Here is a 72,089-nt window from a genome sequence, read left to right as displayed (position 1 = left end):
ATAGGTGCAGAAGGAGAACATGGTTGCTAGTTTGAATGATGATTGACAGATGTTGCTGATATTTTGTTATAGATATTTTGTCTCTATGTCATGTATTTCTTTTCTTATCAAGGTCATGTAACGACCTTCTTTGATTCCCCCCTATACCTGGGATGGATAACGTAATGTTCTTGTTTTATCTTGTGTAAACTTTTGGTGTATCCCCACTTGGTTGGGTGGGAGAGTCAATTCCCACTTGGATGGTAGATGGATGTATGTATGAGTCTTTGGTGGTAGGAAGGTCAGTTATGATGTATAAAGTTATGAATCTTCTTGTATAACATCTTCTTGCAGACCTTACAGTCAGGGGGAGCATGGACATCACAACAGAGCAGAGATTTCAGCATGAACTCAGGGGGAGCATAACCCTTTGCCCTTGATGTCAAAGGGGGAGAATGACTTTAAGTGACTTGGGGTTGCCATCAAGTCCAAAGGGGGAGATTATTGGCATTATGCCACAGGTTTGGCTCTATGACACAGGTGTTGTCCTTGATGGCAACTCACTCAGATGGAAAATCACTGTTCAGGCTCTCAGTATCAAAGAAAAAGAGGTATACGTAGGTTTCCTTTGATGAAGTCACGTATACATGCGGGATTGTCGATCAAAAGTCGCATATGCATATGCACGCACTTTGATGCACGGAAAAGCGTGTACATGTGGGAAAGCTTATTTTTAGGACCATGGTATTTGGACCTTGGTATTGCATCTGAAGTATTGAACCGAGGTTTTGGGTCCATAGTATTGGTTCTTTATCGTTTTGGACCATGGTTTGATTAAGGCCTAAGACTATAAAAAGGAGGAGATCATTTTGAAAAGGTATTGACGTAAGGATTGAATATCTTATGAAGAGCAAGATCTTGAATACTGGTGATCAGTTTACGTTGCATAGCTGAATTTGAATCAAGGAGGAACCTGAGCACAAGAAGGCAGATAAGTTCTATAGATGGGTCAAAACTCAAGTCTTGAATAGTAGTATCTTTGTGTGATTTTGATCTGTTATATTTGGTGCATGACTTGATCTATAAATCTGATAATCTGGGTATAACTGATGTCTAAATATTTAAAAGAGTGAATTATCTTTTATAGATCTGTACGCAGGTTCAACTCATCAGAGGCATGTATACATGTTGGTTCAATAAATCAAAATAGCGTATACGCTGGTTGGCCTTAATACAAAAGCGTATGCACACAGGTTTCTGCATATTGAAGTAGCATACGTCTCTTGAAATATGTTTTAGCTACTTTTCTTTATTGCTGCAGTGTTCTGGGTTCAGAATTGGTGTCTGGTTACTGTTATTGTTTTTTGGGTATAGCATTCAGAGAAGTGACTATTTGATTCAGTTTGTTTGGTGCAAAGGAGATTGGTTGATGCAGATATATTTGATGTTTGATTGATGTTATTCATGGATCCAGTCTAAAAATTTATGAAATGTGGTCCCTGGAAGAAAAGAGAAGGTTGTAGTCTTCTGTAGGTCAGCACCTACGTACTAGTACCTCAGCTAGTACAAGAGCTAAGGGGGTTGTATCTCCCTTCTAGGATAAGCTGGAGAACAAGAGAAAGTTGTAGTCTTCTGCAAGTAGCAGCCTGTGTACTGGTATAAGACTGCAACAGTACAAAATCATTGTAAAAAGAAGTTTCTAATTAAAAGAAGATAGAGACAAATTGCAGCAGGTGGTTTTCACCCACATTGGGTTTCCACCTTATATCTGTGTGTCCATGTTTGTGATGATCTGTTCTGTTTTACTACTCCTGTTTACTGTTCTTATGATTAATGAAGACCTGATGCACTGATTAAAGCTCAACAATTAATGAATCTTCAGTTTTCTGATATACATTGGTTTCTTTAGACACAGTAGCGTATATACGCAGTTTCCCATAGCTGAAGTAGTGTATGCAAATCTGATTATGAAATGAAAAATAATTGATTTAATAATACTGATTCACCCCCCCTCTCAGTATTATTTCCAACACACTTTCCTTCTTATTCCATCACGTCGTTCCTTTCTTCATGGAAATTGGCCTTCTTGGCATACATCTGGAACTTTCTTCATATGGCTACTTATTTTCACTCCATGCTTCTTTCAGGAGTTTCCATCCATCACATGAACGTTGGTTGTACTTGTACTTACAAGTCCTATTCTAGTAGCCCTACATGACCTCATCCAGATATTATTCAAGAAATCAAAACATCACATTAAATTAAATCATACCTTACGAGATGGCTCTTCATCATGACATCTTCTTGTAGGTATCAACATCCTGCACACTTATTGACATATCTCCCGAAGATATCCATTGTCAAGGGTCTTCATCTTTTTCAAACTTTCATCAGAGTCTTTATATCTTTCTAGGAGATTTCTTAGTCAAATATTCTTAGTCTTTTGGATGTTGATTGCCTTCATCATGGTTGCATATCTCACGATCTCTTTCTTCCTTACATATTCCATTTCTCGGAGCTTTTAATCATAGTTTCTTATTCAACTACCTCATACTTCATATGAGGACATATTATGTTGATTTCATCTAGTGTGATTTATGCCTTCCTGCATCGTTTCAGAGGAGAATATCCTTTTTGTAGGAATTTATAGGGTAAGTTCCTCAAATAGAACACCAAAGGACATCGCTCATAAATAGATCACAGATCAATACACCAGTATTCTTGACGTGGTTAAAACCCTCAAAGAGGGAAACAACCCATGACCTAAAAGAAAAGCTACATAAGCTTCTCTCATGAACGGTCACCCTACAAATGACCCTCCATGCTCTTTAAATAGAGATCATGGACCAATCGAGTGGTAAGCCATGGATAAAGTGTCGGTAGTACCAAGGAGAGAATGAACCGTTGGATCACTTCATGTTTAGAACATATCGTGACCGTCATATTGTAAGTTACAAATATACATAGTAAAGAAACACACTTTACCTAACTCTACACTAGACCAAGTTATACTTAACTATTTCCTATGTGACGAAATATCTTAACATTCCCCCTTAAGAACAACTTGGGATAGGATTGAAGGATGTACAAATATGACACAATAGGAGAAGGAAGGAGGCATTAGAACCTATCCCCCCCTAGTGACAACTTGCTGAACTCCAACGATAAATCAAATTTTAGTAAACTTCGCCTCTGTGAGAGCCTTTGTAAAGATGTCTACAACTTGATCATCAGTTGAACAATATTGCACTTCAAGAACATGGTCATGGATGAGCTTTATGATGAAGTGCATGTGTAGTTCAATGTGTTTTTTCTGCTAATGCTGGACTGGATCTTTGCATAGTTGAATTGCACTTTGATTATCACACCAAAGAGTAGTCGGATGTTGTTGCTGAAAGCCAAACTCTAACAAGATTTGACGAAGCCACAGGGTTTCCTCGCTAGCTTTTACGGCACCACGATACTCTGCTTCTGCTGAAGAAAGAGAAATGGCACTTTGTTTCTTACAAGCCCATGTAATAGGTTCAGTACTAAGAGTGAACACATAACCTACACTAGACTTATGATCATCAAGGTCACTAGCCCAATTGGAATTAGTGAAACCAACCAATAGAGGAGATGCTTCTGCACTGTAATGAATCCCAAACTGAATTGTACCTCAAACCTAAGGAATTATTCTTTTAGATGCTTTCCAATGACTTTCATGTGGGTTTTGCATAAACCGTGCAATAAGGCCAACAACAAACGAAATGTCGGGACGGGTATAGGTGAGATACAAAGTTTTCCTACAAGTTGACAGTATAAGTTAGCATCAAATTCAAGGGAAGAAAAAGTGACCGAAAGTTTGACTCTAGACTGAAAGGGAGAAGGGGTTGGCTTACAGTCTTCCATGTGAAACTGGTGTAGAAGATCACAGACATACTTGGACTGGGAAAGGGAAATACCTTCCTTGGATTGCAAGACTTGAAGACCAAGAAAATAATGCAAGTGTCTCAAGTATATCATTTCAAACTACGTTTTAAGGCTGGAATTCACATGGTTTATAAGGTTGGGATCACTACTAGTAAGGATAAGATCATCAACATAAAGAACAAGAATGATAAGAGACTTACCTACTTTCTTGGTGTAGACAATATTGTCAAAATGACACTGAGAAAATCCAGTATCTAAAAGAAAGCTATCCATTTTGGCATACCAAGCCGGAGGGGCTTGCTTGAGACCAAAAAGGGATTTATTAAGCTGACATACAAGGCTAGAGTCTGTTTGTATAAATCCAAGAGTTTTTTCCATATAGATTTCTTCATGCAAGTCCCCATGCGAGAAGGCAAATTTAACATCCATCTAATGGACTTACCATTTGAAAGAGGCAACAAGGGAAAGAACAAGGTGTATAGAGTTCATTTTGGAAATAGGGGAGAAGGTTTCAGTATAGTCAATGCCTTCAACTTGTGAAAAACCCTTAGCAACAAGACGAGCATTATGTTTATCAACTTTTCCATCTTGTCCAAAATTAGTTTTGTAAACCCATTTGCATCTAACAAGTTTTCGTCCCTTTGGAAGAGGAACAAGATCCCATGTATCATTTGCAAATAATGAAAAATATTCTTCATTCATAGTTGTGTCCCAATATGGATGGCCTAAAGCCTCTACAAAGGTGTCAGGATCATAATTTGTTGAAGCTTGAGCCAGTAAAGAAGAGGATCTATCGAACTAAGAACGTGTACGTTGTTGGTCTGTAGGATCACCTACAAGAGCACCTGCTACATTCTGAGTAGCACAGACCCATTTCGGAAGCTAAGGAGCTAAAGGAGGATCCTGAGAAGGAAGGGGAGGATTGTCATCCTCGCTGTCATCATCTGAATAAGAAATATTTCTAGAGGTAGAAGGGATAGAGAGAAGTAGGCAAATCCGCCGAACTAGGCTCGTAGGCTGATATATTTTCAACAAACTTTACATCTCTTCTAATGATAACATTTTTGGACTTAAGTGGAATAAGTCTATATCCTTTGACATCTTTAGAATATCCAACAAAAATACATTTTTCACTCTTAGGTTCTAAAGCTTTATGTTTCTCATCTAGAATATGGGCCCATGCTTCACTTCCAAAAACATGAAAGTGACTTACATCTGGTTTAATTGAGCTCCATGCTTCTTGTGGAGTGATACTATTTAAAACTTTAGTAGGAGTGTGATTTACTATGTAATTTGCACAGTTAATTGCTTATGCCCAAAAATTAATACTAAGTCCTTAAGCTTGAAGCATACAATTATCCATTTCCTTTAAGGTGTGATTCTTCCTTTCAGCTACACCATTTTGTTGTGGAGTAAATGAAATAGTATGTTGCATTTGAATTCCATGCTCAGTGCAAAAGTTGATGAATTTGTTGTTAACATATTCTCTGCCATTATCAATGAAAGTTAAGAAATACTTGTAACCAAAGAATGAAACAACTAGAAGTGGACCAAATAAATCACTATGCACAAGTTGATGAACCACACTAGTTGGTTCGAAACACGTCGACAAATGAAATATCATGTGATTTATGCCAAAAAATCTCTCATAAACTTGATATGGATCACAGAAGCCTCAATTCAACAAGTTTTAAAGGGGCTGAGGCGTGCCAAGAGGAACATTTTTCAAAACTATCACGATGATGTTTTCCAAGTACACATCCGGAACAAACACCATCTTTGCAAGATACCATAGGAAGACCTATCGCCATATTTTCTTTACATAGATTTTGAAGGGAGCAATAGTTTAAGTGACCAAATCGCTCATGCCAAAGTTTTCTCACTGCATCATTATGAGAAACAAATATCGAGGGAAGAGTTGATGACCCAAAATTGTTAAACTTATACAACCTTGTAGAATCATCAACAATGACAGTAGCTAAAATCTATCTAGGATCTCTTAGGTCCTTAATTACAACATCATGAGGTGAAAATTTAACGATTTTACCTTCCCCTGAATGAGTTATCTGATATACAGATAGAAGGTTGCAGGATAAGGTTGGAACACATAATACATCATTAAATTGACCATTGTCTAGATGGATATTTCCAGTCCCTACAACACGAAGAGATCCATCATCACCAACATATATATTTTTGGTGTTACAATCATTTAAAGAAGAAAACATGGCTTTGTTTTTGGCCATGTGATAAGAAGCTCTAGAATCAATGAGCCACTCATGAGAATGAGAAGAAGAAGATACATTCAGTGCATAACCAGACCGAGATGCTTGACAACCACATGCAGAAAGTGTTATTCCTGAAGATGAAGTTGAAGTTGAAGAATGCTCCAAACGGATGTTATGCTTCTTTATTGTTGCTTCCAAGACTTCCATCTTCTTAAAGCATTTGGATTTTAAGTGGCCATCTCGATTACAAAAGTTGCAATGTCTATGAGTCTTCTTCCCTTTGCTTTTATTTGCCTTATCATTTTGTTGAATTGATTTTTCATTTTGAGACTAAAATTTCTTAGGACTCTTGTTTGGTTTAGGACCATTCTTTTTAAGATACTGCTTCTTATGATTCTTTGAACTTGGTTGATGCTGGGCAGCTAAGGCTTTCTTAAAAGAGTTTCCAAAATTAAGAAGACCAAGATGTAAGAGTTTTTCTTGTTCTCTTATTAAATAATCACAAAAAGTATCAAAAGAGGGGGACTTGTAGTCTTGTCCTTGAGAAATAAAGGCTTCTCTAGTAGAATGGAAGGAGGAAACAAACACAGAGTAGGCTAGTCCCAACTTAGTAAGAATGGAATAGATAAAGCTACCACCTTCTTTCTTAACCTTAACACCTTCCAAGAGAAGTCTAAGGGTCTTGAAATTGGACAAAAAATGTTAAATGGAAGAAACAATATTGGGGCCCAACGTAAGAAACTCATTTTCGAATTGATGGGCTCTAATTTCATTTTTAATTCCAAAAATTTTAGTGAGTTGTTTCATTGCTTCATTATGGGTATCAAGTTCTGCAATATGTAATCTGAGGTCTGGAGAAATAGGAATCCCTATTAACCCACGTGCTTGATCTTGCCTATTTTCCCATTTGTCTGCCTTATCTTCATCTTTAGGTTTAGTTTCTTGGCTTGAGGCTATTCTGTAAAGACCTTTACTTCTAAGTAAATCCAAAATTTAGGACCACCATTGGAAGTAGTTGGTGCTATCAAGAATAACTTGGCATGGACTTTCCATTTTAACAGAAAATGGAGTTGTAGACGTTGAAGCTAAGTGTCCCAATGGAAAGATCTCGAAAAATTAGGCTGATTTTAAAAAAAGGGCTCTGAAAACGACTTCTGGATGAAGAAGTTGTGACTTTTTGAAGAAAAGTTGTTGAAGACGCTAACGAAGTGTGTGAATGTGTGGAAGTGAATGATAATGTTATATTTATAAAAAATCTACCCCCTTTCCAAACTTAATCTAATTAGCTCACTTTAAAAGAGATTTTATGTGACCCACTTTTATAAATAAGTGAAAGTCACTTTTACAATGGTACTTTATGAGCTACTCACTAAATTGTAACTTAAATAAAAGATAAAAAGAATTTAGAATTATAAGTGACTCACTTTTTATAATGGGTGAGAACACTTTTACATAAAGAACTTTAAAACATAAGTTACATGTGCTTTTTGAAAAAGTAACGCAACAAAAAGAAAGACTTGAACCCAAGGCATGTATTCCCATAAAGTAACTTTGGACCAAGTGAGCTAGTTTAAAAGGCTAGTAATTTTTGGAAAAGAGGAAGGGGTTTTTTTTTTGTCACTGAAGTTTTGGGGTGCGTGCTTACTTGAAAAAGCTCCTTTTGCTTACAAAACAAAAAAACAAACAACCCAACACGAAGATGCAAAAAAAAACCAAACCTTATGGCTTGAAGTTAGCTTTCACGGGAAACTAAATATTTTCCTCAATGTTTCTGATTTTTCGAGATCACACTAAGGCACGATGGAAAAGAGCATACGCATGAGAAAAATCATTCCTTTGTGTTTCTGATTTTCCGAGATCGCACAGAGTCGTGGGGCAAAGATCATACGCAGAAATGAAAGGTATAGATCCGGTAATAAACAACAGAGAGCTAAATAAACCGAAATAAACAGAGAGATGAATAACTAAAACTGCAAATAAAGACTATATACCTCCACATCTTAAAAATGACGTATCTAGGGCTATTAGAAACCTTTTTGCGTGAAACAAAAAGGGTTCCTCACTGGAACAGTTGCTCCTAACACAATAGAGCAATCATCTCAGCCCGAAAGCAGTCAGAAACAATAGATCTAGGAAACGACAGTTGCATGCACTTGTACCGGGTTCGGATTTGGATAACCAATGGATGCGGCCCTCAAATAACTTTGATACCATGTAGGAATTTACAGGTAAGTTCCGCAGATAGAACACCAAAGGACACCGCTCACAAATAGATCATAGATCAATACACTAGTATTCTTGAAGTGGTTAAAACCCTAAAAAAGGGAAACAATGCATGGTCTAAGCCAACGTGGCCACTTCAGGTAATTTATTAATAAAAGAAAGAAAATTTACATAAGCTTGTCTCATGATCGGTCACCCTACAAATGACCCTCCATGCTCTTTAAATAGATATCATGGACCAATCGAGTGTTAAGCCATAGATTAAGTGTCGGTAATACCGAGGAGAGAATGAACTGTCAGATCACTTCATGTATAGAACATATCGTGATCGTCAGATTGTAAGTTACAAATGTACATAGTAAAGAAACACAATTTACCTAACTCTACACTATACCAAGTTATACTTAACTATTTCCTATGTGTCGAAATATCCTAACACTTTCTCTCTTAATCATGCTTCTCAAGATAGAAGTAATGATCCATTGTTACCCGCAACCATATGACATGACATTATAATATTAAATACAAGCATACATACCTCATTTTACATTTATGTCATATACGCTTCTTCCAACAGCTTCCTTGATTGAAGAGATCTTCAATCCCTTGATTTTATTCATGTCATCACACCATTACCCCATGAATTCCATAAGTTGGAGTTCCTGAGGAAACACTTTCTTCCTCTCTAGATTAGTGAACCCTTCGATGAGGATTCCATTAGAGAACCTTGAGGATCTTGCATATCCTCCTGGTAGATGTTTCTTGATGTATGATGAGACGTGTCCTGGATGACATCTTACTTTCCTTTAATGTTCAATGAGATTCCCAAGAGATATATCCTTCATGTTTGACGACCATGGATTTTGTCCTTCATGATTTCAATGGCGATGTCACAAGTTCTTGCTTATAATGCTTTCATGATGCCATGATGCACCTTATTATCATTGTCATATCTTATAACACAAGATATAGGAGCTTACGATAAGATCCTTTTGTGAGGGATACTATCTTACTCACATGAGAGATTTGATACGCCCTCTTTCCTTGGTCCTTTTCTTTAGCTTCCTCCATCTTTCCAGTGATATGAGATTTCTTTCCATATAACATTGAATCTTAGCTATACTTCTTTCCTTCCTTTTCCTTTCTGAAAATTTTTGAGTGTTTTAAGCTTCAACAATTTTGTCCTCAACTTGTCTTTTTCCATCTAACATAGAAACCACAACTTGTCGAATGAGGCAACTCTCTTGTCCCATGGAAATTTGTTACCTTGCTTATTAGTTAATGATGATTATCTTCTTATCATCTCTCCAAATCTCACAGTTGAGATTTTATGAAGATATCCCTTCATTCTTCGATACCTTCAATATGACATGCTTCATTGCATCATATATCTCTTTGATGTCTCCAATATTATTTTGTGAGAGAACCTTAAGAGTCCCTTCCTATGAAATAAGAGGAGAACCTTTTTATTGATAAGCTCAGTGACTTCTCTTATCTTTGAGGACCATGGCTATCCTTCTTATTTCATGCAAGGACCTTAGGTTACCGAACCAGCATAGCAACTTCCTTGCAAAATGAATTCATTTAAACCAAGGATTTATAATAAACATGAAAGATACTTACTTGGCATGTGAAGAGGAGATCTTCACCTTGATGCTTCCTTAAATGAGATCCTTGCTTGAGATTCTTAGCATGACACAACTGAAATCCTTTTACAAGACTTCCTTTGCGACCTTCTTGTATTGTCCAGAACCAAGCACCATAACATAATTATGACATTACCAAAACTGCTTCAGGCTATATGTTATTGAGATCACTAGAGCCTTGAGATATTTTTACTCCTCATACATCTGATTCTTATGATCATTGATATGACATATGACACCGGTCATCTTATGGTACTATCATATAGGTCGAACCAATCACTGTTTGAGATCAATTGTAATAAAGAAGCAACGACAAGGTGAATTATGAGATTACTCTTGACATCGAGCAACATCATGTGACATATTACTTTGAAATACTATTGTTGTTCCAGACTTCTTATTACATAGGTTATAACATTGTCAAATGGCACCTATACAGTGAAGCATTGTCACTGTAGTACCACCGAAAGTTTACCCATCTTCTTGACTAAAGTTCATATCATTGTGTTAGCACTAACTACTTGCTACACTGAAACTTCATTACTATAGTATCACTTTGATCTTCTTACTGTGAACCCTTTTCATTGTGGTGTCAACGAAACTTCTTTAGTGTAGTGGGACCGAATTGAAGTAGTACCCAAACTGTGAGACTGTGGAAACACCGAAATCATCAAAGTTCTTCCCTGTAATGCCACCGAAACATCATTTCTGAGATCACCACAATATTCTCGCGAAATCCAAGCTTTTGTTGCATCACCGAAAATATTCTCTCTAAATTTTTGTCTGAACTTATCTCTCTGATATCACTAAACTAGAAGTAACGTAGAGATATATTGTTGAAACAGTCAGTGTGGTGACTTCAATCCTTTGCCCAAGAGATAGACAACCCTTAAGTGTCACTGAGATGGCCTTGACTGTAACCATAGCTCTGATACCATGTTGAGAATTGGGTAGGGCACAAATTAATTCAAATTATCTTACATGATTACTACTTGTTTAACTCTTCCGGTATTATCGTTGTCTTATATTATTATTTATGTGCAATACATCAAATAGCAATAAAAAACAATAAGAGCAGTGACAATGATTAGGCTTCAAGCTAGGGCTGAAACCTCTCCCTGTTGGAGAGGAAAACCCGAAAGAAATTCTTCTTATGTATTTTCAATTGAAAAGTACCATTACCAAGACACTGATCCTTGACTTCAGTATGCCTTCAAAACCTTGTCACTTTCCTTTGTAACCCTTCTCAGCCTCTCCTAATTCGATCCTTCTTTTCTGCACTTTATTGTACTTATTCCTTCGACTATGCTCAGAGAAACTAGGTCTCTATTTCAGTAGCCCTAAACAAGGTACTCTTTCTCAGCTCTCTTCAATATAATGTCAATACTTTTTTGCACTATTTAAGTTACACCTTGAATCCAAGGTTGAGCTCTATAATTTCCTTGGCTCTTTAGTATTGAATCATAGTTCCCTTTTTGAGTAGATTCCTCCTTCACATTCCTGTCTTCAGACTTAGCTCAGAAAGAAATTCCTTTCTTCGCACTTTTTCACATAACTGAACTCGGTGGATGAGAACCAAAACAGTGGTATATTTATCCTTCTTTCCTTCATTGCCTTCTTGTATTATTTCGTTCTTTTTGTGGTCCTTCAATAGCATTGTAATCACAAAACTTCTATGAACTTCATGGTGCCAAATGATGTCGCAGTCCATCTATATATAGAGACGATCTTATTACTTCTTGGCCGACATGACCTTTTTCCAGGAAGCCAACTTGAACAAGTGCGTAGGACGACATGAATAAGGTAGGACCTTCAATGTGTATTGAGCCATCATCAAGGAGCAACATGACAAAGTTTTGAGGCATACTTTTACATTAATAATTCGTCCTTTGAGTGTAACATCACTTCATATACATGAATTCTTTAATGACAAGATGACAAATCCCTAAAGACTTCAAGAAGAAGTCTTTGACCTATAATAAAAAACTCCTTGCTCATGAAACACATGAGACAAGTATTACAAAAATACATTTTGCTATCTTTGTCTCCTTCATTACATAAATTCATAATTACAAGTCATTATGAAGACCGAACTTAGTTACATTCTACAACAATTTTGATAGCTTAGTGATCCGAATTGGATCCTTAAACATAATCTAAGTTTTCATGACTATTTCAAATTATGTCAAGCTTCAAAATCTTATGAATATCAAGCTTATCAGAGATAACCTCTAGACAATGGCAATTTTTGGTCAGCACGGAGCAACGAGGACCCTCGGTCAAAGCGCGCAGACCGTTGGCCCATGGTGACCACGCACTGGCACAAATTGACAAACGGGAGATCAAATCCAAAAACAAAGGCATTTTCTGATACGCGATTAGTGCTAATCGTGTATCGCAGGGCATCCCCCTCAGTGAAGGAAAGGCCCAAGCGCTCAATCACGAGGAAAAGCATAAAACCATACAGAAATCGCCAATTCCATCTGAAGGCAGGTCCCGCACTAAAACGAGCAATATATCGGAAGGGCTTCAAGCGGTAAGCGGGTTCGACCGAGTCCGAACCGATGCCATACAACGGGTGACACGCGTCCAGCGGATGACAGAGAAAACCGCTCACATCGCGCAAGTAAAGGTCACGCTACTTACCCACACAATATGGACGGAGACCGTAGGATCTGCAGGCTCCAGATCAATGGCGGAGAAATGATCTAATGGATGACTGGATTCGTTGAGGAAATACACTGATTCATATGAGATTTGAGGTTCGACATGACCGCTGAGTTGGCAAAGGAATCAGTTTCGCGGGCAATCTTGGAGCAACAGAAATAATGACTGTTCAAAAGAGAACTGACACTCAGTTCATGAAGAAACAAGTGGCCACTGTTGGCATTATGGCACAGGTGTGACGCTATGGTACAGGTGTTGTCCTTGATGGCAACTCTCTCTAATTACAGATCTCAATTCAGACTACAAGAATGAAGAGAAAATTCATATACGCAGGTTCATTAAGATCAAGTCGCGTATACACGCAGGTTGGAATTTATAAAAGTGCGTATGCATATACACGCACTTTCATGCAAAGAAAAGTGCGTATATGTTGGAAAACTTACCTTTGGTCCATGGCAGTTAGTCCTTGGAATTTGAACCTATGGTTTTGGACCATGGTATCTCGACAGACATGTTGATCCCTAGTATTGAGTTGATGGTATTGTGTTACTATGGTTTTGGACCGTGGTATTGTGAAGGGCCTAAGGCTATAAAAGGAGAAGAAGATCATTAGGCAATAGCATTGAAAAAGTCTTGAATATCTGATGAAGAAAGAGATCTAGTATTGGGTTTCTGGGTTGATGATGCATTGCTTGATCTGAGCTAAGAAGGGATCTCACCGGTCGATGGAAGACAAGATCTAAGGATAGATCGGGATCAAATGGTTTGAAATGAACTATCTTTATATGGTTGATTATGCTTATTCTAGATCTGCATACTGACGCATGTTATGTTCTGAGTATGACTGATGTCTGATACAGCTGCAAAGTTATAAGAAAATATTTTTAGATCTGTACGCAGGTTGGCCTTGGAAAAAGTGCGTATGTACGCGGGTTTGATTCATTGTAGTAGCGTATACCTTTTGAAGTTGCAGTTGGGTCTGATTGTTATTGCAGAGTTCTGTTGTCTGCTCTGTGTTTTGATGACTGGGTTGTTGACTGGGTTTCAGTGTTTCAGTGATTCAAAGATTGATGATGCTAGTATTGATTGTTTTTGTGCTTCAATGATCTTTATGGGTCCAGTATGAAAATTGGATGAATCGTGGTCTTCAGATTGTAGTGTTGTGTTTCAAGAGTATCTAGTCTGAAAATGTATGAAACGTGGTACTTGGAGGAGAAAAGATTGTAGGTCGGCGCCTACGTACTAGTATCTTAGCTAGTACAAGAGCAAAGGGGGTTGGAGCTCCCTTCTAGGAGAGTCTGGAAAACGAGAGAAGGTTGTAGCCTGCGTACTGGTATAAGGCTGCACTAGTACAAAAGATTGTAAACTGAAGATTCTTATTAAGGAAAGATAGAGACGACTTGCAGTAGGTGGTTTTCACCCACATTGGGTTTCCACCTTATATCATGGTGTTCATGTGTGCTTCTTTTGTGTGATGATCTATTATGTTTACTGCACTTTCTTACTATTCATATGGTTAATGAAGATCTGATGCCTAACTAAAGACTCATATTTAATGGATTAACTGAATCATAATTATTCTGGATATACGCTAGTTGCTTTAGACACAGTAGCGTATACACGCGGGTTCACTTAATTTAAGTAGCGTATATGTATCTAACTATGGAAATGAAAAGTATTATTGATTAGATAATACTGATTCCTTGCCCTCTCTAGCTTTCAAAAATTCAAAGTATTTCAAATGGACGTGAAGTCAGCCTTCTTGAATGGAGACTTAGAAGAAGAAGTGTACATTGAACAACCAGATGGCTTTAACCTTGGAAATGATCCAAATCTTGTATGTAGACTTAAAAAGGCTCTCTATGGGCTTAAACAAACTCCAAGGGCTTGGTACTATCGGTTGGATAAATACCTTCATCAACAAGGTTTTTCAAAAGGATCAGCAGATAGCAATCTCTATATAAAAATTGAAAATAACAAATTGCTAATACTTGTTGTGTATGTAGATGATATTATCTTTGGCAGCAATGAAGAGGCTATGAGTCAAAGCTTTGCCTTGGTGATGTAGAAAGAATTCGAAATGTCATTAATTGGAGAATTGACATACTTTCTTGGATTGCAAATCCAACAAAATGAAGGAGGTATTTTCTTGTCTCAAACCAAGTACCTCAAGAAGATCTTGAAGAAGTATGGCATGGAAGATTCGAAACCAGTATGTACCCCCATGGTTACAGGATGCAGCCTCAGTGCAAATGATGAATCAACAGCAGTGCATCAACCAACCTATAGATCCATGATTGGGAGTTTGTTTTATTTGACAGGTACCCGACCATATATTATGCATGCAGTGGGAATAGTTGGAAGGTTTCAAGCCAACCCAAAGGAAACTCATCTTCAGGCAATCAAAATAATCTTCAAGTATCTTCAAGGGACTCAAAACTATGGCTTATGGTACCCTAGAGATACAGATCTCACTCTTCATGCTTACACAGATGCAGATTGGGCCGGAAGCGTGGATGACAGGAAGAGCACAAGTGGCGGTGCATTCTTCATGGGTTCCATATTAGTATCTTGGTTCAGCAAGAAACAGAGTTCGATTGCTTTATCTACAGCTGAAGCAGAATATGTGGCTGTGGCATCTTGTTGCACACAACTTCTTTGGATGATGCAAACCTTGCAGGATTTTCAAATCAATTGCACTCCACCTGTCTCTATCTTATGTGATAATACAAGTGCAATCAGCATTTCAAAGAATCCAGTCATGCATTCAAAGACCAAGCACATACCAATCAAGTATCACTTTCTCCGGGAACAAGTGCTTGAACAAAAGGTCAAGTTGGAGTATGTCCCTTCTAAGGAACAAGTTGTTGATATTCTCACCAAACCACTGCCCAGGGAAACTTTTGAATATCTCAGACAAAAGCTGGGAGTCGTTGATGCTTCATCCTGCTGTTGAAGCTTGTCTGTTCTAAAGAAAAGTTGGTGTACGCGAGTTGGATAAGGGATATTCGCGTACATACGCCGATTTATGCAAGTGCAGTAGCGTATATGGAGTTCTGAAGAAAATCAGCAAGGGCAGACTCTGGTTGGAGAGAGTCTGAGATGGGTCTGTCAGAGACCATCAGGCACAGCTTCAGGGGGAGCAGAGGAACTTCTAATAATGCATTGTTGGCATTACCTTAGAAGCTTTTGGTTCTAGTTCACAACTGTTGTTGGTTTCAGGTAGAGCAGAGGAAGAAGGAGCACAGAAGGAAATCTTGGTTGCTGATCTAAATGGTGATTAACAGATGCTGCTAATGACTTTCATAAGTCTTGGTCTAGATATTTCGTCTCTATGTCATGTATCTCTTTTGTGGTATCCCTTTTATTGTGTCAAGGTCATGTAACGGCCTATTTTGGTTTCCCCACTATGCCTGGGATGATTGATGTAATGTAAATGGTTGTCATATGTAAATTTCTGATGTATCCCCACTTGGTTGGGTGGATGATCCCCACTTGATTGGGCAATGGATGTATGTATTGAGTCTTTTGGTGATAGGAAAGTCTTTTATAATGTATAAGTCATGGTTCTTTTGAAGAACATCTTTTTGCAGATCTTGCCTACAGTCAGAGGGAGCATGTTTAGCACAGCAGAGTAGAGATATCAGCATGTACTCAGGGGGAGCACAGCCCTTTGCCCTTGACGACAAAGGGGGAGAATGACTTTGAGGATCTTGGGGTTGCCATCACTTCCAAAGGGGGAGATTGTTGGCATTATGGAACAGGTGTGACGCCATGGTACAGGTGTTGTCCTTGATGGCAACTCTCTCTGATGACAGATCTCAGTTCAGACTACAAGAATGAAGAGAAAATTCATATACGCATGTTCATTAAGATCAAGTCGCGTATACACGCAGGTTGGACTTTATAAAAGTGCGTATGCGTATACATGCACTTTCATGCAAAGAAAAGCGCGTATATGTTGGAAAACTTACCTTTGGTCCATGGCAGTTAGTCCTTGGAATTTGAACCTATGGTTTTGGACCATGGTATCTCGACAGACGTGTTGATCCCTAGTATTGAGTTGATGGTATTGTGTTACTATGGTTTTGGACCGTGGTATTGTGAAGGGCCTAAGGCTATAAAAGGAGAAGAAGATCATTAGGCAATAGCATTGAAAAAGTCTTGAATATCTGATGAAGAAAGAGATCTAGTATTGGGTTTCTGGGTTGATGATGCATTGCTTGATCTGAGCTAAGAAGGGATCTCATCGGTCGATGGAAGACAAGATCTAAGGATAGATCGGGATCAAATGGTTTGAAATGAACTATCTTTATATGGTTGATTATGCTTATTCTAGATCTGCATACTGATGCATGTTATGTTCTGAGTATGACTGGTGTCTGATACAGCTGCAAAGTTATAAGAAAATATTTTTAGATCTGTACGCAGGTTGGCCTTGGAAAAAGTGCATATGTACGCGGGTTTGATTCATTGTAGTAGTGTATACCTTTTGAAGTTTGATTTTTGAAGTTGCAGTTGGGTCTGATTGTTATTGCAGAGTTCTGTTGTCTGCTCTGTGTTATGATGACTGGGTTGTTGACTGGGTTTCAGTGTTTCAGTGATTCAAAGATTGATGATGCTAGTATTGATTGTTTTTGTGCTTCAATGATCTTTATGGGTCCAGTATGAAAACTGGATGAATCGTGGTCTTCAGATTGTAGTGTTGTGCTTCAGGAGTATCCAGTCTGAAAATGTATGAAACGTGGTACCTGGAGGAGAAAAGATTGTAGGTCGGCGCCTACGTACTAGTATCTTAGCTAGTACAAGAGCAAAGGGGGTTGGAGCTCCCTTCCAGGAGAGTCTGAAAAACGAGAGAAGGTTGTAGCCTTCTGCAGGTTGTAGCCTGCGTACTGGTATAAGGCTGCACCAGTACAAAAGATTGTAAACTGAAGTTTCTTATTAAGGAAAGATAGAGACGACTTGCAGCAGGTGGTTTTCACCCACATTGGGTTTCCACCTTATATCATGGTGTTCATGTGTGCTTCTTGTGTGTGATGATCTATTCTGTTTACTGCACTTTCTTACTATTCATATGGTTAATGAAGGTCTGATGCACTAAAGACTCATATTTAATGGATTAACTGAATCATAATTATTCTGGATATATGCTAGTTGCTTTAGACACAGTAGCGTATACACGCGGGTTCACTTAATTTAAGTAGCGTATATGTATCTAAGTATGGAAATGAAAAGTATTATTGATTAGATAATACTAATTCACCCCCCCTCTCAGTATTATTTCCAACAGCCACCTCTCTGTGAAGTGTTACATAGTGATGATGACACAGGGCAAGGGAATTCCAACAGACAGAGATAGGAGAGCCATAGAGCCGGGAAGCGGAAATGAACAGTCAGGGAGAAGATTGGCTTTAATCCACGAACAGACAAAGAGTAAAGGAAGCAGAGAAAGAGAAGCAGAAAGCCAAGAGGCAAGAAAGAAGTAAATTGCAGAGAACAGAGAAGCCGAGTCAACTTGCAGAGCAAAGGCAACATCGAGTAGACAGGACAAAGAGAGTCCGAGAGTTTGTGAACTCTAGAGAAGGCTTGAGAGATTCAAGCAACTCTTCTGTGTATACCTGTCAGGTATTGAGTACCAAATTGGACTCATAGCACTGAGACTAGTTGAGGTCGAGATTTAGTAAGGGGAGTCTATGTACTATAGAGACTTGGGGGATCCAAGTACAACCCTACTGATCATCCTCTGTTAAGTGAGACTCAAATTGAGCTCCTTATTGTAAAAACTTGCTTTAAGACACAATAGAAAAGGCCACCACTGAAGGCTGGACCAGGAGGCATAGCCCAGGAGGATTGGGTGAAATCCTTATTAAATTTGTTGTGTTTATGTATTTGCTTACTGTGTTCTCTTACTATTTCAGTGTCTGTGTATTTGGAAATCTTATCGATCTGTTGCATAAAATAACACAGGAACACCCCAGCACTTAAGTCTGTAATACCTTCATTATTTCTCTGAGGTCATTTAAAGGTGATCTCAAATCAAGTGGTATTAGAGCTCTAGGTTGTTAAGGTTAGACAACCTTGTGTTGGATTTTGTTGTTGAATGCTAACTAGATCAAAGCTTAAATTAGGAGAAGGAGAGTTGGTTGAAACTAACCTGGAAATTGAAAGAGTCTATCCTCAGAAGAAAATGTCAGAAGAAAGTCCCTTGGGACCAAATCCCCAATTGATAGATAGTTTCCTGGCATGAGTTCCATGGTAGAGGAAATGTATAGGGACTTTAGGAAACATGAAGATGAAGGTTCATCAGGCTCCAAACAAGATAAAGGAGAAGAAGAGTCTCTCCTCCATGACCATTCAAAAGGCAAAGGGAAAGAAGAAAACTTTCTCACACCTCCTAATAGCCCTGAACATAAAAAGAAGACATCTTTGATTAAATTAGATGTTAAATTTGATTTACCAATATATGATGGAGAGTTGCATGCAGAGAAGCTAGATAATTGGATCAGACAAATTGATGTTTATTGTAGAGTGCAAAGTATCGACTCAGACAAGAGTAAGATTCAGTTGGCCAGCCTATGCCTCAGAGGCAGTGCCTTGGTATGGTGGGAAGGCAGGACACAAGCTAACATGAAGAAACATGGTAAGATTCTTTCTGTTTGGAGTGAATTTGTTTCTGCAATAAAAAAGCAATTTTATCCACTAGCTTACATGCAACAAGCCATGATGAGCTGGAAAACTCTTCGCCAATTGAAAGGTTAAAGTGTATAAGGTTACACCTAAGAATTCAGGAAAAGAGATTTGATTCTAAGAATTTCTTTAGACTCACCTGAGACTTTGTTGAAGTACATAGGTGGTCTACACAGCTACATGAGGCACACTATCCTCATGTTTAATCCCACTAGTATAAATGAGGTATTTGTTCAAGATACGCATCTAGAAGCTAGAGGAAAGAATGGGAACCCAGAAGTTGGGGGATCATCCAAGCCTATTGCAAGCAAGAATAAGGAGAAAAGAAAACAAAAATGGAAAGAGAGGAAGGCCAACACTGCACAGAAAAGCAAGTCTTCATGCACTCATTGTAAGAAGGATGGGCATGATGATGAGCACTATTGGATCTTGCATCCAGAGCTGAGACCTAAGAAGTTCGAGGGAAAGAAGAAGAAGACTGCTGCAGCTATTCAGAAAGATTTGGGGTCGGACTCAGGAGATGAAACAACCATTACAACCATAGGTATAAAAGGTTGTCCGCTTTAGAGAATGCAGAAATCAAGAAGCAGGTGCAGGAGTTGCTCGAGAAGGGGTTCTTTAGACCTAGCACATCACCATGTTGGTCTCTGATCGTTTTGGTGAAAAAGAGAGATGGCTCGTGGAGAATGTGCATTGATTACCGAGCACCGAATAAGATAACAATCAAAAATCATTATCCCCTTCCTCGCATAGATGATCTATTAGATCAGTTAAAGGAAGCTGTTTATTTTTCCAAGTTAGACTTGCATAGTGGATATCATCAGGTCAGAGTTGCAGAAAAAGATGCATGGAAGACTGCTTTCAAAGCAAAGCAGGGATTGTATGAGTGGCTGGTTATGCCTTTTGGCTTAACTAATGCTCCTGCTACTTTCATGAGAATAATGAATGATGTACTCAAACCTTTTCTTGACGATTTTGTTATGGTATATTTGGATGACATTCTTATATTTAGCAAAACATGGGAATAACATTTAAAGCATGTTAAGCAGACACTAGATGTTTTGAAAAGAGAAAAACTTTATGTTAAACTCTCAAAATGTGAATTTGGCAAAACATCTTTGAATTATTTGGGACATATAGTAGGGCGTGGTGAATTGAAGATAGATCCCTCTAAGGTTGTTGAGAATGCAACAAGATGATGGAGCTTAGTGGAAAGAAGTTGCCTTCACTAAGTGGGCCCATAGGCTATTTTTGGCACAAAGTCTATTTTTAGACATATGGATCATGGTCTATGAGTTGCAGGATGTGATTTGTGGATGATTGGTCATGTCGATAAAAATAGATGGACTTCTATTTTTAGACATATGGGCGGTTTCTATTTTTAGACTACCAGGCTAAAAATAGAACAGTGGAATATTATTGTCTCATAATAATATTTGGACTATAAACATTATCTTATCCTCTTGGAGCACTTCAGTTTGAGCTATAGATGTGGCACATGCAGCTGTTTGAAGGAAATACGTTTTTCTTGTGGGTCAGTTGAGCTATTGCATGCAAGACTTCAGTTAGAACTCATGTGGTTGAGTTTCGGTGGAGTTGATGGAGTTGTGTTCAATTTGACTTGGTTAAACTAGTTGTACTTAGTCTAACTGCAAATAGACTAGTGATGAGTGATGTGAATTAATTGTTAAAATTAATTCACTAATTATTTACTCATAAAGCAACTAAAGAATACATCATTTAACTCAGTGCATGTACAGTTCAATGGAGACAGGTGTTAGAGGTTGAGATTGCTATTAGTTGTGACTATAGTTGTGCATGAGATTTTCACATGCATGGATGGAGATTGCCCATGAGGCTTGCGTAGTATAACCAAGGGAATTCGATTTCATAGAGTGATTGATTCTCTTGCAGGATTGCGCAGTGGAGGCAGGCAAACAGTGGAGGAGATTTGAGACATCAGATCTGAGCTAGTTTGTGTGTAACAGGTGGAGATAGTACTGAGTACTTGTGAGGAGTATTGTACTATGTATTGTTACATGTTCTCTATCATTATAATATACAGATAGTGTGGGGTTTTCAGCTGTATGCTTTCCCCGAGTTACATACTGTGTTGATGTGTGCATGCGATTGATGTTTCATGGTTTTTAATGCTGCTAAATTGATGATCAACGTAGAGGAGGTTATGTATTATGCATGTATTACGCAATAGTATATAATCGGGATAATCTCTGTGAATAAGTGTCATATTATTCAAAATTTATACATGGTATCAGAGCTGTTGATCATCAAATCTATTATTCAGAAAGTGTTTACATTTTATTTCTTCAGGCAGAGTCTGTAATCGGGCCAGGTAGCCTCTGGATTCATCCTTCCTTTGGAAGGTGAGATATTTGGTAAAATCCCATACAGTCAATCTCTGTACGAGAAATACTTTGTTCTCACGAATTCTAGATCAGAGGCGGTTGAGTTTGGAGCTGGTGGAATTTGAATTTGCAGCAGTGTTTTCTTGGTGTCAACGTTGCAATGTCTTTCAACGGATTGCAATTGGAGTATGCTCTTGAGGGTAGCTCGAACTATATTGCATGGATGGACATGGAGGCAGTGTTAGATGATAACGGGCTAAAGGAGTTCATAGAGGCTGATGTCCCAAAGCCTACTGATATTGCGCAAGTTGATGCTTGGAAAAAGAAGACAACAAAGTGTGGAAGGATTCTGTTGGAGGGCGTGAAGGATCACATTATGTCCAGCCTGCATGGTAAGGCTTCTCCATACTTGATGTGGGAAGTGTTGACAGATCTATTCCAAAGCAAGAGTGATCAGAGGAAGCTGGTGCTCAAGGATAAACTCAGAAACATTAAATGCGAGAATGGAGACAATATGCCCAAGTATCTCACGAAGTTCACTCAGTGCAGGGATGAGCTGGGAAGTGTGGGGGTGACTGTCGATGATGAGGACTTGGTGAGATTGGCTCTCCTTGGTCTTCCGAAGAGTTGGCATTCCTATCAGGACTCTATCAATGGTCGAGAGAAATTGCCAAGTTGGGAGAGACTTTGGTCAAATCTTGTGCAGGAGGAGGTTAGGTGGAATACCAGGGACGGATCTTCATCAAAGGCACTTGATGAAGAAAATTGTGCTTTGGCTGCCAAAGCAAAGAAGGGAAAGAACAAGAAAGCTTCTCATTCCAGTGTGAAAGGCAAGAAGCAGGACATGTCCAAGGTGAAGTGCTTTCATTGTCACCAGCATGGACACTATGCCACTAATTGTCCACAGAAGAAGAAGAACAAGCAAGTTGCTGGATCTATAGCAAGAGAGGCTCTAGACTCGCAGTTTAAGCTTGATTTTTCATTGATCGCATGCTTGGTTTCAAGTGTGATGGTATCGGTGTGGTTCTTGGACAGTGGTGCGTCTTTTCACATGACAGGAGATTGAGATTTGTTTTTTGATCTGGAGGAGAAAGATCTTGGAGTGCACATCAAGATGGGCGATGATGGTAGATACAGTACGACCCGTATCGGTACCATTTCCTTTGAGAGGGAGTCTGGTAAACCCTTTGTATTGAAGGAAGTGATGCATGTTCCAGGATTGAAGAAGAATCTTATCTCTGTGGCGATGTTAGAAGACAAGGGATATGATGTTGTTTTTAACGAGGGAAAGGCTTTCCTGCCTAGTAAGACAATTGGAGAAACCCGGAAGATAGGGGTTCGAGTTAGGAACCTTTATCAGTTGCATGTAGATGGCTGCATAGCAATGGCATGCAAGGCAGAAGGATTGGTGAGCCGGGATGATGGCGAGTTGTGGCACAGGAGATTGGGTCACCTTCACCATGGAGCCTTGAAGACACTGCAGCAGATCACTACAGGGCTTCCTAAAGGCACTCTTGCACAGTCAGATCAGTGCAAGGGGTGTACCTTGGGAAAGTTTGTGAAAGCCACCTTTCATGAGAAGGATAGTCGTGCCACGACGATCCTTGAGAGAATTCACACAGACGTGTGTGGACCTTTCTCAGTAGCTTCAACAGCAAAACACAGGTATTATGTGATCTTTGTTGATGATTTCTCTCGAAAGTGCTGGATCTTCTTCATGCAGAAGAAGAGCGAGACATACTCAAAGTTCCGTGAGTTCAAAGCACTGGTCGAGAAGGATTCGAGAAGAAGGTGAAGGCTCTTAGGAGCAACAATGGTGGTGAATACATCTCTGGCTAGTTCAAGGATTTTTGCAGTGCAGAAGGGATTCGAAGAGAGCTCATAGCTCCCCATAACCCACAACAGAACGGGGTTGCTGAGCGGAAGAACAGAACAATCATGGGTGCTACACGGGCGATGTTGCATGATCAGGGCCTACCCCTTCACTTGTGGGCGAAAGCATGAAATACAACAGTTTATGTGCGGAACCATTGTCCTCATAGGATACTTGGCATGAGTACACCCAAGGAGGCTTATTCTGGTAAGAGGCATGATATTTCTCATTTGAGAATTTTTGGTTCTAACATTTACATGCATGTGACGAAGGATGCCAGGAAGAAGCTGGAGCCGACCACAGAGGTTAGGATATTTGTGGGGTACACTGATACGCCCCACAACTATTGTGTGTATTTTCCAGACAGTGGCAAGACTGTTGTGCGACGGAATATAAAATTTCAGGAGGAGAAAGCCATGAAGTGTTCGCTTAAGAGGGAGCCACACTTGCATGCAGATGAGGAGCTATTAGTTCCTAAAGATGAGCTTCAGGATGTGGAACAGCCACAGGACGAATTTCATGGAGTGGAAGAGACCACTCATGCAATGCCAACCATCAGAGGGCGAAAGCGCTTGACAGAAGCTGAGCAACTGGATCAAGATGCAGAGAAGGTTGTAGGACCACCTACAGCTCAACGTAGACAGGGACAGTCACCCAATCGGTACACTGGATACATGGCTCTTGTGAGCAAATGTGTTGTGACTGAGCCATCCTCTTTCGAGGAAGCTGTGGAGGATCCCGCATGGGTAGACGCCATGGTGTAAGAGTATGATTCGATTGTCGGAAATAGCTCATGGGAGATTGTCCCAAGACCGGAAGGGAAATTAATGGTGGGTTCGAGATGGATCTACAAAGTTAAGCAGGCAGCTGACGGGAGTGTGGAGAAGTACAAGGCAAGATTTGTTGCCCGAGGCTTTTCACAGATAGAGGGGATCGATTATGAGGAGACCTTTGCACCTGTCGCAAGGTATTCTTCCATACAGACGATTCTTTCTCTCTCAGCGTAGATGGGGTGGCACATTCATCAGATGGATGTGAAGACTGTGTTCCTCAACGGAGTCATTGAGGAGGAGGTGTACATAGAATAACGCGAAGGTTTCGAGATCTTCAGCAGCGAGTCGCATGTGTGCAAGCTCAAGAGAGCGTTGTATGGCTTGAAACAAGCACCACGTGCTTGGTACACATGGATAGACAGTTATTTCACTGGACTTGGATTCTCCAAGAGTGAGGCGGATCCTAACCTATACCAGATTGTGGTGGAGGGTAAGTTGCTTATCATTGTACTTTATGTAGATGATTTGATTCTAACAGCTGATGAGTTGTTGATACTTTCATGCAAGGATGCTCTTGCTAAGGAGTTTGAGATGAAGGACTTGGGCCTCCTTCATTATTTCCTGAGATTGGAAATCTGGCAGCGCAGTGATGGACTATTTGTTTCTTAGGGTAAGTATGCTTGGGAGATACTAGAGAAGTTCAACATGCATGGCTACAAGCCTGTTGATACTCCTCTTCCTGAAGGTTGGAGGAAGGAGGATGCCACTTCAGCAAAAGAAGTGGATGCCACTATTTATTGATAGTTGGTTGGGTCGCTTATGTATCTGGTCAATACACGACCCAATATATGCTATGTTGTTAACCAACTTTCACAAGCTATGGTTAAGCCAACCAAGCTCTTCTGGAAGGCAGGCAAGCATGTATTGCGTTATCTCAGAGGCACATCGAGATATGGATTGTGGTACAAACAGGAGGATGAGGTGAATCTATGTGGCTTCACGGATGCAGATTGGGCAAGGAGCCCAACGGACAAAAAGAGCACATCAGGAGGGGTCTTCAGTATCGGGTCAACAGCAGTTTCTTGGTACAGCAGGAAGCAAAGATCCGTGGCACTCAGTTCAGCAGAGGCCGAGTATATGGCAGCAAGTTTGGCTTCATGTGAGGCTATATGGATGAGGAAGATTCTAGTCGGGTTGTTCGGTTCTCACTTGGAGCCAACTGTGATTTACTGTGATAACCAAAGTTGCATTAAACTCTAGGCTAATCCAGTATTTCATGATAGATCTAAGCATATTTACATCAGGTACCATCATATCAGAGATTGTGTGCAACGGAGAATCATGTTACTTTCATACATTCCAACAGAGGATTAGGATGCTGATATCTTGACGAAGGCGCTCACCAGGAGCAAATTCGAATACCACTGAGGCAGGATAGGGGTTGCTGATAATCCATATCTTGTTGAGAGGGAGTGTTGAGAATGCAACAAGATGATGGAGCTTAGTGGAAAGAAGTCGCCTTCACTAAGTGGGCCTGCAGGCTATTTTTGGCGCAAAGTCTATTTTTAGACATATGGGTGGTTTCTATTTTTAGACTACCAGGCTAAAAATAGAACAGTCGAATATTATTGTCTCATAATAATATTTGGACTATAAACATTATCTTATCCTCTTGGAGCACTTCAGTTTGAGCTACAGATGTGGCACATGAAGCTGTCAAAAGGAAATACGCTTTTCTTGTGGGTCAGTTGAGCTATTGCATGCAGGACTTCAGTTAGAACGCATGTGGTTGAGTTTCGGTGGAGTTGATTGTGGAGTTGATGGAGTTGTGTTCAGTTTGACTTGGTTAAACTAGTTGTACTTAGTCTAACTGCAAATAGACTAGTGATGAGTGATGTGAATTAATTGTTAAAATTAATTCACTAATTATTAACTCATAAAGCAACTAAAGAATACATCATTTAACTCAGTGCATGTATAGTTCAATGGAGACAGGTGTTAGAGGTTGAGATTGCTATCATTTTTGACTATAGTTGTGCATGAGATTTGCACATGCATGGATGGAGATTGCCCATGAGTCTTGCGTAGTATAACCAAGGGAATTCGATTTCACAGAGTGATTGATTCTCTTGCAGGATTGCGTAGTGGAGGCAGGCAAACAGTGGAGGAGATTTGAGGCATCAGACCTGAGCTAGTTTGTGTGTAACAGGTGGAGATAGTACTGAGTACTTGTGAGGAGTATTGTACTATGTATTGTTACATGTTCTCTATCATTATAATATACAGATAGTGTGGGGTTTTCAGCTGTATGCTTTCCCTGGGTTACATGCTGTGTTAATGTGTGCATGCAATTGATGTTTCATGGTTTTTAATGCTGCTAAATTGATGATCAATGTAGAGGAGGTTATGTATTATGCATGTATTCCGCAATAGTGTATAATCAGGATAATCTCTGTGAATAAGTGTCATATTATTCAAAATTTCTACAAAGGTTGCAGTCACTATAAACTGGCCTAAACCAAAATCTGCTACAGAAGTTAGAAGCTTCTTAGGAGTAGCACAATATTGGAGAAAGTTCATTTCTAACTTTTCCTTAATTGCAACTCCCTTGCATGATTTAACAAGTTTGAACAAGGTGTTTCAGTGGGGAGGCAAACAGCAAAAAGCCTTCGACAGCTTGAAAGAAAATATTAGTACAGCACGAGTACTAGCACTGCCTGGTATTCAAAGACAATTTGAGATCCAAACGGATGCCAGTGACTATGCCATGGGAGTAGTGTTGATACAACGCGGTAAACCAATATGTTATCATTCTGAGACATTTAATTCTGCAATAGTTAACTATCCCACATATCATAAAGAATTGTATGCATTAGTACAGAGTGTGAAAAAGTGGAAACATTACTTAATGGGCAAAGAAACAGTCATTCATACTAATTATCAACCACTTCAATATCTACACTCCCAAACTAAGTTGCAGCAATCAAGACACTATAGATGGATGAGATTTCTACAGTAGTTTCATTTAGTCATTAGATATAAAAAGGGCATACACAATAAAGTTGCAGATATGTTATCTAGACCAATCATAAATGTATCTACTATACTTCAGCATAATTCAGTATTGCATGAGAGCTACATTGAACAATATGCTCAAGATATAAATTTTAAAGATGTATGTGCAATTTTATGTCAAGGAAAACGAGTAAAACGAGTAGAAGAATTGGATTATCACATTAAGGACCAACTCTTGTATCATTGTGGGAAGCTATGCATTCCACAAACTGAAAGAGTAAAGATAATTCAAGAAGCACACGCTTCTCTAATATCAAGTCATTTTGGGGTAAGTAAAACAGTTGCACAGCTGCAAAGATTTTGTTATTGGCCAAAAATGAATGAGACAGTTTCTAGATATGTAAGAGGGTGTACCATGTGTGCTAAAAGCAAGCCCAACAATAGAAAACTAGGCTTGTACACTGCACTACTAGTTCCTTCTCATCCTTGGGAAAGTGTTTCCATGGACTTTGTTGGAGGACTGCCTAAATCTAGGAAAGGTCATGACTATTTATATGTTTTTGTGGATAGGTTCAACAAAATGTGCATTTTGATACCTTGCAATAAACAGATTACAGTAGAACAAACTGCAAAATTGTTCTTTCAACATGTATGGGTTCATTTTGGATTACCCACTTCCATTATATCTGATCGAGACACCCGATTTGTTGGGAAGTTTTGGTCGAGTCTGTGGGAACTGATGGACACCAAACTGAAGAAAAGCACAGCCTTTCATCCACAAACAGATGGCCAGACAGAAGTGGTCAACAAGACAATGATCCAGTTGCTCAGAGGCTATTGCAGCAAGCATCCCAAACTTTGGGATGAACATTTGTGTTATGTGCAACATGCTTACAACCGAGCAAAACATTCTTCCACACAGAGATCTCCTTTTGAGACCTGTTTTGGTTTTACACCAAGGTCTCCCTTGGATTGTCTTTGGTAAAGGCATAGCAATTGATGGACACAGTGATGTGGACAAGGCAACCAAGTTCATTGAACAGATCTAAGAGATTTTCCAGGCAGTACAAGAACAGCTGGAAAATAGCCAAGCCAAATACGAGGCAAGGCATGACAAGCATCAGATGAAGCATAGTTTCCAACTTGGTGATCAAGTCTGGCTATATATCAACAAAGACAGAATGCAAGGTGAAGGTAAAAAGCTAAAGCTAATAAGGTATGAACCTTTCGAGATACTTGAGAAAATTGGTGAGAATGCCGTTCGCCTTGATTTACCAGCTTACATGCACATCTACTCATTCGTTAATGCAGACAGCTTGAGACTATTTGAACCTTTGTTAATTGAAGATCCCGAAGAGCAAAGTCAATTTCCTTCTATTGATGATCTGTTACCTGAATATCTCAATGAATTGCAGAAAGACACAGTTCTGGACAGAAAGGTGAGGATGACGCGCAGGGGAGATGTTGAGTACCTCAAGATTGGACTCAAGGGTTCAAAGTCAAGCAATGCAAAATGGATAGAGATTGGACAAGTGAGACAGTTATACTCTCACTTAGTCGATGCTTGAAAACCAATTTTTGGTGGTCCAAAAGCTTTTACAGTGGGAAGGCCGTGATCCGAATTGGATCCTTAAACATCATCTAAGTTTTCATGACTGTTTCAAATTATGTCAAGCTTCAAAATCATATGAATATCGAGCTTATCAGAAATAACCTCTAGACAATGGCAATTTGTGGTCAGCACGGAACAACGAGGACCCTCGGTCAAAGCGCACAGACCGTTGGCCCATGGTGACCGCGCACTGGCACAAATTGACAAATGGGAGATCAAATCCAAAAACAGAGGCAGTTTCAGTGAAGGAAAGCCCCAAGCGCTCGGTCATGAGGAAAAGCATAAAAGGCGGGTCCCGTGCTAAAACCGGCAGGATATCGGAAGGGCTTCAAGTGGTAAGCGGGTTCGACCAAGTCCTGCTTGATGCCATACACTGGGTGACACGCGTCCAACGAATGAGAGAGAAAATCGCTCTCATCACGCGAGTAAAGGTCACGCTACTTACCCACGCGATATGGACGGAGATCGTAGGATTTGGAGGCTCCAGATCAACGGCAGAGAAATGATTCGATGGATGACCAGATTCGACGAGGAAATAGGCTGAGTCATATGAGATTTGAGGTCTAACATGACCGCTAAGTTGGAAGAGGAATCAATTTCGCGGGCAATCTTAGACCAACAGAAATAACCACAGTTCAAAAGAGAACTAACACTCAGTTCGTGAGGAAACAAGTGGCCACCTCTCTGTGAAGCGTTACACAGTGATGATGACGCAGAGCAAGGGAATTCTAGCGGACAGAGGTAAGAGATCCAGAGAGCCGGGAAGTAGAAACGAATAGTCAGGGAGCAGATTGGCTTTAAGCCACGAACAGACAAAGAGTAAAGGAAGCAGAGAAAGAGAAGCACAAAGCCGAAAGGCAAGAAAGAAGTAAATTGCAGAGAACAGAGAAGCCGAGCCGACCTGCAGAGAAAAGGCAGCATTGAGCAGACAGGATAGAGAGAGTCCGAGAGTCTGTGAACTCCAGAGAAGGCTTGAGAGGTTCAAGAAACTCTTCTGTGTATACCTATTAGGTATTGAGTACCAAATTGGACTCATAGCATTGAGACCAATTGAGGTCGAGATTCAGTAAGGGGAGTCTGTGTACTCTAGAGACTTGGGGGATCCAAGTACAACCCTACTGATCATCCTCTGTTAACTGAGACTCAAATTGAGCTCCTTATTGTAAAAACTCTGCTTTAAGACACAATAAAAAAGGCCACCACTGAAGGATGGACTAGGAGACATAGCCCAGAAGGATTGGGTGAACTCCTTATTAAATTTGTTGTGTTTATGTATTTTCTTACTATGTTCTCTTACTGTTTCAGTGTCTGTGTATTTCGCAATCTTATCGATCCATTGCATAAAATAACACAGGTACACCCTAGCACTTAAGTCTGCAATACCTTCATTATTTCTCTGAGGTCATTTAAGGGTGATCTCAGATCACTTAGATGCCCCTGGGTCACGGCTAGTCAAGCCACAAATTAGTTGTGTCAGTTATCTTAGGACTCACATTACCTAACAAACAAAAAAGAACTACAAATATGCTTGCAAAACTCATGGACGTAGCAAAGCTTCCTCCAGAGACACCTACGAAATCACATTTAGCGAAATTTAGATTCTCAATGTACCAAATAAAGAGAAATTATTTCTTTTCAAATTGAATTAACAATTCTCTGGAAAAGAGTGCCCAAGGTTTATGAGTAATAGAAAAAGTATCAATAGTTTTAACCTGCAACTTTGCTCAGACTTTCTTGATCTACAATATCCTTCCATTGATATCTCTAGGGTAATCTACAAAGTGAACTCACACACCCAGACACATTTAAAATGATGGTTCAAACTATAAGACACACATATCACTACAAATGGGCTACTAAGGCTAGATGTGGGTCATATAGCTAACAAGGGTTTGGAGAAACCGATGGCATACATTGGCATCATCATAAAAATTGTTTTGAAGAACTCTTACCAGGATTCAATTCTAAGTTCTAAGATTAAATATAAATAAATGCTCATAGTTTTAAATTACACATTGCATATAAAAATAAAATTCTTAATGTTGATCAGACTCCATTGCTAGAGCAGAATTTTACCCACATATATGTGAGACAAACAAAGATGGAAAAATGCAAAAATTAAAAGCAGCAGCCTTAGTCCATAATACTGTCCTTATAACAAAATAGAGATCCTTTTTGATATTTAAATTTTAGCCATGCATTTCCTGCAATACATCTGTTCATCTGATAAATAAGCTAAAGATTGAAAGCTGTGAAGCTTTTTTTTAAGAAAATAATGTACGAGAATGAGATAATGTTCTCACTTGCTGTTATTGAAAGGGAAAGAAAAGCTTATATTGCCAGCCAAGATGAGCAATATTTCAATCTCCAAAATCATATGTTATTAGTGCATACAATTTTGAAAGGTTTCAATTAACATCACACGATGGTTTCAGTTCACCTCAAGCTAACTGGTTTCAGTTCACCTCCCACTGTTTTCAAAGTGCATGTACTTATGATCAAAGGTCTAGATTTTCAAACTAAAACTAGACAGCATATATGAGAGAGCATCAATCAAGATGATTTTAATTCACCTCATGCTAAAACACCCCATCCTACTGCTTTCAAACTGCATGTACTTATGAACAAAGGTCCAAATTTTCAAACTAAAACTAGAGAGCATAAACGAGATCAAGATTCTCTCTTGAAGAATCAACTTTTCATCAAACTGTGATGATAACCTTCTGCCACCTTTTCTTTTCAAACAGTTTCTCTGAGTTGGCATTGCTTTCCATTCTTCATTGTACTCCTGTAGTACTGCACAGAAAACAAAGATTGGCTTACCATATAACAATGCAGAGTCAAAAATCACTAATTTCTTTTACAATACAACCCCTTACCTATTAAAGCAGAAACTTGCAGGAACTAAAGTACATATGTAGTTATACTTATAACCAGCCATAAAAAGCAAATTAGAATCATTACCATAAACTAACATCTAATCCTTCTTATGGACTGCAAGGCTATTTGACACATTATCATGTTTTAATGATTCATTTGGTACAAACTACTTCCTCATTGCATCTGATAGTTTGAGGAAATACACTTTTTAGAAGAGTATTCTATTTAATTGAATAAAAGGCTAAAGCTAGTCAATTTTATAACCAAGTCGTTTTGTAGATTACTTCAGGAATCTGATGCTCAGTGGGAAAGCATAGTAAGGTTAAAATATTTAAAAAGGAAGAACCCGACAGAAATGATCAAGCTCAGAGATATACCGAAAAGGTTACCAATCTGGAATAGCATATCCAAAAATGTAAAACCACATCTGACCTTGTTTTCAGGGAGGTTAAATCAGGAACCAATGTATTATTCTGGGATGATCCATGGAATGGCCACAAACCATTCAAAGAAGAGGAGAATGAAAGGAAGTCAGAAATAAGATAAAGGAGAAAGGATGAAAAAAAACAGTGACTACTAGGAAGAAAATGAAGACCCATCCAAGTCATTGCAAACCTGGAAAATGATCTCTAATTAGTCCATTGAGATTGATGAGGAAAGAAATTCTACACTGGAAGCAATTCTGTCCCTAAGAAGATTTCTCAAGAGGAAAGGGGAGTAGAGTCTTGGCTGGAACAAAGATGCAAATGGTAGTTACGGTGTCAAAGAAGGTGACATGGTGTGCTTTGTAGAGAAAAAGGATTTAGTCCAACATAAAATCTGGAGAAAGGTACGGAATCCAATGATATAGCAAAATCTGGAGAAAGGTATGGAATCCAATGATACTTTTCCTCCTTAGAAATTCAGAGGCAATATTGGTCCTTCGAGGTGCAATGTATGATTGGAGGCAGAAGAAAGTAGCAGTCCCCTGCACAAGAGTGCCTTTGCATCTAAGGTATGGTTTTTATGGAGAACTTGGACAAAGCAGCCCCTTCTAATGGTGAATACAATGCAGGACTTGTTGGGGTGTAATCTATGGAAAGCCAGGAATCTTATGATTTTTATGAGCAAAATATTATCCCCTGCATAGGTGTGGTTTCAGATTAAAAGAGCACAAAAAGAGTCAGCCAAGGTAACAAATGAATAGAAAATAATCTCATCCCAATCAGAAGAAATAAACTTGATCGAAGAGATGAAGACACAGATGGTCTGGGGAAATGGTCCGGGAAATGGCACTAATATGAAAGCTGAAACCATTGCACTTTGGGATTTATTATGGTTCGCCAGTTTCTTGGATATACCAAGCTTGCAGATCTTTGGAGACTCACAAGCACTAATCAATCATATGCTGGGTTCATCCTCTATCTCCTATCCTCCCTTACAGGGTCGGCTCAGAAACATTGAATATCTTAAAAGATCCTTTCAACATATATCTTTCCAGCATATTCACTGGGAATTTAACACAATTGCAGATGACATGTCAAAGCAGGGTATCTCGGCTCCGGTTGGATGCATGCATATCATTTTGAGGATGAGAAATTACTCTATGGATGTCGGGACTATGACCCTCCCAGGTTGATGTCTACTGATTGAACTTACACAGTCCAGTCCCTGGCATGCCAATACTGTCCTTATGTTTTTGTTCTTCATGGTTTTTTACTCCCGTTTATGATGCTGATTTATGGATACTATTTTTGGCTTACTTTTATTGGCCGATGGTAATTGTGTACTTATTTTGGGTTCGGCCATGGTGACTTTCTCCACCCTTGCCTGTTCTTGTTTTCTGGCAGCATATAGTCTGAGGTCTTCCACCCTGGCCTGTTCTTGTTTTCTGGCAGCATATAGTCTTCTTATGGTGGACTGTTTTGATGAAAATATTTCGCTATAATGTATTGGTTTTTTTATATATATTAATAACAACCAGCGTTTTTTTCCTTCTGAGAAAAAGATGCAGATGGTGACCTCAAAAATCCTGCTGAGCCTGGGTAGTGCAAGGTTAACTATGATGGGGCATAGAAAGGAAGCCTGGATATAGCAGGGGCAGTGGGCATAATCAGAGACTACCAAGGTAAAATCAAGCTCGTCTTCTACAGAGACTTAGGAGAATGAACAAACAATATGGCAGAGAACAAGGGGTTATTTCGGGATTGACAAAAGAAGAGAGAATTGGGTCCAGTAAAATCAATATTGAAGGAGATTCCAAACTCTTTATAGATTTTCTCAATAAGAAGTCTGTTAACAGTTGTGGGAACTAATGAAGCAGTAATTCAACGAAGTCCGATTTCAGCATTTGAAAAGGAAGACCAATCAGTTGTTAGGTTGAACGGCTAATCATACAATCTTGCTGAAACTAGGTAATGAGCAATCTTGTTGAAAAAAAAGGGATCTTCTTGAAACTAGGTGATGAGCAATCTTGTTGAAATGGGAAAGGACTTGAAATGGAGATTGCACATTAGCAGATTCAATGGCACAGGAGATTGCACGTTAGCAAACCTATGAAGATGCCCTCAAATCAGTCTCAGTAAAGGAGCACTCACTCTAAAAAAGACGAGCCCCCGAGACAAATCAGCAGTAGTATACAGTCATCACCACTTCGTAATATTTTGAAGAAGAATACGAAAAATCGAATAATCTTGCTAATGAAATTATCCATTTCATCACATCACATCATGTGCTACAACAATAGGGTTTGGACTCTCCCAACACGGGCCCAATCACATGCTTGTAAAGTAGGCCTAGATATTAATACCATATAATATTATTGTAGGTGAGATATTTTGTATAAAGGAAATGCATTTTGAAAAAGATATTCTAAAAATGAAAATGCATGTGGAAGCTCTCTAGCTCAAATAGGGAGGGAACCATGCCCCTTGAGTTTAGATTGAAAAGTGGGTATTAGCATGAAGAGAACCAAACCTCTATTTGGATTTAGATTGAAAAGTGGATCTTAACATGAACTTAAGGCTTATGAATTTGACTCTAAATAGGTATTATTAATGGAAATTTCCAATTTTTTTTTTTTTTTTTTGGGAAAAATACAAGTTTGATAGGGTGTTATGGGATATATTAAATATTATAGTTTTAGTTTTATTATGTATTATTTATGATTATAAAAAATTACAAGTTAATTAAGTTTTTTGAAAACCTTTGGGGAAGGAGGCTAAAAAGGTCACATCTATGTAAATAGGAATATTCCATGAGGTGTGCCTCTAACTCATCAACGTATATCCCAAATAAGTTCAATGAGAGGGGACAACTTTTTTTACACAATTGGTGCTCCTAATGAAGTCAGAGAGTCCATGGAAAGTGTGAAGCTAAGATATAACTATCTCATAAAGTCTCATGCTAACAACTATGAGAGACTCAAAGATTCTAATATAGCATTTTGTGTGGAACAATGAGTTCCTTAGGACAGAGTCAAAAGTTTCCCAAAAATCTAGAGAGCAATAGAAAGCTTTTGGTTAAATCATAAGAACTTAATTCGACCTTGACCCTATCTCCTGGTCATAGTGACCATGCTTATGGCATTTGAAGCACTCAACTTTAGGCATGTTTTTTCTATGCCTTCTTTTGGATTCCTTGAATTCAGAAGGAGAATTTCTTGGATTAGATGGTCTCCTTCTATCTTTCCTCTTCGTGGCTTGAGCAACCAATGCAAAGGGCTCTCCTTCTTCATTCTTTTGAATCCTCCCCCTTGAAATCAACTAGTTTCTTGTTGAGTACATTTACCAATGAGCTCATCAAAAGTCGGGAACTTAGTAGTGATGAAGGTTTCCCAAATAAGAGGAAGACCTTGAAGAGTGATCAACACCAACTCTATGTCAGATATGGGCTCACCAACAGTTTGCAATTGATCTCTTAGTTGGGATACCCACATGACATAAGACTGCACAAATTCCCCCTTGTTCATCTTCAATTCCTTAAGTTTATTCTTCAAGGAGAGGATATGATTCAAGTTGTTGACCTCATACATCCCAACCAGCTTATCATAGATGTCCTTACACTTCTTCAATTTTCCAACATAAAAAAGCAAAGGATCCTATAAGGAATCAATAAGAATTTTTTTAGATTTGATCTCACCTTTCTTATACTTAGACTTGATAGCAGCATGGGCATTCTTTGGAGGCTTAGGAACTTTTCCTTCCACATATTCTAGAAAATCATTTTCATCCAATATCACTTCCAACCTGATCTTCCAAGCAACAAAATTTGATGAGTCACCCACCTTCTTAGAATCCTTGAAGTAAGAGGTAGACATCTTGACCAAGTCAAATAGGTTCCTTCAACTTCTTCCAAAGATGTTTTCTTTAGTCTCTTGTCTCTTTGGGCTTGTCTTCACCTTAGCTCTAATACCAAGTTAATTTTCCACTATTCTATGTTGTTACAATCACTTTAGCCCAATTCTTTTCTTCAATTAGCAATCACTTTCAATTCAATTTAATCTTCTAGTATCAAATAGAAATTGTAGATAGAATAGTAATTGCAATTAACAATAGAAGATAATCAAGAGCAATAAGTGACACAGGATTTGGTTAAAGACCAGGGAAAAACCCACAAGGGGGAAAACCCTTTCAATTTCTTCTTCTTATTAGATTGTCATAAAATGTTCAGAAGATAGATTACAATAATCCAATTCATCAATAAAAGAGTCAAAGTCAATTATTTGACTATCCAAGAGATCTACAATCCAATATCTAATAGATGAGCCTCAAAGTCAAATCTAGTCAACAAGTCAATGTTTACAATTCTAGTCAAAGTAATGCGGAAGCAATCCTTAACTTGAAACAGAGCACGGAAAACAAACAAACATATGCAATGACTAGTGCAGGGTGACATGCAGAATCATGTAATGCGACTAAGGGACTAAATGCACCTAAACCTACTCCTAACCTAACAAGCTAGAAGGCCATGGCTAAGTATAATGGAATTTCCAATGTAGCCACTGTAACCACCCCCAACCTGCAATCACCAAGATACAAGAAATTAAAAGCAATATAAAGCATTGTGTGAGATAAAGATAGCAACATGAGAAATTTGTGCAATGAACTGAAGGTCTTGCTTATCAATAGAAAGATTTGCCAAACTTACTAATGTTGGTTCAGGTGCACAGCAAAATTAAATAAACACAGAATTAACACAGCAGAACAATCAAGCACATAGGAGACAATTTTTAACGTGGTTCACCCAACCAATCTGGGCTACGTCCACCAAACATAGGCATCAGGAATTTATTAATCAAATTGGAGATTACATCAAGAAATCCTCACAGAACTTCTCACACTCTTAGCAAACCATCCGAATGGTTGCCTGTTATATAGCCTAGAGAATCTAACAGCCTCATTAATTCCCTCACATCAAATATAGGAGGCATTAACTCCCTCCCAACAACCTGGAGTTAATCTAGGACCTGAATTCCTATTGTTGTCACCAGCTGAGATTTTTCCTATTTCATTACAAACAGAAAATCTCAACAATCTCCACCTTGACAACAATTCGCCTGATGCCCTGTTATTATTATTTTATCTTTTCTGCAAGCCAAGAGAAGCCAAACACCAGCGTAGCTTCTCCAACAAAACTGGTTTCGTGAACATGTCTGCACAGTTCTCCTTTGTATGCACCTTTTCAAGAGAGACTCCCCTTTCAGTGATAACCTGTCTTACAAAATGGTACTTGATCGGTATATGCTTTGATTTACTATGATAGGCCGGATTCCTAGCCAAATGTATTGCACTTTGACTGTCACAAAGTAACCTGATGTTGTCCTGTAACCTACCAAACTCACCAAGCAAACCTTTCAACCAAACCGCCTCTTTGCAAGCATGAGAAGCAGCAATGTATTCTGCTTCAGTAGTGGACAAAGCAACAATGTTCTGTAGCTTTGACATCCAGCTGATAGCTCCACCTGCAAGAGTAAAGACGTACCCTGAAGTTGACCTTCTCTTATCCAAATCACCTGCAAAATTGGAATCAACATATCCGCAAACAAATTCACTACTCTTATTGTAAGAAATACAATAACTACTTGTGCCTCTCAAATACCGAAGCACCCATTTCACTGCTGACCAGTGTTCTTTACCCGGATTTGCCATGTACCTGCTGACAACCCCAACTGCATGTGAAATATCTGGTCGAGTACAAACCATCGCATACATTAAACACCCTACTACATTGGCATATGGAATTCGAGACATATAATCCTTTTCTTCATCTGTATTAGGACATAAACTCAAAGAAAGCTTAAAATGGGAAGCTAAAGGGACTGAAACAGGCTTCACATTATTCATACCAAACCTCAAAAGTATTTTCTCAACATACTTCTGTTTTGATAGCCACAGCTTACCATTACTCCTGTCTCTGAAAACCTCCATGCCTAAAATCTGTCTTGCCGCTCCTAGATCTTTCATATCAAACGTCCTTGCCATCTGAGTCTTCAACCTGTTGATTTCTTCAATGCTTTTGCTTGCTAAAAGCATATCATCAACATATAACACTAAGATAATGAACATGCCATTATTTAACTGCTTAAAGTAAACACAATGATCATATTCACTTCTTACATATTTCTGACTCAACATGAAAGAATCAAACTTCTTATACCACTGCCGAGGCGACTGCTTCAGGCCATATAATGACTTCTTGAGCCTGCAGACAAATTTCTCATTGCGATGCTGAACAAACCCTTCCAGTTGTTCCATATATATTTCCTCATCTAAATCACCATGTAGAAATGCAGTCTTAACATCTAACTGCTGCAACTCTAAATCAAACAAAGCCACTAATGCTAACACAATTCTAATTGAAACAATTTTAACCACTGGTGAAAATATCTCATGAAAGTCTATGCCAGCTTTCTGAGAAAACCCTTTTGCAACCAGCCGAGCTTTGTACCTGTCTTCTGTATCATTCACACCCCGTTTCAGCTTGAAGACCCATTTGCACCCTACAGTTTTCCTGCCTTTCGGAAGCTCAACCAAATCCCATGTACCATTCTTACTTAAGGCCATCATTTCGTCCTTCATGGCTGCTTTCCACTTGTCACTATTTGGACCTTCTACAGCTTCCTGATAACACAAAGGTTCATCATCATTAGCGATCAAAGCAACTGAAGTAACATGATCATCATACCTTCTCGGAGGGCGTTTGATCCTTGTAGACCTCCTTAAGAATGTTTCTGGTGCTTCCATAATTGGTTGTCTATCAACTGTAGGAATTTCTTCATGATCGCCATCTGAGACCTGTTCATGTCCTCCATCTGAACCCTGTTCATAATCTGATTCTGAAACCTGTTCATGACTAGAATCTGAACTATGGTCGTTATGGCTATCATTAGAAATGCTGTCAAACTGAATATGCTGGAAATCAGATACATCATCTTGTTTCAATCTTCTATCTACATCTAACTGTACAAGAGAGGATTCATTAAACTTTACATCTCTGTTGATGATGATTTTGCGGGTAGTAGGATCCCACAATCTATATCCCTTTGTTCCATCACCATACCCAACAAAGACATACCTTTTCGATTTCGGATCTAATTTAGTTCACTGATGTTTAGGCACTAGAGCATATGCATCACAACCAAACACTCTGAGTTTAGAATAATCACAAGGGTGTCCTTTCCATACCTCTTGCGGAACCTTGCAGCCTATCGCCGTTGATGGAGATCGGTTTATCACATAACAAGTTGTTGCCACCGCTTCCGTCCACAACTCCTTTTGCAACCCGACGTTACTCAGCATACACCTTGCTCTCTCTAGAAGAGTCCTGTTCATGCGTTCAGCAACTCCATTCTGCTGAGGAGTATAAACCGTGGTCTTATGTCTTTCGATCCCTGCATCCTTGCAATAGCTGTCAAACTCCTTGGAGGAAAACTCACCACCATTGTCAGTTCTTAAACATTTTATAGTTCTACCAGTGCTGTTTTCTACCAATGCTCTAAACGGCTTGAAAACTGTAAAAACATCAGACTTCTTTTTCAACATGTAGACCCAAACTTTCCGAGAAAAGTCATCAATGAATGATACAAAATAAGACGAACCACCATATGACGCTGTAGGGGCTGGACCCCAAACATCTGAATGGATATAATCAAGTATGCCTTTACTAGTATGTTTGCCTGTTTTAAACTTTTGTTTACTTTGTTTACCAAACAGACAATGTTTACAGAAATCCAATTTTCCAGATCTTAGATTAGGAAGTAACTTGCGGTCAGCCAAAATTTTCAATCCTCTTTCACTCATATGCCCCAATCTTTGATGCCATAAGTGAATGGAACTACTGTCATGTTCAGACACAGATACATGATCTGACCCAGTTCTACCTTCTAACTGAAATAGATTTCCTACTTTCTTAGCCTTCATCACTAGTAAGATACCTTTATAGATTTTCATAACTCCACCTTGAATTACAGTTTTATATCCATTTGAATCAAGTGCTCCTAATGAAATCAAATTTTTCCTTAAATCTGGTACATGCCTCACATCAGTTACTATTTTTGTTGTCCCATCAAACATTTGCAGTTGTATGCTCCCAATTCCCACAATATTACATGTTACATCATTACCCATGTACACAACACCATCATCAATTGATCTATATCATCAATTGATCTTTGTTCTCTTGACCAAATCTAGCCATGTAAGCCTTCACTAGTCACCTTCGAGGCCATTGCAATAATCTATAATGTGAGAAGCCCAAGTTCATGTGAAAATGGGATAGATATTTTATAATGGATATGGAATTATTTGATATAAAACGAACACGCCTATAAGTTTAGTGAATTAGTTTAATAAGTTGGAAAGACTTGTCTTCAAGTCAATGTTTAGTATTTTTTAGCTTAGGAATTTCAATATAGTTAACTTATACATGGTAACCCACTAACACCTAACTCTTAACTCACTAAATCTCTAGTTCCTTCATCGTATTTAACAAGCCATTAAAACCACCATTAAACCCTTAGTCTCTCACATACTAATCCCATAAATTTAAGCATGAGCCACTAATCCATTATGCTCCAACCATTACCATGAACCCCTTAATACCAAGCCAACTACCTATTAAATCAATAACCCAATCACTAATATATTAAAACTCTCACCATTGAGCTACTAACCAACACACTTTTTAATGATTGATCCACCAACTCACAATTCCTTAAGGTGTTGTCTACCGAGGCCACAATTCCGCCCAGACGACGAATTTATAGCTAGAATCCAATGAAAAAATCTTTTAAAAATCTGACTATGGGAGTGCTTGAATCATTTTTTATGGTAGAAATGGATTTAGCACCGTCAAGAACCCCTCGGTCACCCAAAATCCTAAAGTTTGACAATTATACTCTTGATTTTCAAAATTTTCTACCAAATTTTCTAAAAGTCACGCCAGAATTTCTATTATTTTCTGGGCAAAATTGTGACCTATTTAAACTATCTCACTCCCTGATTATTAATCAACCAACCAATATGTCCTAATCATTGATTATTCTAATAATTACCCATAATTAATTATAATAAAACATAATAGTTAACCATAACTATTAATGATATGCTACTAACCTATGAATATATAACCTACTAACTCCGTAAAGCATTAACATACTAACTCATAAATCCTTTACGCATTATCTAACTAATCACTGAAAAAGTGGGTTATTTTTTATAAAATGAATCTGGGTTTTCTCATTGCAGAGTGTCAGGAGCACAAGAAATGGCCAAAGGCATTCCTCGGGAGCAACAGGATGCACAACAGGCTGCCCATGTGCAGCGAATACAAGAAATTGTTAGATAAGTCAGCGGTAAGAATGATCCTATTAATCTCCTTGCAGAACATGATGGGCGAGGACTGCAGGTCCTGAGGAGGAGGTCAAGAGCCAAAAAGCACAAGGAAGCAAAATGTGAAGCATATAGTTAGCAAATATATGCTTTTTCGTTTATTCCTAGGAGGACAATTTGTCTGTCTATACAAAAACACAGATAATTGATGACAACAATGATAGTTCTGAAACAGATTTGATTTATAAAGTTCCGCACCTTCTATCTATTGGAATTTTTATAAAGTTTTGCCTCCAGAAGTGATGCATCTGCTTCTGTAAAAAAATCAAGCTCGTAGTGTCACATCAAAATCAATCAGGGTTAAGAAAACATAAACTAGATGTCCCAACAAAATCATGGAATACTGTAGGGGCATTGGGAAATGGCAAGATAAGAAAATGTAAGATTTGAATAGTCAAAGTAGCCTATTGTATATAGGCTTGTTTAACGAGGATACAATTTGGTTGGGATTTAGTTGGAAAATTTTCAAGAAATTTAATGGAGTATCGTTTTGGCTTTTATAGTGGAAATGGATTCAGCACCATCAAGAATTCAGAATTTTGGGCCACCTAAAATTCTGAAGTTTGAAGTTTGATAGTTGTAACACATCAAGAAATTTCTCGCGAGAATCTCACAAAAAATAGATTCAGCACCCTCAGGAACCCTGGCCCACCCAAAACCCTGAAATTTGATAGCTATAACTTGGATTTCCAAATATTTCTGCGAGATTTTCTCAAAATCATGCAAGAATTTCCATTATTTTCTAAGCAAAACCATGGGCGCATTAGACTACGGCATTGTGGATAGTACAAAGTGCACCAATAAGCTAATAGCCTATGGCCTCTGCTTTTTTATTTGGCTTGGGATTCTAAATCAAGTGTGCAATGGAGTTCTTCCAAAAGGGCTGGGTCTTCCATTCCTGGTTAGTTTAACATTGTGCCAAGTAAGTGTGCAATAGAGTTCTTCCAAAAGTGTTGGGTCTTCCATTCCTGGATAGTTTAACATCGTGCCCAGTTCTCTCGAAGAATCAGATTTTAAAGGCAGGTCCTATTGTTCATCTAGTGTAGCTTCATAGTTTTAGTTCCGTTTTTGAGGTGTCTTTCCACTTTATTTTAAAAGTACAGACCATGCCAGGCTTCCTCTTTCCTTTAGCTTTCAAGCCCGAGGCTTTGTACTTTTCTTTGATTGCTTGAACCTTGTCAGGAGTATAAAAGGGAAAACCTCTTTATATCTATTTGGCATGTACGAGAAAGGAAAATGTGTAGGGCCAGACACTTTCATCTTCAAAGGGTAGCAAAGATCTCCTCCAAAAGAGAAAGATATGAAGAGCAACCTACGAAGAAAGTGGGAGACAGAATGGGCATCTTGCTCATAGATATGTTAAAGAATCTTCAAAACTGGGGGCAGAGTGGGAACCCAAATAAAGAACAGGAGAATCCCCAATGTATCCTTCACAGACCCATTCCCCTGAAGCTTAAACAGAGAATTGGGATGTATTTTTACTAGGCTGCATTGGACTCTCATTCACATTCAAGATGACCAAGCTAGCCAGTCTATACTTGGCTGAAAAGGTGTTATGAGGCACAATACAAGCACACTGAATGGACCACCAATCCCGCAAATGAAATGTTGGAGAATGGTGCTCTAATGAAGGACTAGAAGGAAGAGGTGGAATTAAGGTTGTGCAACTTGAGGAATCCCATCAAGCATGTATCCCACTGAGATGAGAAAGACAAAGAAGCCATCCTACAATTTTTGGGAAACTGGCTGCAAAGAGGGATGGAAAAGGCAAGGAGAATAAAGAAAAAGAGACAAACATAGTACATAAATTGACTGAGAGAGAAGAATGAAGCAAAAAGGGCCAAGGCATTCCTGGGAAGGTTTTGCAGCTGTTTAAGAAGGTTTTCTTATGTTATCAAAGTATTTATCACGGGTTGCAAGATGGGGCCATCCAAGGTATTAAAATCTTAAGGGCTATCAATCTGATCTCTAGAAAGCAAATCAGTCCAACCATTAGGAGGCCAAATTTTGTTACAAGGCAGAAATATATAGTGGAGAAATTCATATCATGCCATTGTAAAGATGGCTAGAATATCATGCATAAAAGCCACTTCCAAACCACAACAGGGGGATTGGCTCTGGCCACCCCAGTTTTGTAATGAATTTTTTAGATCAGTAATAAGAACATATTTTAATTACCAAAAATAAAACAAGTTCATATCACTATTGATATCAAAGAACATTGCAGAGCAAGGCAACTTTGCATAGAAAAATGCAGATCTAAATAAGAGAGAAATCATGTTTAAAATCTTAAAAGATGGTAATGTGAAAGAAAAAGGAATGCATACCAGGCTTCACAGAACCTTCATGTCTGGCCTTGGTTCAAAGACCATAACACTGCCTTCCCATACATTGGGACCAGTTTCCTCATCTAAATGACAACTGGGAAGACTGCTCCATGTCTTTTCACCAACATTGTAAACAACCACCTCTATCACTAGAGGATCTCCATTACTTACAAAGCAGGCACAATCCCCAACTCCTACGCAACACATAAATGGGTATTCAGCAGCAAATATAGTCATGTTATCACCCTCAAATAAGGGTGGAGGCATTCTGGCAATTTCCTTCCACCCCGATGATGATGAGGAAGATGAGGACTCCACCTTCACCTTCTCAAACTCCCATATGATCAACTCCTGTAGGAGCTCCTCCCATTCTTTGACTATGCCCCTCGACAACAGAAGTCGCGATCCACAGGCTACCAGATAGGGGCAAGTTTTCTCTCCATTAGCCATCTCTGGCAAAGGTGTAGAGAAAGAAGTCCCCTCTCTGATGTTGAAGCCCAGAACGTTCCAATCATCCTCGATACTCATCAAGCAGTACATGGAACCGCCACAGAAAACCATTTCGGTCCCCCGACCCATCCTTATGGCATTCTCCTCTGGTACTTGCATTGCAATTCTCCATGCCCTGTCCTTGGAATCATATATTTCTATTAAATGCGCATTCAGAAGACTTGATATGCCCACCACTACTACCTTGTATGTGTCAGAGCTTTCGCCCTCCTCTGCCATGATCCCTGCGACATCAATTGTTGTGCATTTAATAGAGGGGAGTTCTAGGAAAGTTCTTGTAAGAGGATTGCATACAAATAAAAGTGGTGCAGTTCTTAACAAGAACAGGCCTGCAGCTGATCCCAAGATTTCGTTTTCTCCATCATTATTTGCATTTTCAATGGAGATGGAGGAGGTCGTCTTCCAGGTTCTTGTGAAGAAGCAGTATGCCAAACAATCGGAGTTGACAGGATGCAGAACGAGCCATGGGTTCATGTTAGCAGGCTTCTTTCTCCATACATTTGTTATGAAATTGTGTGATGACAGGAGATTATTCCACTGCTTTGAGACGCTACGAAATCTGCACACACATTCCACTGGCAGCCACGACAGTATTTCTTCTTTTAAATGATCATATAGATCATTATAGGTTCTTGAGCGTTTTTTCGACTGCGCCATTGTCAAACAAGGCTTGACACTGGTAGAGCCCGCAAAATTGTAATCAAAGCGTTGAAGCGAATTGTACAGAAAAATCTTACCAGAGTTTTAATAAAAGGAGGAAAAGGGTAATAAGATTGTATATTTGTCGAGGGCTTTAACAAACCAATCACACTTAGTTTTAGGGAAAAAGTGTAAAATATTAAGTTTTAGATTGATTTAAATTAATTTGTTTTATGAGTAAATTTGTTTTAACCATGAATGTATTATTCTGCAAGAGTTAATGGTCTGTTATTGGGCATTAAGTGTCCGGCTAAATGTTTCCCTGATAGCTTTTTATAACACGCGCGTCGAGTGATAGATAAATAAAAAATAATGGTGTGTGTTAAAAAGCTATCGGGTAGCTGGGCATTTAATGCCCAATGGCAAGCCCGTTAGCTCTTGCCGCGTTCGAGGTAAAGTGCTAATTTTTTGAAAATAATTTTTTTTAATAAATTAATAAACTAATAATTTAAAAATTCGCTGTTGAATATCCCTGTTACTTATTAATATTTTATCTATTAATACTTTTAATAAATTAATAAACTAATATCATTATTTAAATATTAGTTTTCAAAAACTAGCGGTTTAATATAGCCGTTACTTAATAATATTTGTTTTTAATATATTCATAAATTAATATCATAATTTAATTTTTAATAAATTAATAAACTAATATCATTATTTAAATATTATTTTTCAAAAAATACTAGCGGTTTAATATAACCATTACTTAATAATATTTGTTTTTAATATATTAAGAAATTAATATCATAATTTAAATATAGTCGTGAATTGAAATTATGTCTCAACATTCTCTCTATTTAAGTCTTGTCATGGCTTGCCTCTTCAACTGGTCATGATGAAATTATATCTCTACATCTTATGTGATTTGTACAGAAAGACTTTGCTTAATTCATTATGGATCACAGAACCTTGGATATAGAAAATATAATTTCTTTTTAAACAACAAAAATTTGAAAGTTTATCATTCCAATGATTTGGGATTTCTTTGCATCACAGTTGTTTGGAATGCAGAAAATTGAAGATGTTGTCAAGTTAAGATGCACAACTAATGGCTTTTTATTTTTCATTTATTTTTCTAATTATTATTAAATATTTTATAAATTATAAATTAAAGTAAATGTGGTTATTGTTATTATTATTTTCCCTTTAACATGTTAGCCTAATGTATTATATATAGCTTAAATTGTATTATTCTATATCCATTTTTCACTCCTTATCAATTAAACCCTTATGAAAGGAATTGACTACCTTGAGCTGCAAGTTTTTTTTCACCATTTAATATGAATTTTGCATTCCAAGTACAATTTTATGAAGATATGGATATGCAAAAATAAACTTGTGATTGTTATGAAGATATGAATATGTTAAATAATGTTCTCATTATTGATAAGATATTTCTACTAATGTTAAAGCAATATTTATAACAATATTTTTTTAATAGTAAGTTTCATGTATAGTATCTCTCTTTATCTAAAAGTGTTTCTATTTATTATGAATATAGTATTCCTTTCTTTTTATCATTTTATATAGAAGTTTTCTTATTATGTCAAAATTCTGGCAGACATCTTTGTGGTATAGAGGAAAAGAGGGATATTTCTATTTGTATGTATATGTTCCCAACATATAGTATTAATAATATTAATTGTTATAAATATTATAGATTTGTTTTCAAATCCCATATATATTAGATTATAAAAACTACTCTTATACAATAAGATATTTTTTTATAAAAAAAGAAGTTGATGGCTTTAGTCAATCATTATTAGTGTATAGTATTTGGTAGATAGAGTTAAGAAGGCACATTATATTACACATCTCCTTACATCATAAGAGATGAAGATTGTAGTTTAACATTGGACTTTAGCTTGCAAATAGGGAACTCATCATTCTAGTGGCTTAAGGGGATTTGGAGTTGTACCATGTGTTACAAGTTCCCTTTTAGACAAAGTTTTAGGGGTTACTTCAAAAGAGAACTCCATATTCATGTGGATTTGATATCGAGGTACTACTCTATTTTAAGACATTTTCATTGTGACTTGCTACTTTCTCTACCGTTATTGAACTTCATAGTCCAAGTTGTTTCATATGGGATCTATTCTCACTACTCCACTTTGGGTGGTGCTATCCTTATGGAGCATTTTAGTGCTTGCACCAAGTACTTATTAATTCATGATAGCTCTGAGGATGCCCTTTCCTTAAGAAGACCAACAAGAGAATGGTGGGTTTTCAAAAGGTTTGAGATGATGGTTTTGGGCCATGTTATTGCAAAATCTATCACCTAAGTGAAAAACCCTTGTTAAGCACTCTAGATTAAGGGCAACAATGGTATCAACCACCATTGTCACATTAGCAACTATTCCCCTATTATTCTTTGGATAAATATTATCCCCACAAGGAAATCTTCCCCAACAAATCTTAAAGATTAGATAACACAAGAACTCCCAAGATAAATACCCCATAAGGGTTTTGCTAAATAAAACACCCAAAGATGGTATTCAATAAAGAAGGCCTAGGTGAGAGGAGAGGTAATTCAAGTTAAGAAGTTCAAAAGACCTATGGCTAAATCTAGAGGTATTGAATGGTATTGGAGAGGATTAGATAGATCCCAAACACATGTTACCTTCAAATTATGAGTTGATGTTATAAATTAGGGTTTTCAAGAAGCACAATTTACAACATGCAAAATTTACGAGAATGATAACAAAATAGTCTAGAAATGATAATAAAAAAACAAGAGCTATTAAAAGAGTAAATAAGTAAATAGGTTGTAATAATCATTATTTTGAAATTCCATATCCACTATTTAATTCAAGTTTATTGAAATATGTTTATGGCTGAAAAATGCATAAAATAACCATGAAACAATAGACATCAATCCTAAAAAGGTAGCTTTAAAATGCACAAAATATGATAATTTTGCATTTTCAATTTAGCATATTCAAAGCTTAACAATAGGACTATGAGTTCCAAGGTATTTAATGCTATTAAATGTAGATTTTTTTGTAATCTAACCCACATTTTCCTTAGGAAATATTTTTTTTTAAAGATTTATTAGGATTGATATGTTAATGGCTTCATGCATTTTCTCAATCATGGGATAATGCAGTCAAAGGGTGAGGTCTATGGAAGAATATTGATTAGAATGAGTTATGAGAGAGAAAATGCTACAAAGAGGTTTCTCTTTATCAAAACTCTAGCGACTTTTAGTCAATTGAAGATAAAATAAGTCAAGGAAGCTATATACCAAGATTCCTTGATTGAAACTTGATGATAATTTTGTAATAGGAGATGTTAAAGGCATAAAAGGTTTAACAAATATGGTGAAAATTTCAACGAAACCTAAAGTCTACAAAGTGTTAATGGTGCTGGACCTGCCAACATGTCAAGGGATCTCCCAGGTAAGAAGTCCCAACTAGACCTCAAACCATTTGGAGTAGGAGCCCCAAAAATGGGTAGTAAAGTAATGCCTTGACTGTGATAGTGCACAGAGTAAGTGTGATATGTTTGTCGGAAGCAAGTGTGTGACCTTTCGACGAGTCAAGAGAGATGAATGGGGGTTTCTAACTTACAAAGGGAGAAAATGAAGTGTGTCCCTTAGAAGGTTGTAATAGTATGCAACCTGGAAGGAACACACGAGCATAATGAAATCACAGGCTGGAAGCGGAGTAGTCCACAATCCAAGGTGATGGGTTAAGCTAACAACACGTCTCCAACAAGATTCATACAATTGCATACAAAATAGTTCATACACAAAGGCGTAAGTTAAATAACATACATTTCTAAAGCAACTAGAATAGTCCAACTACAATAACAACATATGCATGAAAATGTGTTGGCTCTGTTATATATATTAAGTGAAAGTTCCATCCATACATACACCATTGACAACCACTAGCCATAATAGTGGAACATTACTATCAACAACACCTGCTCCTCCAAAGATATGTACTCAATCTACAATGTGGAGAAGCCAAGGCTTGTCACAATACTCTTGAATCCTTCTCTAAGAAATGCCTAGCCAAAAGCTTGGCTCCCAAAAGCCATTTCTATGAGTTATGAGCTTCTCTTTATAGCAAAGGGTGGGGTGACCCTTGACATTTCCCGTTTGTGACTCTTGGACTACCCTCATGACTCTTCACATCACATAGTGACTGTTCACATTCCACTAATGACACTTGGAATTCCACTTACAACATATTTAAAAATAATACACATTTTCCACATGTACCCATGTGAGACAAAATAGGCTAGAGACAACCTAACAACACAAAACACTATGACTCCAAGGTTTGGGGAAAGACCAACTCGACAACATCCACTTTATGCTTCTTGTTCATGTACTGATGCCAAGCTTGGTACTGTGTTGTGATGTCCCCAACATGTTTGATATTGTCTTGCTAAAAGTGGACTCTTGCCTCCATGACATCTGGGCATGTGGTCTTGGAACCTATGTCCATCTTGTCCTGAAAATTGTGCAGCATTCTCCTGAGTGTAATTGGACCACCAAAGTACTTCTACATGTTGTCTGCGCTCAACTGCAAGTCATCACTAGTGGCCTCACGCATCAACTTCTCCATGTACCTGTCAACCTCCAGCCAAAATTGGTTCTTGTGCTTAGCTTTAGTGAGGGAACCTGCATCTTTTCACTCTCTTCTTCAGCTGCTGGATGTTCCATCTCATCAACCTGTATTAGCGTTGTTGCATTATCATTGCACCTTGACTTTTTTCTTCTTCTTGTTTATACATCTCATCTCTTGTTCTTCCTTCGACTCTTGTTCTGCTTGTTGCGATCTTAGTTCTACTACCTGCAAGCTCTTCTTTTCTCTCTTACTCTGCTATGTTGTCTATGTCATATGCTTCCTTTTGCTTCTTCTATTAAAGCTTCCTGCATGAAGATTGAAATCACTTTCACTCTACATCTTTGTTCTCCCTCTGTTATGTTAGTAACTTCCTCTTTCCCTGTTCCTTTATTGGATTCCTGCCTTCTACCATTGTTGTTGGCCTTGCTACCATGTTAGTGTTGAGCATATGCATATATTGGCAAGTAAATCAGCGCTTTCTCAATTTATTCCCCGGTACTGCTTTCAGTGATCGCTCTTGAAGCAACTCTCTTTGGTGATATAGTACAATGACTGCTCGAGAGAAGCGCTTCGCAAGTGTGGTACCTGTGGGACAGGAAAGAGACTCATGGAAAGAAAACATTAGCTCTTACAAATCCAACTTCATAGCATGATCAAGCAATAATCAGGGCATTTGATGAGAGGAATTGCACAAGTTTGACTGACAAGGGTGACTAAATACTATTGGAATTGCATACTGCACAATCCCAGCAGTCAGTGTGGAAGCTTGATGACTGGAACTATGTAATGTGCAGTTCAGTCTGGGGCAGGGCTTGTGAGAGATTGCACATTGCACAGTCTCAGTGACCAAGCTAGGAGACTGGCTCTTGGAACTGCGCATTGCGCAGTTGGAGCCATCCCAGGACATGATCTGTGCAATTCCAGAAGCCAAGGCAAAGGCCTTGAGCTGTCAGATTACACAGCATATGCAAGTGAATGTGAGATCTAGGTAGGGGAAGCCCAGATCTATCCATGGGGAGTTTGAAAACATGCATATCTGAAAGATGATGCAAGGATGAGTGCAGATCTGGTTAAGTGTAGATGTAGGCATGTGAAATAAGTGCAACAATCGATTAAACTGAAGGAACACAAAACACGTGAAGTGATTTGCCATAACAATGACCCTTAGAGAAAAAATTGGGTCATGCATGCAACGCTTAAGAAAGGCAATGCAAAACTTGAAACAACACTTCTACAAGCTAAAACAAGTTAAAACACTAGTGGTCATTCAACAAAACGAGTGAAACAACATTCTCACAAGCTAAAAAGGCAAAAAGCGATTGAAAAAGAAGAAAAAGGCGATAAAAGCAAAGCTCACCATGAAAAGCGATGCCAATAGTCCGAAGGCTTCTTGATCTCTTAAGGAATCTAGAGTTGGATGATCGAATGCATAAGTGATCTCTAGAGGCGTCCATTACATAGATTTGAGCAAATGGAGTTCATGACGTGTATATTTGAGATCAAGGACAACAATGACACTTAGCAGAAAGTTCTAAAGATAACAATGTGTCACCTTTAGGAAACTAATGAAAGATCCCTACTTCCCAGGGATGGTTTTCCTCTTAGCTACTTGCTTTTTGGGAGAACTTCCATGCATTTCCCGGAAATATTGCGCAGTTTTGGAGGGAACCAAACAACTTGTCAGCACATGCATCAAACAACAACTGGGGGAATGCTTCTACGCAATTCCTGGGCTAAGTGGCTCTAGCTGCTTCTCATGCTTTACACAGTTTCCCAACTGAAGACAAGCTGTCAGCTGGGTTTGCGCAGTTTTAGAGACTAAGTTCATTGTCGGGATGTTCTGCGCTATTCTGGAGAGAAAGGAAACTGGGATGCTTTGTGCAATTCTTGAGAGCAAGTCAGGTTTCTGGGCTGCTCTGCGCAATTCTTAAGAGCAAGGCAGGTTGCCCTCTAGGACTGCATAGTTTGTCAAGGCAGCGTAAGAACTAGATGCAAACCAAGTCATGGGGGGTTAGCTTGTGGTTAGTCATCAAAGCAAGTAAGTTAACACAAGATACCAAGCGAAAGGTAAACTCAAATGAAAACACAAGTACCTGAGCAATGCAAGACAAGTTGCTAAGATTTTGAGGAGGGATGCTCCAAAACAAAGCGAAGAAAAATTTTGGAGGGTGGTTGTAGCCACTACAACATTGGTGACACACTGGTAGAACTCTAGCTCTCTGTATGGACCTTGTCTCATGTAAAGTGAGTCTAACTCCTTCAGAAGTGTTGTTCGATTCTTTGATCGTCATGGCTTCCTCACAAGCTTGAGTTAAAGATATAGTCCCTTCCATTGTCTTGATCAGTCAGCACACATACCAAGCCAAGTCAACTTAGTTGTTTTGATTAGGGATGAGGGGTATATTGATACATAAGTAATATAGATTGTCATAGTTTTACTTTCATCTCTGGTGTTGCTCCATTGCCAACAGGCCTGGATAGTACCCCGACATAGTCACTTCAGGAACACAAGCATCATCTGATGCTAGCGAGCCTAGATAGTACCCCTACGGAGTTACTTGCTTCACCTCTCTGCATAGGAAGCCTTTCTCTTCTTTCACCTTTATTTTATTTTTCATTTTTCATTTTTTCATTTTCAAAGAATTATGCATTGGAACTTATTTAATTCATGAGGCGGAAGAGGGATCCTGACTTATTGAGAGAAGAAGTGTTTGTCCCTTCACATACAATGTCTAACATACTTGTTAAGGTTTTCCCTCTCACCTTACTCTACTTGACTGAGTTGACAAGGGTTAACCGAATATAGGAAAACCGATTAGAGTAGGCGGTACTAGTTAAAAGTGCAAGCGTTGTGTTTTCACCAAGACTCACTCTGAACATAACGTATTTTCCATCAAGGTATCTATTGGAAATACTGAGAGGGGGGTGAATTAGTATTTCTTTTCAATTGTTACTTTTACTAGTTAGATCACTTACCTTTAGAACACAAAAAATGAATAATAGAAGTAAACACTAAATAATAGAAGGAGGATGCTACTTCAGCAGAAGTAGTGGATGCCACTGTTTATCGACAGTTGGTGGGGTCGCTTATGTATCTGGTCAATACACGACCTGATATATGCTATGCTGTTAACCAGCTTTCAGAAGCTATGGTTAAGCCAACCAAGCTCTTCTGGAAGGCAGGCAAGCATGTATTGCGTTATCTTAGAGGCACATCGGGATATGGATTGTGGTACAGACAGGAGGATGAGGTGAAGCTATGTGGCTTCATGGATGTAGATTGGGCAAGGAGCCCAACGAACAGAAAGAGCACATCTAGAGGGGTCTTCAGTATTGGGTCGACAACAGTTTCTTGGTACAGCAGGAAGCAGAGATCCGTGGCACTTAGTTTAGCAGAGGCCAAGTATATGGCAACAAGTTTGGCTGCATGCGAGGCTATATGGATGAGGAAGATCCTGGTCGGGTTGTTCGGTTCATACTTGGAGCCTACTGTGATTTATTGTGATAACTAGAGTTGCATTAAACTCTCGGCTAATCCAGTATTTCATGATAGATCTAAGCACATTGACATCAGGTACCATCATATCAGAGATTGTGTGCAGTGGAGAATCATGTTACTTTCATACATTCCAACGGAGGATCAAGATGCTGATATCTTGACGAAGGCGCTCACCAGGAGCAAATTCAAATACCACCGAGGCAGGATAGGGGTTGTTGATAATCCATATCCTGTTGAGAGGGAGTGTTGAGAATGCAACAAGATGATGGAGCTTAGTGGAAAGAAGTCGCCTTCACTAAGTGGGCCCGCAAGCTATTTTTGGTGCAAAGTCTATTTTTAGACTATGTCTATTTTTAGATATATGGATCATGGTCTATGAGTTGCAGGATGCTATTTGTGGATGATTGGTCGTGTTGGTAAAAATAGATGGACTTCTATTTTTAGACATATGGGCGGTTTCTATTTTTAGACTGCTAGGCTAAAAATAGAACAGTCGAATATTATTAGCTCATAATAATAATTGGACTATAAACATTATCTTATCCTCTTGGAGCACTTCAGTTTGAGCTACAGATGTGGCACATGCAGTTATCAGAAGGAAATAAGCTTTTCTTGTGGGTCAGTTGAGCTATTGCATGGTGGACTTCAGTTAGAACTCAAGTGGTTGAGTTTTGGTAGAGTTGATTGTGGAGTTGATGGAGTCGTGTTCAGTTTGACTTGGTTAAACTAGTTGTATTTAGTCTAATTGCAGAATACACTAGTGATGAGTGATGTGAATTAATTTTTAAATAATTCACTAATTATTAACTCATAAAGCAACTAAAGAATACATCAGTTAACTCAGTGCATGGACAGTTCAGTGAAGACAGGTGTTAGAGGTTGAGATTGCTATCAGTTGTGACTATAGTTGTGCATGAGATCTTGCACAATCAATGGGATTGAGTAATGCCAATGAGGATTGCGTGGTTCAGCCAAGGAAATATGAGTTTGCTTCAGCCATTCATCATTATTCTCATGCAGGATTGTGCAGTGGAGGCAGGCAAAGCAGTGGAGGAGATTTGAACCTGTGATTGATTTAGATCTGAGCTAGTTTTGTGTGTAACAGGTGGAGATAGTACTGAGTACTTGTGAGGAGTATTGTACTATGTATTGTTACATGTTCTTAATCATTATAATATACAGATAGTGTGGGGTTTTCAGCTGTATGCTTTCCCCGGGTTACATACTGTGTTAATGTGCACATGCGATTGATTTTTCATTGTCTTTAATGCTGCTAAATTGATGAGCAACGTAGAGGAGGTTATGTATTATGCATGTATTCCGCAATAGTGTATAATTGGGATAATCTCTGTGAATAAGTGTCATATTATTCAAAATTTCTACATAAAATGGAGGGAAACTTGCAAGTCACTCAAATTTGAATTTAGGAGGGAAATTCCCCAAGGAGAAACTATACAAGGAAGGGAGGAGAGTCGTTATGAACATTATGGTTTTTTTTCTCTTTGATTTTGAGATGAGTGCTCTTGGAGGGTTTTATGACCCTTGTATCTGATTGGTTTCAGTGGTGAAATATTCCATCCTAACTAATCTTTCCATATTTCTTACTATGGGTGACAAAGTTCTAGCTAGAATCTATCTTTTTGAGGCCATGAGTGGGAAGAAACTATCTTTATGAGGAAGTGAGTGGTGAAAAATTATCTTTATGAGGTAGCAAGGGGATAGAAATTATCTTTCTGAGGTAGTGAGTGGTGAGAAGCTATGTTTTTGAGGGAGCGAGTGGTTGGAACCTAATTTCTTGAGGTAGTTAGGACTAGTAAAGGGTAGCTTATTGGTTTGTCTAAGGAAATGAAGGGAATCAGACTATCTGAGGTAGCAAAGGGAATCAAATTTTTGATCCATTAGAAATTAAGGTAGCAAGGATCTAAGCGTAAATTTAGGGTGTCGAATGACTAGGGATTGATGTAACAAGGGTTGAATAATGGTTCAAGGAAGAAGCAAGTTTGAATGGTGTGATTTTTTGGTAGAAAATCAACACAAGGCAAAGATAGGGCCATAAGGGGTGTTTCTTGTTGAACTAGGGCCTAAATAACACATAGGGGTTGTCACAATATGCTAAGTGGAATTAGTTAATATAATGTTAGGGTAATTTGTGTCCCAAACTATTGATGGATAGATAAGGGATGGCTACATTTGTGTTAATAGTCCTACATGAAAACTATGAAATATTTGTAAGTATGCTACTTGATTGTTGAATTGGTCTTACTTTGTAGTGGTTGATTTTGGAATTAATTGTTGCTTGAGTTCTTTATTATTTGACTTGTTCATTCAATAAAATATCATCACTATTTTATAGATTCATGAAGTACTGCATCATTGTTATAAAATAGAATTCTATCATGTGTTTATTCAAAACCCTAACTCAAAATTTCATCCCAAGGGAAATCTCTTTAAGATGTATATTACAATTATTTTGGTTGAAAATGGTTTACTTGGAGTTCTTTTGAACCATAAAACAATATGTGAACTTGTGGCAATAGGTTGTAACTTGCCTTAGTGTGATTAGGGTTGAAATGTAACATAGCACCTTCTAGATGTTAAATACCTCCTTTCAAGGCTTTAGGATAAATGCAATCAAAACATAGGTCAACTTAAGGAGAGAAATAGGTTACAAATAAGAAGGAATGAGCCATATCAATAGTATTCAAGCAAAAAATAATGCACAAATGGGAAGACATGAAGATCATTAATTGCATAAATTGAAGGAATTAGACCAATCGATCAATGATTTGATCTATTATGGAAAAAAAATAGGTTTGAGGATGGCATGATTCTAATGATATTTTGTTGAATGATTTCATAATACATGGAAACAAGGATAATGAAAAATGTCATTGAATTATTTTCACAATGATTTGCTCTTACTTATACATTCCAACCATTAGTCCCAAATGTTGCAATGAAAATATAAGCTACCACAGTGATCCGGACTTATGTAGGAACAAAAAAAAATACAGATATACACATAAATAGAAAGATGTAGCAGAAATAAAACTTCATTTCATTAATATCAAAGAACTGAAATATGCTTACATACATAAATGGAAATAAACTAGCTCGAGCAATGGTAGCTTATATCTGAGAAGAGATGTGGTGGCTACATGCCTCTGAACTGTGTTACGATGAGGATCCAAGGCCAATTTGTTAATGAGAAACAATGGAGAACCCTAAACATCCAAAAACCTAACCCTAGGAGATGAAGCTCCAAAACTGTGGGCCCCGTTTGTGTAAATTGGTACATCAACTTCCCGGGGTGATAACTTTCGCATACAATCTCTGTTTGGCTATCAAAATACCTCATTTCGAAGATCTTGAAGAAGAGGTCAAAAATAAATGGTTACAATTTGTAAGACTTTTCCAATCTCTCTGTTTCTCCTAAAAACATATTTTAGTCCCTCAAAACAGCGACGAAAGTTTAGGACCCTAAAAATTGCTAAAAATAGTAAGTTGTGCTACAATTAAGGAAACTGAAAAGAAACAATGGTGGCGGTCCAAATGGAATAGGCGGGTGGCCGCCAATATCCACCTGGATCATTCCTCCCCCCTTAGGAAGCAATGGTCCCAATTGCGTTGAGTACCTCCATCATTTGGGGAAACTTTTCTTGAACTTGGTCACTGGCGAGCCACTTGGCTTAGTACAGGAGTTGGCCAGCTTTGACAACCTGATACAGCTAGATCTTTTTTTGGAAAGTGTTAATGATCTACATGTGCATGATCCAATCAGTTGTGGCCTATTCCATGTCGTTTGGTTTTAACTCAGTTGGTGTGAGTTGTTTTGCAATGTTTGATGTGTCCAATAATGGTGGAAAGTATGGTCGAAGTTAGTTCACATTGAAAATTGGTGCAAGCCAAGGAATGGTGGAATGCTGAGATTGAAATAATTTTCCCCTATTGCCTTAGTGATGATGTAAGGCCCATATCGAAGCAGGTGAAGCTTGCAATGGGACCTAGCGAGGCGCTCCTTCTACAACTGTAACCAAACTTTGTCACCCATTGGAACTTGTGTGGCACCCGATGTTGATCATGACATTGCTTGTATTTAGCATTGGATTTGTACAATATGTCATGGATTTGTTAGTGTATTTGTTGAATGTTCTCAATGAATATGTTAGCCCTGCCAACTTTGGACTAGACATGAGCTGAATCTAACTAAGTAGTTGCAAATGGTATGGCCACATCAATGGGACATAGTGGCTGAAATCCCAACCCCACCTGAAAGGGGTTATGGTTAGTTGAGATATGGAGAGATTTGTTTTAGTTGTGCTAGACATAGGGGAGTCTTTCATCCCATGTGTGTGGATGCTTCAAATTGTACATACATAGAATGTGTATGATCATCCTGTTGACGACCTCTTCTTGGCCATCAATTTTGGGGTGGAAATACGTGGACTTAGTGGGCTTGGTATCCAGCATCAACCAGAGACTTGACCAAAATGTACTTAGGAACTTGTTGTCCCGATCTGAGACAATGGGTTGTGGGAGCCCAAAATGTACCCACACTTGTTCAAAGAAGAGCTTAGCAGTGGCTTCTGCTGTGATACTCTTCTTGCAAGCCTCTAGAATAGCGATCTTAGAGAATTTGTTGACGACCATGAAAACACAGTCAATGCCATGCTTAATGGAAGGAAGGCTTGACATGTAATCCATGGAGATGGATTCCCAAGGTTGACTAGGTAACACACTACTCCCACATCTACCCAAGTAACCATCCAACTGGGGTAAACATGTGACAAGAAGTTACTATGATATGATTCAACCTCATAAGTCACCTTAAGGAAGTGGAGCTGACAGAAACACATCATAAAAACCTTCCACATCAGCAACATGAGTCCCAGGAACCATCCCAACCTCTCAGGTAACCATCCCCTGGGTCCCACTGAGTTTTTAGACCAATTAACCCCTGGACGCTCCCATGATATGGGCATGCCAACGTCAAGAAGGCTCTCGACGCTCCCAAAACATGGTATGCCAATGTCCCGGGATTTTTCTGCTCAATGTTGTGCCAACATCCCCAAAATTTGAGCCACTTTTTCAGGCCCAGAGCACAGGTCACTGCCCAGTACTCAATGACAATTTCAGAATCCATGATCTACATAATAACAAGTCCTACAAATCAAAAATTGATTCTAGGACTATGCCTGACCATCCCTAACCGGGACTAACATTCTGTCAAACACTTGGCATCAATGCAATCTATAGGAAATGAATACAAGACAGAGCATAAATGACTGATAACTCATATGAGTCCTGACAAGAAGGACCACCACCCTCTTCTCTTAATGGCTTTGACATCAATTAGGTTTTGCATCCATTATCCTTTCAATTACAAGTAAATACATGAAATAACTATGACAATAACTAGTCATATAACCATGATTATAACCATAATTAAACCATGAAAATAACCATGAGATAACATCCATTAAAGCCACATATTAACAAGTACAAAAGCAATAGAACTTAGCTTTTATTAAACATAGGCAAAGCCGACCAAGTTCAATACTTACACATACCACCCAACCGTATGCATGGCTGAACCAAATCTTTCTTTCAGCCAGTCACCCCCATGCCATATTCCAAGCATGAATGTGGGATATCATGGATAAACTAGTCCAAAAACAACCAAAGGAATCTAGAGGTTAAACGAACTCCACCCTCACTAAATTGTTATCTCACCAAAACAAGCATCAAGATCACAAAACCAAAATTAGCTAGGAATGCCTCTAGACTCCATCACTATCCTTAAAGAATTTTTTATCTCCTTCTCCCTCACAATTTATCACTATCCACGCTAGATCACTAGGCCCTAAACAGAGACACCAGTCTCTCAGGCTTTACCACAATCCACACCAGATCATTAGGCCCTAAGCCAAGACTCCACTCTCAGGCTTTACCATGTATCCTGCCAAAATCAGTAAAGGGATTCCTAGGCCTTTGGGATTTTCTTGAGACCACCTCTAACCCAAATTCCAAAACCATCTAGCAATTACAAAGCTCAAAAATAAGAAAAAAATCCTAGCACACCATGGCTATCTAGGAAAAGGAAAGGCTAGACTGAAAAAACTGTTAGAACTCAGAAAAACCATGCCACCGACAGCAATAGAACCATACACCAACATGCAAAGTCATGCATGTCAAAACCATCTAGGAATTCACACATGCAATATGTTACCTGCAAATATTCCTCCTGAAGTTGCTTGATCCTGCTCTTCCTTGCTTGATCCTTTCTCTCCATCCTTTCCTTTGCTTTCTTTTCCTTCCTTGCTCCAAGGCTAGAGTGCTCCAAGAAACTCTAAGTGTCTAAGAGTTAGAGAGAAAGAGAGAAAGAATAATGAGAGAGCTCCAAAAATGAACTGGAAAAAGGTTACAAATTGAACCTCAGAAGCCTTTTTATCAATGAGGCCTCTATTTTATTGATTTTCCAATAATTTCCTCCTCACATGAAACCTATGACCTTTCACCTCCCTTTTCTCCTATTTTCCTTTATTTTCATAAATAAATGTGCCAAAAATGGCCTTTTAATTCCTTTGACAATTTCCCTTAGCCATAAACACATCCATTTATTCCCATGAGGATATCTTTGCCCAACATTAAGCTTGGAATAAGTGTCCCTTAACCATGGTCTTATTTTGACTTTATTAACTTTTATTACATGAAATTTTAACCAGGGGATGTTACAAACCCCTCCCCCTTGGGGAACACCATTCTCAATATTAAACCACACTAAGTCCTTAGAAAAAATTCAAAAAATAAAATATACTTCCCATGGAGATTTATAACTTATCTCGTTGCAATATTTAAAATGAAATACTTGCTCAAAAACAAAAAATCATGATGACATGACAAGATAACAACCATACCGCTTATTAGAGCTTTAAACTTAGCTCATGGTGGTATTTACATCCATATACATATGTACATATACCAAAACATAAAAAAAACATATACCAAACATCAAACCAAAACTTCTTTTCCTCCACTAACAAACAAAGAAGGATACATGGCCCACATCTGATCTACCATCTCCCATGTAGCTTCTTCAGGCCGAAAGTGCTTCCACTGCACTTTAACTTGCTCTATGACTTTGTTCCTAAGCATGAGATGCTTCCGCTACAATATGCACTGAGGCTCCGACTGGAATTCTCCTTTTTAAGCCACCTACAATACAAACCAATCAATAACATGATCAACATCCTTTATATAACTCTTAAGAAATGGAACATGGAAAACATCATGGACTTTCACTGTTGGGGGTAGTGCAAGTTGATAGGCCACTGGTCCAATCCTCAAAGAGCTCTTCTTGGGCTTGATGCGAAAATAGACATGCTCTCCAACTTGAAACTCTTTGAATACCTCGTGATGATCCACATAACTCTTCTTCCTATCTTGTATTGCCTTCAGATTCTTCTTTATTGTTGACACCTAATCATTGGGATTGGGTGAATATGCAAAACAGTGTAAATAGAAAATAAGGAGAGATGGAATATGAAGAGACACTGGGAGATGAAGTCCAAGAGTCTCTCCCTCCATGTATATATCCATGATCAATCTTAATGCAAAAACACAATTCACATTGTGGAGTTACCTCCTACGCTGACATGGCATTAGAGCCAGCTCCCAAATTATTTTATGTTTTGTAACTCTTGTCAATTCTTTGCCATATTTTGTTCCTATATTCCTTTCCATATTCTCTCCAAGATTTTATGCATTCATATTCTTCAAGGCTGCAATGAATATCCACTGTGAGTATTTTTTTGTGAAGGCTAAGGTTTTCTATTTGATACAGTTTATACTCCGGCTTTCTACAATGATATTCCTGGCTTGGAGTCTAGTTCTATTGCACTCTCCCTCGACCTATACAACTCATACAATGATGTATCACTCTCACCTGCACAGTCGGCTATGCTCCGTTGCCACTCCCTCGAACCCGACTCAGTGTTATACAGTTGCCATTTCGTGATTGACTCCTCGGACCACTCCACCGATTGAACAATACACCACTCCACCATACCACCGATTACACTACTCTGGAGCTCACACCACTTACCATGCTCCTCCCATCAATCCCCTCACAACCCATACTGCCCAAATGTTCTCACCACTCCCAGTTTTTATTTTAACACAACCCGCCATACCCATACCTTCACATACCCTATCTATTATCTCTGTCATGCCTTGCTTCCATACCAATACATAGCTCATTTCCATACCAATACATACCACTGCAATACCACACTGCCTCCATGTTTCTCATATGAAATTTGTATCGTTGTCATGGCTCAAGACCACCCTCCATACAACGCTCACATACCATATATTACATACCACTCCAAACACTATTGCATTTGTTATATGAATTTTTTTAATACCATAATCCACCCTCCCCTGACAATACTGCTTCTGTCATATGATATTGCCTCCTCCCAATTACACTAAATGATGTCATATGTTAAGGGTTGTTGACATGGTAACATCCCTCTCTTTATTATGTTAACACATTACGTGGGGCCCAAACCCCCATACATAGCCTTCCCCCATACGTTGTCATATACATTGTCTACACTATCATATCCCTACGGGTTAATACCTCCCTCAACATACAACCTCCCCCTTATAACAAATCCCCTAAGTAATAACTTTTTCCTATATATCAAAGTGTAATTTTTACACCATAAGTGCATTTTTTTTGCCACCAAAACTGCATTTATTTTCCACCAGAACTGCATTTATTTTCCACCAGAGGTATTTTATATATATTGGCAGTAGAGTACACTTTTAAATGCATTCATTTAAAAATCACATAGAGAAGAATCATGCTCAATATTCTTCTAGAGGAAGAGGTGGCCAAAGAGGAAGAGGAAGGAGAAATTTTAGAGGCGGGGGGGCAGACACTTTCAAGGAGAAAAGTTTGGTCTTCATTGCATACATTGCAATAGAGATGGACATGATGCATCCACATGTAAGTTGCCTTGGGACAAAATTGAGTGGGAAATAAATGAATCCAAAGGTAAAACCCATGAAAAATGGAAAGGTAAACCACCCAAATCCGCTCATCATGTTGTGGCACATTGTAATATTGGAGTAACTAAAGACTTGTTTAATGCTTCACTTGCTTCTTGGAAAAATGATTTGTTTCTTTATTCATGAGGAACTTGCCACATGAATTTTAGAAGATATTTTTTTGAAGAATTCACTGAAAATGTTGATGGATTAGTATACTTTGCAAACAAATAAAAACTCAAGCCATCAAGGCCTAACACCATCAGGCTCAAATTGCCTAGTCTTCCAGACTTTCTTCTACATGATGTTTTATACCTCTCGAAGTTGAGGAGAAACTTGTTGTCCTTGGTCCACATACTCCAACAAGGACACTCCATTAATATGTTTTATGACAAGGTTGAGGTAAAAAAAGCATCAAATCACTCAGTTGTCATGACGAGGATAGAAGAAGAAAGACTTATGAAGTTGCGAGCTACCTCTGCTCATCCACAAAACTTTTCATATAGTTCTCATTATGATGAAGGTACATTTCCATCAAGTATTTTATGGGATGCTAGATTTGTACACTTGAGTTATGACAACCTTCGTATGTTGAAGAAAAGTGGTGTTACTAGTTTGCCTACAATTCCTAGGAAACCTAAGCAATGTAATGCTTGTATCTCAGGAAAGAACAACAAACCGTCTTTCCATTATTCACATTCAAGAGAAAATAGGAAACTTGAACATATTCATTTAGACTTATGTGGCATAATTCTTGTTCCTTCTACAAATGGAAATAAGTATATGATGACATGTTGATGACTACACCAGAATGTGTTGGGTTTATATATTGAAGAAAAAATCTGATGTTTTTCAAACATTCAAGAACTTTCATGCATGGATTGAAAATGATGCACAATCTCATATTAGCTCTATTCACACTAATAATTGAAAATAATACACTTCAAATGAGATTGAAAAATATCTTCGCCAACATGGATTTAAACATCAAACTATTGTGCTTTATATTCCCGAACATAGCGGAGTAGCTAAAGAATGAACAGGACAATCTTAAATATGGTACGTTCCATGATGTTTTTCAAGAATGTAAAAATGATGTTTGGTATGATGCAGTTATGTGTTGTGTATATAAATAATATGTTTCCATCTAATGCTATTAGAAACAAGACTCCTTATTAAATGTGGTATGGCCACATTCCTTCGGTGTCTCAGGGTCTTTGGTTCCACCTGTTATGCCATGATACGAAAGGAGAAAAGAAACAAATTTGGTGCAAGGAGTCATAAGTGTATCTTCTTGGGCTATTCAAATATCTCCAAAGCATACAATCTCTATGTTGAAGTTAATAAGAATTTTTTGTTATCTAGAGATGTGATCTTTCTTGAATCTTCCAAGGCTAACAATGTTGTTGAGTAGCAACTTAATCGCTTGGATAGATTTGGACATACAAATTCGTTTCAAGAATTTGATAATTAGATTCAACATCTTGAAGGGGGGATTCCTATGCTGGATCAATCTGTGTAATATTCTTCTGAAGCACTCTCTCCACCACATGAAGCTCCAACCAATGACAAAAATTTGAGTGATGTGATTAATAGAATTACAAGACTCAATCTTGATTCAGTCCCAACTCAGTCAACTGAGCAGCCTGGTCCATCTTAGAAAGGTCCTCCAAAAACGCTGACAAAGACACTTGAAAGTGTTCATCTTGATGAGGTTGGAAAGAGAGGAATAATAAATTCAACCAGGCAAAATGGAGGTGATGTAGACAATTCTGATTCACCTATTGATATGGATGTTGCTTATGATAGTGAACTATATTTGTCTACACATTTTTAACCAACTTCCTTCTTGAAATAAGTTGCTTCTCATGATGAATGGAAAGAAGTGATGCAAAATGATTATGATCCATTGATAAAGAATGACACTTGGAAGTTGGTTGATCCTCCATTGGGAACCAAACCGATTGGCTCCAAGTGGGTCTACAAGAACAAGTATAAAGATGATGCCTCACTTGATAACCACAAATCCAGGCTTGTGGCAAAAGGTTTTTCACAGAAGGAAGGGGTCGACTACGAGGAGAATTTTGCGCCCACAATAAAATGGGCTACCATCTATACACTCTTTGCCTTGCAGCTCAGAATGGGCAAAAAGTTCATCAAATGGATGTAAAAAATGCTTTCTTGAATGGATATCTGAAAGAGAATTTTTTTATGTCCCATCCATAAGGATTTGTTTTGAAGGGCCAAGAAAATAAAGTATGCAATCTTGTGAAATCCTTGTATGGACTCAAGCAAGCACTACGAGCCTGGTATGAAAAGTCAACTGAGCATCTTCTGAAACTCAACTTTAAACATTATGATCTTGATGATGCAACTTTCTTTTCAAGAAAGTTGGAAAAACAATCATATATCATGTGGCATATGTAGATGATGTTTTGACGATATGGAACAATAAGAGCTACATTTCATCCATTAAGAAGGAATTGAGGAAATTTTTTGAAATCACTAACTTGGGCTATGTTCACTACTATATTGGTATTGAAGTAAATCAACATTCAAAGTTTATATTCCTCTCTCATAAGAAGTAAATTATATATATGTTGAACATGTTTGGCATGGATGAGTGAAATCCTTTGACTACGCTAATGGAACAAAAATTGAAGCTCACATCCATTGAAGGAAAAAAAATTGAGGATGCAACAAAGTATAGACAACTTGTAGGAAGTATCAACTACCTGACTACTACCAGACCATGCTTTCCATTTGCTATTGGAATCATCTCCAGGTTTATGCAAAAGCCTTGTGAGGGACATTTGTTTGCTGCGAAAATATTTCTAAAGTACTTGAAGGGAACTCAAGACTTTGGACTTAAGTATACACAAGTGGGCGACTTCATCTTGATTGGATACTCTGATTCAGACTTCGATGGAGATAATGAAATTGGGGTATCTACTTTAGGTTATGCTATGAGTCTTAGATCATGAGTTGTCTTCTGTAGTTCACACAAACAATTAGTCCAATAGATTCCATAATAGAGGAAAAATATGTGGCAGCAGCTATGTTATCTCAAAATCAAGCCCTGGAAGGCTGCAAACCAGGAAGACTTCAAGTAACTATTTCAAACCAATCTTTAGACTAAGGCTTAGCCTCCCTAGCCTGAGAGGGCTCTCTCAAAGGGTTATTGATTTTGACTAATAATAAGATGGCTAACTCTTGTGGAATAACATTGACAAATATGAAGGCTGGACAAATATTAAACTAATTTCCATTGGGCCTATGGAGTCAACCATACTTCAGTAAATAATGATACTGCCTTTACATAGAAGTCAGGGTATTTAGCATTTAGATGTTCAGAACACAACTCATATAAAACCACAGTTCATAAATGCATACAGGAAGTCAGAGCACAATCAGTGAATTCTGAGTGATTATACATCTATGCAACTGTAAAAGACATTAAGGAAAGAATAAAATCACACATTCTGAACATGGAAATCCTTCATGAATCCTGAGAAGAAAAACAGCCAACTTATATTACTGAACTCTGTCTTTACATAAGCCAAAACAGTCCTCTGTTATAAAATTTTCCAACCTTTTTTACATTGTTGTTTCAGCTATATATAGAATCCTTATTCTAACTAATTCGAGCTTCCTCCTCCAGCATGAGGGGAGTCGATAACTACCTCTACTGACACCTATCAGCTATTGAACTAACTAATAAATACAACTAAAGTGCTGACTGGAGTTTTTAAAGAGTTCTAAATTAACTATGACTCTAACTCCATTTTCCATGCATACGGCTTCTCCTTGTTCTTTGACACCTGGTCCTCCTTCGATTTGGCTGAGCTGGATATTTAATACTCCATATTGACCTTGAACGCTGAATCTTCTAACTGCTCAGAAGTATTAGGAGATTTTCCTTGTTTCTCGGCTTCAGTTCTTCTAAAAAATGCTCGAATGTACAGAAGCATGTCTTCTAGCTTTTAATAACCCAAAACATGGAACACTGCCACGTTCTTGATGTGCTGTGAGCTTCATCGATGGACATGTGTGCAGGCAAAAGTTCCTTGTATTCACATCATTTGATACCTCTTGAACGGTGATAAAGGGACTTTATGACAAAAATCCAAAATTGGATTTGAATATTCAAGCCTTTAAAGCATCCACCTGTCTTGATCTGATTGACTATTGTTGCTCCAGCTGATGTCTTGCATACCCTTTGGCATTTCCCTTTCAAACTCCCGCTCATAATACAAAACTGCCTGTCTGTGTTAAAATCATCACTTACATCAGTTTTGTAGCGCGCTACGAAACTGCTGAATTATTTGAAACAGCTCGCCTTTGACCCTGAATCTTTATCACCCAAACATTTGATTGCCAAAAACTCCCTTCGACTTTTCATATGTATAACAGGGATTTACATTTCTTCAAAACAATAAGACTAAGCAAATTTGACAAAATTTGGAACAAAACCTTTCTTGAAGAGAAAATTCATTTAGCAGGTAACTGGCCCAGCTATGCCTTCAGGTCTTCAATTTTCTTCTTCATAGCTTTATTCTCAGCTCTTAATTGCATATTTATTTTTCTAATGAACTGGGCCTCTTTGATGGCTGGTACTGTCCATGTGTGAAATTGTGCATGGCCATCAACTACTGAATTCAACTGGTTTTGAAAGGTTTCAGTCCCTTTCCACAGAGCTTTACGATAATTTGTATACACGGCTGCATGTTTTCTAACTGATTTCTTCAGTTTGGCAATCTCATATTTAGCTGCTTCTAATTGGCTCTTTATGACTGCTATATTATCTCCTTGAGATGTGATGACTGTTCTGCTTGTATCATTTTGCCTAACTTTCCCGGTTTCCTCTGTTTTTGACAGCGCTTCTTTTACTTGCTTCCTTGTAATAGGTCTTCTGGGTTTTAAAATGAATTCTTCACCTGGCTCATCGAATTTAAGCCTTTTTGAGGCCTTAGACTTCTTGGTACCTTCTTGTGGTGACTGTGTCAAATCAATATGGACTGGTTCAAACTGCTCGAATTCAATGGCCTGTAATAAATCATTCAAGCTTGCCTTAGACGCTGGGCTCTCTTCAACAGCTATGGCTTTACCTTTTTCCTTATTTATCTGGCTTCTTGTCCTTACCCTTGAGACTGCTTTAGATCTGCTTGTCTCAGGTATAGTCTTCTTATCCTGAGTTTTTTCTTTTGCTGATTGCTGAGGTTGATCTTGAATGATTAGTGGCTTCACTGGTTTCCTTTGCTGTGACTTGATTTGCTTTTTAGCTCTTGCTTCTTTTTGGAGCTCAGCTATTGTGAATTCTTTGGCTGGTTGTGGAGTAAGGCCAGTCTTGCTTTGGAATCCAGCCATGAAAATAAACGAATTCCAGTCTCTGCCTATCTTTTGGAGGCCATCCAAAACTAGCAACTTGATCAAACCATGATGAAACAAGGAGGTTTCACAGTCCTCTTTCCTTAACTGCACCTTGTCACACATTTTACTCAAACTGCGAAACAAATAAAAAGGAATGTCTATGGAGACTTTCCCAGTGAAATGCAAAAGCAGTTTGAAATGATAAGAATAAACCTTATTGTACCTTCCTTCACAGGTCAAATATTTTTGTATGCAGGTAAGAAGAAGAGCGTAATGTTCCTTGACATAATTTCTGGGCACTGCTTTTGTTAAGTCTTCGTTTACATATGCCTCCTTTAAAAACTCTTTACAAGGGTTCATATCAAACTTAAAATTTTTAAACCATTCTTCCCGTCCTCTTGGGATCTCTGTCACAGCAGATATGGCTTCTGGAGAAACTTGGACTTCTAGCATAGCTATCTTTGAATTTAAACCAGTGAAGTTTAGCGCAAATTCTTTAGTTACCTGCGCATGTCCTCCTTGTAGCTTTTTGCAAAAGTTCCAGCACCCGGCATCTTTGAACACTTTTTTCACGCCTTCATCCCTCAAAGCTATGTCCAGGCCCTCAGGTTCAGTCCTCTGGCATTTACCGGATCTGTGCTCTTTTCTCTCCATTTTTTCCTTCGAGATCTTCACACACAAAGTCTAACAGCTCCGGTTGAAATGGTGATTCAGCTCTTTTTAATTCAGCCTCGCTTTTAATCAGGCTCGCTTGAAATCAGCCTCACTTGAAGTTCAAATTCTTTCATTGAAACACTTCAATACATAATCACGGGCAGATTTGTCGCTCATGCAGCACTTACGACCATCATTAAGGTCTATGCACGGTAAAATCTCTTGGGAATGATATTTCTGTGCATATTAACAGATCTATTGGTGGGGTAGTGGCAAATGAGCGTTCAAACGTGAAACGAGGGGTACATAAACTGACATGAGTGGACACAACTGGTGACTCATCTATCGGACTTGACATTTCAGGAAAAATTCGCTGCAAAATGCACGAATCCATGATTTCGCAGCGTTGTTAGTTTTAAATTCTAATGATGCGCTGCGAAACGGCCTAATCATGACGCACTGCGAAATTGCTTAACCATAATTGCGCTGCGAAACTGGAAAATGGGATTACGCTGCGAAATCACTAAAAGACACGGTGACTTGGATGAGACAAGACATGGCTATGAAACAATGATGGGTGGAGGAGAACCAATAGGAGTCGAGTATGGTTTTGAGTTTAAAACTTTAAAACTCCAAATCCTAAGTGAGGAAAAATAAAATGAAATCAACTTAACACAGACCTTTGTCATCGGACTAAGACAGAGAATTATTTGCATCAAATTTTTAGTTCTACGTGATAACAGTGGCTCCACTTGGGATAGTGTGCTCCTGTAGTACACTAAGAACTCGTAGGTCCAGTGCTTTGTTCACTTTCTGAAAACATAAACAGAGTTGACAAGCATTCCTTTCTAGCTTTGTGGGCCTTCACCTCGGGCTTAAGCTTCCTGTTCAGCTTGTCATTTATTTTTAACAAGAAAGACTAATAAAACGGTTATATACAATGTTTGTGAGACACTTGGCAGAGATTCAATTAATTGTAATGCTTTAGGAACCTGCCATTAACAGGTCCTCCAGCATATGGTGTTCCATCAACCTCCTGCAGAATGTAGGTGTTATTCCCATGGAAAGCAGAAATTTGATATGGCCCTTTCCACAAATTTTCAAACTTACCATGTTTACCTTTCTCTTCAATTCTAGCTTCCCATTTCAGGACTTTATCATGAATCTGGAATGTAACCTCTTTGATCTTTTTGTCAAATGCTCTCTTGACCCTGTTCTGACTTTGTTGATGACTGTCAAACACCTCATTTCTTTTCTCCTGCAAAGCTATTAGCTGATTAATCCTGCGTTGTACAGCATTTGGTTCCTCTTCTAATCCTTGAATCAGCTTCATTACTGGTACTCCGAGAGATGTTGGAAATATAGCCTCTGCCCCATATACAAGCTCATATGGTGATGTTCCAATGGACCTCTTTGTGCAAATCCGGTCAGCCCACAAGGCATATTTCAGTTTCAAATGCCAAGCCTTTTTATTTTCTTGCAGCAGCTTCTTAATGATTCTCATAAGACTCTTGTTCGATGACTCAGCTAAACCATTTCCCTGTGGATAATAAGCAGTGGAATTTCCAAGAGAAATATGATACTGATGACAAAAATTAATCATTCTTTTGGACTTGAAAGCTTGAGCATTATCTGTAATGATCTTGATTGGGCAACCAAATCTTGATAATATATTATTTTCTAAGAAAGAAATAATCACTGAATCATTTGCTTGCCTTGTGGGTATTGCCTCTATCCATTTTGTAAAGTAATCAGTGGCTGTGAGAATCCAGCGATGCTGCCCTGATGAGGGAGGATGGATTTCCCCTATAAAATCTAATCCCCACTGCTGGAAAGGTGCTTCAACATAAATGGGAACCAAGGGCATTGGCATAAGCTTTCTCTTTCCCTCAAACAGTTGACATTCATGGCATGTGGCTATCTTTTTATAAATATCTCTAAACATAGTTGGCCAAAAATAGCCAGCCCTCAAAACCTTGTTTGCAGTGGCTTTCCAATAGTGATGTCCTCCGCAATCCCCTTTATGAAACTCATCAATTACTTTATCAGCTTCTTCTTCAATGAGACAGTTTAATAATATTCCTCCTGCATCTTTCCAAAACAGATTTTGGTCATACACAAAATATCTGAGAGATTTCAACTTGGTAAACCGAGCTTTGGATTTTGAAAGGTTATCAGGAGCTCTATTATGCTGCAAAACAAACGCTATATCCTTATACCATTCTGAGATCAAGAACTTCTCATTTATTTGGATCAACTCTTCTTCATTTTCAGAAACTTCTGAGATTTCTGTGCTTAAATTAATATCAATACAGTCCAGATTTGACTGAGTCAACAATTTGGCTAGGCCTTGACCCTTTACCAACTTGGTGGGTTTGATCTCAATGTCATACTCCAACAGTTTTGCTATCCACTTTCCCCTTTTTCCATCTGGATCAGCTTGTGTAAGAATGTCTTTTATAACAGCATTTGGCACGTATGCAACAATGTGAGAGTGCAAAACATAAATCCTGAAATCCTTAATGGCTTTCACCAATGCATAGGCTTGTTTCTCTAAAATATTATATTTCAATTCAGCATTAGCCAATGTCTTGCTAAAGAAAGAAATGGGCTGTTGAGTACCTTGACTTCCTTTTTGCAATAAAACTCCAGCAATTGTGTCTTCAGAAGCAAATGTGAAGATCAGAAACTCCTTAGTAAAATCCGGGCTGATGAGGACTGGTGCTTGAGTAAGTGCTTTCTTGATCTCTTCAAATGATTTCTTTGCTTCAACGGTCCATTTGAAATCTGCTCCTTTCTTTAACATCTTTGTTATGTTCTTAACCACTTCAGCAAAGTTAGGAATGAATCTTCTAACAAAGTTAACTTTCCCAAGAAAAGATTGAATCTCCTTCTTATTCCTTGGTAAATCTAGCTTTTGAATTGCACTGACTCTATTAGGATCAATCCTAATTCCCTCTTCAGAAATAATATGTCCAAGCAGTTTGCCAGAAGTTAAAGCAAAAATACTTTTGGTTGGGTTTAGGGAAATACCAAACCTCCTACACTTCAGTAGGACCCTTTCAAGATGCTTTAAGTGGTCTTCTTCCTTCTTTGAAAAAACTGTGATATCATCAAGATAAACCACCACTGATTTGTCCTTTTCTTCAGCAAAAGCAATATCCATTGCTCTCTGGAAAGTTGCTCCTGCATTCATGAGGCCAAAGGGCATTTTTGCATACATGAATGTTCCCCATGGTGTAGTGAAAGTTGTCTTCTCCTGATCATCTGGGTGGACAAGAATCTGATTGTACCCTGAGAAGCCATCAAGCATAGACATCCTTTGTGAACCAACAATGTTTTGCAGAATGAAATCCATTTTGGGAGAGGGTAATTATCCTTCAATGAAGCTTTGTTTACCTGAAGTCTATACAAATTCTGATCTCCCCATTCTTTTTCCTGACTGGTACCAAGTTAGCAAGCCAATTCGAGAATCTGATTGGAACAATAATTTTGGCATCAAAAAGCTTTTTCACTTCTTTTTCAATCAGTGGCATTAGAAGAGGATTAATCCTTCTTAGCTTCTGCTTAAAAGGTTTCTCATTCTGCTTAATAGGGATGGTATGTTGTATGATTGAAGAATCATATTGTTTCAAATCAGCATAGCTCCATGCAAAAACA

General features: G+C 38.4%; 1 protein-coding gene across 1 annotated transcript; it reads right to left on the bottom strand.

Moving 5' to 3' along the window:
* Positions 1–31,128: 31,128 nt before the first annotated feature.
* Positions 31,129–45,334, bottom strand: LOC149267112 (F-box only protein 6-like). The gene is made up of 2 exons (XM_089431415.1): positions 44,058–45,334; positions 31,129–31,777 (listed from the first exon to the last, which is right to left on the bottom strand). Exon 1 carries the CDS (start codon positions 45,222–45,224, stop codon positions 44,064–44,066), a length of 1,161 nt encoding a protein of 386 aa, XP_089287541.1. The 5' UTR covers positions 45,225–45,334; the 3' UTR covers positions 31,129–31,777; positions 44,058–44,063.
* Between the last annotated feature and the right edge of the window lie 26,755 nt (positions 45,335–72,089).

This window comes from Pinus tabuliformis, chromosome 6 (assembly GCF_031772625.1).
Source record: "Pinus tabuliformis cultivar Carrire ecotype Pingquan chromosome 6, CPIR1, whole genome shotgun sequence".
Classification (NCBI taxonomy): Eukaryota; Viridiplantae; Streptophyta; class Pinopsida; order Pinales; family Pinaceae; genus Pinus; species Pinus tabuliformis.
The sequence above is the reverse complement of the archived record's forward strand: the minus strand, read 5'-3'. Positions and strand labels throughout refer to the sequence as shown.

Bases quoted from the DNA above. Each gene is read 5' to 3' on its own strand.
- LOC149267112 (XM_089431415.1), bottom strand. From the start codon at position 45,224: ATGGCGCAGTCGAAAAAACGCTCAAGAACCTATAATGATCTATATGAT.